This window comes from Bombina bombina, chromosome 7 (assembly GCF_027579735.1).
Source record: "Bombina bombina isolate aBomBom1 chromosome 7, aBomBom1.pri, whole genome shotgun sequence".
Classification (NCBI taxonomy): domain Eukaryota; kingdom Metazoa; phylum Chordata; class Amphibia; order Anura; family Bombinatoridae; genus Bombina; species Bombina bombina.
In genome coordinates, this window is record NC_069505.1 from 197,599,289 (window position 1) to 197,671,377 (window position 72,089).

General features: G+C 45.1%; 1 protein-coding gene across 1 annotated transcript; it reads left to right on the forward strand.

Annotated features, from left to right (window-relative positions):
- The first annotated feature begins 17,608 nt into the window (after positions 1-17,608).
- LOC128635823 (guanylyl cyclase-activating protein 2-like) lies at positions 17,609-48,425 on the forward strand. The gene is made up of 4 exons (XM_053688932.1): positions 17,609-17,803; positions 37,726-37,875; positions 45,202-45,310; positions 48,252-48,425. The coding sequence occupies exons 1-4, from the start codon at positions 17,609-17,611 to the stop codon at positions 48,377-48,379; spliced, it is 582 nt and encodes a 193-aa protein (XP_053544907.1). The 3' UTR covers positions 48,380-48,425.
- Positions 48,426-72,089: the final 23,664 nt, after the last annotated feature.

The following is a 72,089-nucleotide window of genomic DNA, read 5'->3' on the forward strand; positions in this document are numbered from 1 at the left end:
TTTATTCTTAAAGTAATAAGTTATTAATGATGTGGTTTGGTAAAGGGGCCGGTAATGGACGACTCAATAGGTCATGGGTGGGCCCCGGAGGCGTAAGACATGTAGGAGGAGGGGCCCGTTGACCGGATGGGAGGAGAAGGCCCCGGTCGCTGGGCGGAGCTCAGACAGGAAGTGACGTGCGAGGACCAGGGCGAGGCTAGGCAGTTCCTGATCTTACCTGGTCGCGGAAGCAGCTCCCGAAGATTGTGCCTCCCTCCCTCCCCAAAGAAAAGTAATGTTAAGTTAATAGGATTGTGAGGGTGCGATGGCCTAGGGGCCAGGGCGGTGTGCTAGCATCATCAATTGGCAGACCAAGGCAAGAAGTGGTTGGTGGTTAGCCTCCCAATGGGTGGGGAGAGCTAGGTAATTGGCTCCTTGGGCACGGGGTCCCTTGGAGCTGGTATTTGGTGGTTGGAACGGACTTAGCGCCTTGCGAAGTCCTGAGAAAAAGATGGCCTGGTCTAGTAGTGGTGATGATGAATTTTAACCCCTTGGGGTGGGGGGTTAAGAAAAAGGGAGTACAGTGATGCTAGCGCATTGAGAGTTGGGTTATTGTTATTATTGTTATTATTGTTTTGTTATTGCACTTCGTTTATTTATTGATTTGGTTATTTAAATTATGTTAAATTAATAAACAGGCTGTGGCCAGAATTTTATACCATGATATACGAGTATGTTTCTTTATTCTTAAAGTAATAAGTTATTAATGATGTGGTTTGGTAAAGGGGCCGGTAATGGACGACTCAATAGGTCATTACAATTCCAACATAGAAGTTGGGCAGGATACTGTTATAGCACTCTTCCCTCAATTGTGGAGGATCAGTGGATGTGCGGGTATGAGAGATTTTAAAAATCAAACTTTATTATATCATTTAAAATGGGTTGCAGTAAAACTTAAAAACAGTTGCAGCAAGATAGCCTATACTCAAATAATATCCTAATATGGGTAGTACTACATATGAATTGTATTCAAATATGTCTGCATTTGCTTTAATACCCGGAGGTCCAATAATCTGCATGCATTACACTAATATTGACACTCAATAAATCTTAGTAACTAGGTGGTATAGTTTTGTGTAGTTCACTACACCTATCCAGATTACACAATACTGATCTGGGTATTTGCAAAATAGGGTGCGTGTATTAATCACTGTAATTGACTCTCTAGGGGGCAGAATAGAGTAATCTTGAGCTAATAGGCCGGAGAAGATTCACAATATAGGTAAATTATTAACACCACATGTTCTAAACCATGCACGGAGAATAAATGTGCACAGTGTGACGAAATATATTAAAATAGTGGCACTGACTCGAACTCTCTTGCGTGTCCGTTGTAAGTTATCACCTCACGGAGTCTGTACGGTGGCTGACACCTATTATTATGTTAGATAAGTATTACCGGACTAAGCTATGCATAGTCCTATTGATAGAAAAAATATTTACATTGAAATTGTAGGCTAGTGAATTGTTGCTTCTTCATTACAGACACCTGTTATACACGCTTGGAGTTAGAGCTAAATTCAGAGTGACACATTGTACTTGGTAAAAAAGTAACACTCTTAATAACTCTCATGTAAGTTAGTTAGATTAGCCAGATGACGTCATGATAGGTGGAGTTAGAGCTAAATTCAGAGTGACACATTGTACTTGGTAAAAAAGTAACACTGTTAATAACTCTCATGTAAATTAGTTAGATTAGCCAGATGACGTCATGATAGGTGGAGTTAGAGCTAAATTCAGAGTGACACATTGTACTTGGTAAAAAAATTAACACTGTTAATAACTCTCATGTAAATTAGTTAGATTAGCTAGATGACGTCATGATAGGTGGAGTTACGTTACGCATGGAGGGTATAAAAAGCAGCAGAACGCGCGGTGCCTCTACTTTTGAGAAAGCCTTTGTTGGCAAAACATGTTAAGGGGGAGACAGGAATATGGGAATCCTGTATTTTATTAAAAGTCAGCACTAAAATGAATACTGATTACATATATGTGATTGAACCAGGGTGCAGTTCTCTATAGCAGGACTTTGCAATGCTCAGTCCCAGATACTAATATACATAATATGTGGCTATAATCGGATGCTAAGATTCACCATTATTTAACAACTATTTCTATAGTGTTTAGTTTTGAACTTCAGTGTGGTGGTGGCAATAAGCCTAATAATTTAAAGGCAGCTATTCTTTCACTAGGACTCTGCAACGTCTGGTTAAATATAATTCTTACAATTAATAGCTGCCATCCGCTATATAGACTTATTGAAGTGATTACTGTGACTTACAACTAACTTACATGAGAGTTAGCAACAGTGTTACTTTTTTACCAAGTACAATGTGTCACTCTGAATTTAGCTCTAACTCCACCTATCATGACGTCATCTGGCTAATCTAACTAATTTACATGAGAGTTATTAACAGTGTTACTTTTTTACCAAGTACAATGTGTCACTCTGAATTTAGCTCTAACTCCAAGCGTGTATAACAGGTGGCTGTAATGAAGAAGCAACAATTCACCATATCATCAGATCATAACTATCTTTATACTGTGTAGTTTAAACCTCTGTGCTGTGGTGGCGACTAGCCTACAATTTCAGTGTAAATATTTTTTCTATCAATAGGACTATGCATAGCTTAGTCCGGTAATACTTATCTAACACAATAATAGGTGTCAGCCACCGTACAGACTCCGTGAGGTGATAACTTACAACGGACACGCAAGAGAGTTCGAGTCAGTGCCACTATTTTAATATATTTTGTTACACTGTGCACATTTATTCTCCGTGCATGGTTTAGAACATGTGGTGTTAATAATTTACCTATATTGTGAATCTTCTCCGGCCTATTAGCTCAAGATTACTCTATTCTACCCCCAAGAGATTCAATTACAGTGATTAATACACGCAACTTATTTTGCAAATACCCATATCACTATTTTGTAATCTGGATAGGTGTAGTGAACTACACAAAACTATACCACCTAGTTACTAAGGTCTTAGAGGCTCCATTTATCTTCCATACACCAATAACCTTTAGACCTGCAACTTGACCAACCCTCAATTCCCCCAAACCTTGCCATTATGGCAACCCTTGAAATAAAGACACTGACACCAGAATTTGGCTAAATATGGAAAGTTCACGTTTAATTATTTAAATAAAATTTTTTTTTGGGTTGTAACATACCCCAAAGCAAATTCAATGAAACAAAAATGCACCAGCATTTGAACATGAACTTGGATCCCACGTGTCAGGGGGGGAGGACCACAAAACCACCCCTGTGGCAGAGCAAGAGGGGGAGGAGAGAACCTGCAGCATAGACCAACCATTAGCTAGACCACCGAATCACGACTTAGGTTGGGGTATGCTACAGGATCCCCTCCACCCCTCATATGCCCCGCCTACGTGCCAGATCCCAATTTCACCGCCAATAAAGATAACTCTTTCCGCCACTAAACCACTTTAGCAATTTCCAGTGACCTTTCTTTACCTTTATCACATCCTCCAGTATCCTCCTGATGTCCTCCAGGAACTGGTCATTTCCTGCATCATTTAGGTGCACTCCATCTTGTCTAAATATCTCCTCCCTTTTTGCTGCTATTAAAGGATGTTCCAGCACTAAACCCCCTATGCTCCTCACTGCTTTGGCTGCTACCTGATTAATCTTTCTACTAGATCTGTAGCCCACCCTTTGCGTGTCTGTATTCCTCCAAAACAATCTCAAGATCATGTTTGACCATACTATTTTTACGCCCTGCCATGCTAATGCCAGCCAACTCATTACTTCCTTTATTTTCTCTTCCAATTCTCTCAGTGGATATGACCCAATATCATTACCGCCTAGGTGCACAATTAATACATCAGGACGCCCCCATCTCCGCCTTGCCTGCTGTATGGTGCCCACCAACTCGTCCCACTTCATTCCCTGCTTCCCTATCCACCTAATACTGGCCTCAGTGTGTCTAAAACCTAAATGAGCTTCTTTAGCTAATGCCGCAGCCCTCACCTGCGCCCAATATACATATGAGTGCCCTACCACCCATATTCTCAAAGCTCCTCCTGCAATAAGATGGAGAAAAACATTGTCATTTTAGGTTGATTCCTATTACAGGAGAAACCCTTTTCTTTTTTAAAAAACAATTATTACTCCTATCCAACCTGATGTAGCATTTATATGCCACAGATTTCCATCTCCCCATTTTTTAAATCTGCTCCTCCGAGCACCCGCTACTTGCCACGCTGGTTGCCTCACCAATTCTAAACGAATGCAGAGTGAAATACGCATTTATCCAGCCTAATTTCAGCACCACCCAATCTAATACCTTACGGAATTGAAAAATTGTGACACTAGACCCGTCCCTATGTCTCACGAAATGCGCGCCTCCTGCCCTTTCTGCTAACATATACTCTTTCACATCCGCTACTGGACAGGTTAATCCTTCCCCTGCTTTCATTGAAACCCCATGCCCCTTTACCAGCCAAAATCCATTTTTGACTTCCTGATCAAAACCAATACTGCCCTTTTGCCCCATCTTACATCCTCATGCTTTAAAACAGTGACAAAAGTTTAGAGGTGGCGCCTACGGCTAACTGTTTGTTGAATTTAATATAAAGGGTTAATACACCAATAATAAATCAATTGAGGATGACCTTAACATATTTCATATATATACGATACTCAAATCATTCAGTAAATTCATGAAACTCTATTCAATATAAAAGATTTTAATTATTCAACATAAGATATACAAATGACGATATATTTTAAAATTGCATGAACGTTCATTCATTAAATTATAACTTAATCAATTCAATACCCTTAATATAATGTTAAAAAAAATGATCTTAAAAAATTTGATCATATAAAAAATTAATTGACACATTGGCTCAAAAGATCGATTTAAAAAATTAGACTGTGATATTGTGCAGTGTTTTAAAAATATCATACTTTTTGGCAACTAATGTTTCAATATTCTATTATCCTGTTTCCTTCCTCTTGAGAAAATTGTGTCAATTAGTAACTGGACACGATGTGTTGTTAAACGTCTTTTGATAAACTGTCAGTTAGAACTTCGATACTTTGTTCCACTTTAGATGTTATATATTAACCCCTTAGTGAATGAGTGGAATCTCCTTTTGTCTTTTAGGTAATTTTATGTAGGTTAATTATGTTCTTATAATAAAAGTCTTACTGATGTACTGACTTATGTCGGATTTCTTACCGGACAGGAGTAGGTGCTGTGCATACAAACAATCCTTGCGAGACTGTTGCTCTTTCCACCAATTTCGCCTGGCTCGCCCTGATTGTAACGGCGTCTTCAGGCTGGCACCCCGATGTTGTGGGGTTCTTTGCAAATAGCTGCTTCAGTGTCGCTTCTTCCTCAGTGTCACCTAGGGAATCCTATTGGTTATCTTCCTCTCGTGCACCAGTGTGAACTGTCTCCTAACGCCTGCTGCGGTTAAATGTACTCACAGGTCCAGTGATCTTGGGAGTGTCAGCGACACTGCTCTTCTCGTGAAATAGACTCTGTTAATCTCCTAACGCCAAATTCTGGGTTAATAATACACCGAAATGGCGGTCCTGGGAGTAACTATATTTCCACTAACTGGCCAGTTAGATTGGGTGGTATGCTGGAGCTTTGTACTGGAGCTAGTTCCTTTCTATGCGTTTCGGCTCTGTGTGTATGATGTGAGCCTTTGTCAATATTCTATCTAGCCAATCGGAATTAAGGTAGGAAAAATCTGATTAGCTGATGCTATCAGCCAATCAGATTGAAGTTCAATCCGATTGGCTCATTGGATCAGCCAATCGGATTGAACTTCTATCTGATTGGCTGATTATATCAGCCAATCAGATTTTTCCTACCTTAATTCCGATTGGCTGATAGAATCCTATCAGCCAATCGGAATTCGAGGGACGCCATCTTGGATGACGTCACTTAAAGGAACCTTCATTCGTTGGGTAGTCGTTGGTCAAGAAGGATGTTCCGCGCCGGAGGTCTTGAAGATGGAGCCGCTCCTCATCGGATGGATGAAGATAGAAGATGCCGCTTGGATGAAGATGTCTGCCGGTCCGGATGTCCTCTTCTGCCCCGATAGGATGAAAACTTCTGCCGGTCTGGATGTCCTCTTCTGCCCCATCAGATGAAGAATTCGGCCCGGCTGGGTGAAGACGACTCAAGGTAGGGAGATCTTCAGGGGGGTAGTGTTAGGTTTATTTAAGGGGGGTTTGGGTTAGAGTAGGGGTATGTGGGTGGTGGGTTTTAATGTTGGGGGGGTTGTATTTTTTTTTACAGGCAAAAGAGCTTATTACTTTGGGGCATGCCCCGCAAAAAGCCCTTTTAAGGGCTGGTAAAAGAGCTGATTACTTTTTAATGTAGAATAGGGTAGGGACTTTTATTATTATTTTTTTATTTTATTTTATTAGGGGGCTTAGATTAGGTGTAATTAGTTTAAAATTCTTGTAATATTTTTTTATTTTCTGTAATTTGGTGGGGGTTTTTTGTAATTTAGTTTAGTTTATTTAATTGTATTTAATTGTAGGTATTGGCTAGTAATTTATATAATTAATTTAATGATAGTGTAGTGTTAGGTTTAATTAATTTTACCTGTAAAATAAATATAAATCCTAAAATAGCTACAATGTAATTATTAATTACATTGTAACTATCTTAGGGTTTATTTTACAGGTAAGTATTTTTAGTTTTAAATAGGAATAATTTATTTTAATGATAGTGTAGTGTTAGGTGTAATTGTAACTTAGGTTAGTTTTTATTTTACAGGTAAATTTGTCTTTATTTTATCTAGGTAGCTATTAAATAGTTAATAACTATTTAATAGCTATTGAACCTAGTTAAAATAAATTTCAATTTGCCTGTAAAATAAAAATAGATCCTAAAATAGCTACAATATAATTATTAGTTATATTGTAGCTATATTAGGGCTTATTTTATAGGTAAGTATTTAGTTTTACATAGGATTAATTTAGTTAATAAGAGTAATTTTTATTTAGATTTATTAAAATAATATTTAAGTTAGGGGGGTGTTAGGGTTAGTGTTAGACTTAGGTTTAGGGGTTAATTAGTTTAATATAGATGGCGGCAGTATAGGGGGGCAGGATAGGGGTTAATAAATTTATTATAGATGGCGACGGTGTAGGGGGGCAGATTAGGGGTTAATAAGTTTAATATAGGTGGTGGCTGGGTCCCGGAGCGGCGGTTTAGGGGTTAATAAGTTTATTAGAGTGGCGGTGGGCTCCTGGAGTGGCGGTTTAGGGGTTAACATGTTTATTATAGGTGGCGGCGGTGTAGGGGGGGCAGATTAGGGGTTAATAGGCATAATGTAGGTGGCGGCGGGGTCCGGGAGCGGCAGTTTAGAGGTTAATAAATTTATTATAGTTGCGGCGGGGTCCCGAAGCGGCGGTTTAGGTGGTAATAACTTTATTTAGGTGGCGGCGGTGTAGGGGGGGCAGATTAGGGGTGTTTAGACTCGGGGTACATGTTATTGTGTTAGGTGCAGACATCTCCCATAGGAATTAATGGGATATCGGGCAGCAGCGAACATGAACTTTCGCTATGGTCAGACTCCCATTGATTCCTATGGGATCCGCCGCCTCCAGGGTGGCGGATTGAAAACCAGGTATGCTGGGCCGGAAAAGTGCCGAACGTACCTGCTAGTCATTTTATAACTTCCAAAAGTAGTCAGATTGTGCCAAACTTGCGTTCGGAACATCTGGAGTGACGTAAGAATCGATCTGTGTCGGACTGAGTCCGGCGGATCGTAGCTTACGTCACAAAATTCTACTTTTGACGGTGTGTAGGGCTTGATAACTTAGGCGAATCAGCCTCGCCACAAATACGCTGCGGAATTCCAGCGTATTTGAGGTTGACAGCTTGATAACTAGAGGCCAATGTGTCAATTAATTTTTTTTTTTTTTTTTTTAATTATTTTTTTATTGAAGTCATAAACAAGTACAGAGTATAGGGTATGTCCCAAAACATTCACAAGTCAATGTATACAGAGCATAATTAGGAGACAATGTATTCTAGCATCTCAAACATTTCCATAAAATGTGGGCTATCACATAAAGAGACTTCAGCTTTATTTTAGAGTGTAATAAATGTAATATAGGCAAAAATGGTCCTCTCCTAGCTATATACAAAGAGAAGTAAGGTATCTATTCAGATAAGGGTGAGACTAGGGAGGAGGTAACTCTATAGTTATATGGGGAAGGGGGATGCAGCGGGCAAGAGCCGCTCAAAATGTAATAGGGGGGGGTGGGGAGGGGGAGGTGGAGGGCGGAGCCAGTTAGTATGTCCGCACCAGGAGCAAATTTAGTTGGGACTAGAGTATTATTACTTAATATGAATATAATCACACTCATCTAAACCCTTGTACTCCTATAGAGGGAGCCTGAAAACATAAAATGTAATATTAAGTGGAGGGAGGACGTTAGAATAGTTGGAGTCTGGGGGGGCCTGGGGGACCTCTGGGTGAGCCCCTCTCCTAGGGGAGTGCCACCTATAGGCGATGCGGGAAAAAGGAGAAGGGATATGACCCGCAGGCATTAAGTACCAGCGGGAAAGGGAGGAGAGAGGCTCAACCAAGACAACTATTATATGCTAGTAGTGTGAGCAGGAGCATTGATAAATTAGGGATGACAGTCATACAGTCATAGATGATGATAGCCAGTAACAAATAATATAAATATATCACAACATTTAGGCAACAAAACAGATACCTATATAACTGAATATATCGGACTGTAAGGTATATGATAAGTAACTTTACCCTGAGGCCTCTCTAGAAGCTGCATGTTTAAGTATGCCTAATGAAAAAAAAAAGTCACATACACCAATATAAACAACAATAAATATTGAACACAATATAGAACAGGTTTTCAACTTGTTACCCAGTTGCTGTTAGTAATTTATGAACTAGTATGTGGCTGGCAATAGAAATAACTCCCCTTAAGATGTCCCAGCTTATTGAACCGTATGTTAATAGTTTTAATATATGTACCAAGTTTACTAGGCAGTAAGTAAAAATTACTGAGAGAGGGAAATCATTAGACATTTTCTGCATTAGTTAATTAGCTGGTATACTAGGTTAGGCATTAATAGCCAGTTAAACAGGTATAAAACCTAACGAGTGATAAATGTTTAGGCATGTGGTATACCTCAGATACTATGATTTATAGGGAACAGTACCTGCAGACATGCTTAAGCGAATAATATACCTGCTTGTTTCAATGGTGCCAATATTGCTTATACATAGGGTCTCTAAAACACCAAATATATGTGAAAATAGGTACGTCTTACCCTCTCAGTATCACCTCCAGCTAATATAAGCTCTAAGGGACAAATTACTGGAAGGATTGTAGTCTAATGTGAGCTATAGATGAGCAAAATATAGTAGTGGCTGGTTACAGTAAGTTCCACAACATTTAGAACCATAGTTATAGCTATCCAGACCAGTGATGGAGATTCGTTTTAACATTATAGATGTTAGCTAATGGTATATTGCCAACTAGTGGTATCATTCCCTTAAATGATGGTCTGTAGTGCAGTGTGCAAGGAGTCCAATATGAGTGTTGTCCCTCTTATCCCTGGGTCCCAAGTTTAAAAAGGAGCTAACCGAGTGGGATAAATGATATGCTGGGAGGAGTAGCACTTTAAGGTAAATCTCAGTACTATAGTAGTGATGATTGAGGGGTAACAATTGTGACCTAGCAAGCTATAAGAGATGGTTGACCCAAAAGTGTTAGATAAGCATAATGGGTGGGCTTGAGAGCTAAAAATAAGATAGGTAAAATAAGAGCAGCTGTAACATATTAGCCCCTAAAAAAATAATTAAAAAAAATAATAATGCCCTAGTTTAGATATATCCCCAACCAGATAAGCAAAAAGTAGTGGTAGTGGAGTTAGGATTACTTAATAACAACCTAAGGGGAGAACGCCCCAAGTTAAGGGTTAACAAGATATGTCCTATAGAGACACAATATGATGCAAGGTAGATCTTCAAACACATAGACAATAAGTATCAGCAATAGGGTTAGGGTTACTTAAGAACAATCTAAAGAGAGAAAACTCCAGAATAAGGGTTAATAAAATATGCACAAAAAAGACACAGTGTGTTGTAACATAAACTGAGAAAGAAAAACGGTCCTTTCACTGTGAATGGCTCTATCAGCTGTTATAGGAACCCTCCTTCGGTCAACCTACCCCAAGGCAGTCCCATGGCTTCTGATATACGGCTAACCCAGTGGGGAGAAGTAACCTGCCCATATCAGGACTGGATAGAGGAGAAGATATCAGGAACGGACCCTTGGCAATGACAGCTTGTATGCTGTATACAGAGAGGGCTTTCTTCTGAACCGCATAACAGCCAGCTGTTCCGTATGCAACTGAGAGATGTGAGAGGCTCCGCTCAAGCCATTGCTCTCCTGTGCGATAGAATGATGCGGGTATGGCCTCGGTAAGGCTGTCACTCTTGTGTCCCTGAACAGTCAGGGGTAAAATCTCTCCAGCTGCATCCGGCAGGGCCGGGAAGGGCTTGGTTTTCAACGCTGTCTCCAATGCATTAGGATGAACATCTTGCTCAGATAGGTGCTCTGTGGTTTCTTGCTTGGTACTCCTTGGCACTAGGGGCTGAGTCAATGGAGGCTTTAGGTCCGTCTTTGGTTCCAATGTCAATGCTGGTAGTATAGTGCAGTCTCTAAGCACTCCTGTTATATCAGCGCCCTGTGTGTCTTTTCTTCCTAGTTTGGTCTCGGCATCTGTAGGTGGATCCTCCGATGGGACAACCATCATCACACTCGTCGGCTGCAAGCCAGGCACATCCATCAGCTGTGTCCGCGGGATCAAAGGGTATGTGAAGTTTCGTTCTGATATCTGTGGCCCTATGTCCTCTATGTTTGGTTTGCGCCGCTCCTCAGAAACTAGGGCTAAATCTGTGCGGCAGAGTGATGAGTCTGGAACAGGCCTGTCGGTCCCACAGATAACTTTCTCCGTAGGAATTGCACTCTGAAACGGAGCTATAACTGTTTTCAGTTCAGATAGGAGGGTCAGCTGATGGGAATCCATAGAGCGGGACAAGGCTCGTAGGGCAAATATGATTTGTTTCCTCATAGTAGTGGCGGCGGTATTCTCTGTCAGTTTAACTGGTGCGTATGTACTCGTTGCAGCGGCTTCAGCTAGAAGGTAGGCCTCAGTGTCGGCAGCTTTTCTTTTATATAATATCTCAGTCTCAAAATAAGCAATCCACTTTGTAGAGTGCGCTAGGAACAAATTGTGAAAATTCAGGAATTCTCAAGGTGTCCAAACGTAAATTATAAAGATTAAGTTCCAGGAGCTCTGTCATGGTGCTACTTGCTGCTTTGGCGGTTGGCTCCGCCCCCCCTCGTCAATTAATTTTTTATATGATCAAATTTTTTAAGATAATTTTTTTTTAACATTATATTAAGGGTATTGAATTGATAAAGTTATAATTTAATGAATGAGCGTTCATGCAATTTTAAAATATATCGTTATTTGTATATCTTGTGTTGAATAATTAAAATCTTTTATATTGAATAGAGTTTCATGAATTTACTGAATGATTTGAGTATCGTATATATATGAAATATGTTAAGGTCATCCTCGCAGTATTAATCAATTGATTTATTATTGGTGTATTAACCCTTTATATTAAATTCAACAAACAGTTAGCCGTAGGTGCCACCTCTAAACTTTTGCCACTGTTTTTTCCCCACGTTACTAATCTGTGAGAATTAGTAACATTTGAGGTAGGCAAAACTGTCACACTTTAAGCAGTTAGATAACCACACCTAACCTTTTTTCACAGTATCCTCTTGCTTTAAACCTCTATCTGTGTCTTTTTTATTCTTAGCCAAAAATTCTCCTATCCTTAAAGCTCAGTGAAAAGCCAATGAGAATGCCACTTTAAATATCAATGCCTTGTCCTCGTCAAAACATACCTCTTTCACACCGCTATCATCTCCACAAGTCTATTTTTAGTTATAGGCTCCCTTTTGTCCTTTCCTTTCTTTTCTCCCGCCACCCAACCTTTTACCTTTCCTTACTACAAATCTCCTTGTTAAATCCGTTTTCCCGTGCAGCTGGGGGAAGTACGCTACTCCTGCCAGCACTGTACCTAGTTGTCCCTTCCTCATACCGCCCTGCTTTAATTCCCATAGCCATTCCAAAAACCTGACTTCCTCACTCTGTCCCACACTCCTTCTAAATTCGCTCCACTGCTCCCAATACGTCTTGTATACTGCCCATGTTTTTGGAGCCACTGACTTCTCAACCATTTCCCTGATTCCGTCTATTTGCTGCCAATCTGCCAAAGAAAAACAGGGCAGGAATCACCTTCCTTTCTTGCTCCTGGAGCAACCTTCCTAAATACATCCCACTTAAAACGTGACAATGCATCGGCCACCACATTCTTATTCCCTGGTATATGCTGTGCTTTGAAACTGATATTGTGCTTAAGACACTTTAAAACTAAATATCTCAAATATTTAATTACTGGGCCAGAGGATGATGATAGATTATTCATTACGTCAACTACTGCTTTATTATCGGACCAGCATATTATTCTTTTGTTTTTCAATATGTGGCCCCATAGTTCTATTGCCACTATAATGGGAAATAATTCTAGCAGTGTCAAATTCCTTACCCAACCTTTCTCTTTCCAATCCCTTGGCCATTTGCCCAGGCTCCACCTACCCTGCAAATAGGCCCCGAAACCAATACTGCCTGCTGTGTCCGTGTACAATTCTAACTCCTCCACTGACGTCACCTCCTCCCATATCCTGATTCCATTAAAATCGTTCAAAAATGAATCCCACACTCTGAGATCCCCCTTCATTTCTGTATTTACCCGAACCATATGCTCCGGCTGCTTAGTCCCTTTTGTTCCTATCTCCAACCTCCTTTTAAATATCCTGCCTACTGGTATTACTCTGCACGCAAAATTTAAAACCCCTAGCAGCTTCTGCATTTCCCCGAGCGTCACTTTATTTCTCTTTAGCATCCTTTTCATCATCTGCCTTGCCTTATCAATCTTATCAGCTGGGAGCTCACACTGCCCCCTCACAGAATCTATCATAATTCCCAGAAAAAAACAGCCTTGTTCCTGGCCCTTCTTTTGCCACTGGCACCCCCAATTCCCTTAACATAAACTCCAACTCCTCCTTCCAAGTTCTACATTCTCCAGCATCAGGCCTCCCTACTACCAGAAAATCATCTAAGTAGTGAGCCATGCTCTCACACCCAGTCTTTTTTTGTAAACAACCAATACAGAAAGGAACTAAATTTTTCAAAAATTGAACAAGAAACCGAACAACCCATGGATAAACACTTATCTATATAATAAAATCCATCAAACTTACACCCCATCAAATTAAAACTGCTCGGGTTCAAAGGTAACAATCTAAATGCTGATTCCACATCAATCTTTGCCATCAGGGCTCCTCTCCCTAACTGCTTAACTATATTCACGACACTATCGAAAGATTGATACTGCAGTGAGGAATCCAACTTATCAATTGCATCATTGACTGAATTTCCCCTGGGGTAAGACAGGTGCTGTATCATCCTGTATTTGCCTTTTTCTTTTTTAGGTACCACCCCCAGGGGAGACACAAGACTTCTCTCGAAATGGCCCCGCCATTCTGCCCAATTTCACTTCTTTCTCCAACTTTTCAGCCAACACCTCAGGAGATTCTGATGCTGATTTCAGGTTTCTAGCCTGCATTGAACCCCCAACTTCTGTTCTAACCGGAACAATAAAACTTTGACGCAAACCATTTGTCAATAAAACTTTTTCCTCCCTTAACGGATATGCTGCCAACTCTTCCACAATTCTATTTTCAGCTGCCTTCTGGCTATTCCCCACTCCTGCCCCAGTGCCGTTGTTACCGTGCCCTTGAAAGGAAAATTTACTGCCGTTCCCAGTATTACTCCTTCTACAGTCCATGCCTGGATGAGCTCCCCCACAGTATTTACATGTGTGCTTGTACTTGCATGCATTCCCCCTATCACATCTTTTATCATTGAACGCCCAACACTCTTTTACCTCTGACCTAACTGATTTCGCCTGACCCATCGCTTTACCGTTTTGTACATCAGATACCTTTATTAACCTTGTCCACATATCAAGTATTTTCACTCCCCTAATTGTAAGTTCCCCCTTCTGAATTCCCTATCATAATGCTTCCAGGCAAAACCCCCATATGTCGTATAGCATTCAGCTATCAAATGAATGTAGCGCAGTATCCCCTTTGCTTTATCAGAGTTAACCGATATAAAGCATTCCGCATAAATTAATATTCCCTTCACCCACTCTGGGAATGTTTGCTTTGCCTTCTTCCCCTTAACATCATCTTCTCTGGATTTAAGCGCCAATGCATCCCTAGTTATTTCGAACACGTCCACATATCTGCCCCTCTGTGCTTTATTTATCACTTTTGCCTTCAAATGAGTGGCTAATGGAAGAAGTTTAGTGCCTGCTACTTCATTGTCTAAATTTAATTCATTATCGCTGCTATCTACCTGTTCAGCCACCTCCTTCACTATCTTGCTTTGCTATATCCTTCTAACAATTTTTAATATTTTCCGATTTCCATTACCATTATGCTTCTCATCCTCAGAATTAATTTCGGTAGAACTTTCAGATGAATCAGAGTTACTACTCCCACTACAATATATTTTCTTACCTTGTCTCTGCTGCTGCTTGACTACCTTTTGTCTATATTTGCCAGCTGCTGCCGTTCTTTGCGATGTTGCATTGCCTCCTGCTCCAGCACTGTCCCTTGATCCTTTTGCCCATGAATGTCCTCTATACTGCCTCTCTAAAATAGCCGCATTTGAATTAGAATCTTCCCCCCCACTGCTATTGCCAGTAAAGCCAGGCCGCTGACCAGCCCTTGAGTTGCTGTGCAACTTTTCACTCATCCTTTCCCTCCCCCTCTTAGACCACGTCAACCATCATATAAGTGTTTCCCTCTACATCCCTAATAATCCTGGGGCGTTCAGACCTAACCCCTTCCTGCCTTACTCTCTTCTTGGGCTTCTCCTCAACGGCCTCACTGTCAAATACTTCCAAATATCTTGGAGGCTCCCTATATCCACCCCTTCCTTTATTTTCTAGATAGCTCCCTGCTTCTTCCCAGGAAGAACAGTTTGGACCGCAGAGTCCATAACCGAATCCTTCCTCCCGGTCCTGGGCCTCGCCTAGTTCTGAGCGCGCCCCCCCCCCCAACCACTATGCCCTTTTCCTTAGATACTCAGGCTAGGCCTCACTCCCGGTCCCTGGAACTCCTGTAGGCCTGAGTTCCCCCAGCCACCCCCTTGCGCGTAGTGACGTCATGTACGCTCCGACATTGCCCGTCGGGTAAAGAGGAGGGGAAACACTACCCTCACGCCCAAAAACATGGAGGGCGTCTTCCTCCTCTTCTGGAAAAGGACTCCTGGATCTTACTGGACTCCCCATTTTTTGACCAGCATGGACCTCACCTCGTTTACCGGAGCCAACTGCCCGCCTACCCAACCGACTAGACGGCCCCCTACTCCCATGTGATGCTGCCTGCCCCTTGCTCCCCTGTGATGCTGTGCTGCTAGGTTTGGGCTGACTGTACCTGTCCCCCTGGCCTAGTGGGATGTCTGGGCTGGATGAGCGATCTGTATCGCTAAATAAAACCAGCTCTCCCATACTCACACAGGATGTATCTAAAAGGGCCCCCCATCCTCCCCTACGCCCCTATTAATACTTACAGCTCCGACGGCCTCATTAACTTTCTCAAGGGGTATTACTGTCTCCTCCCGACTAGGTGATCCTTCTTGCAGCATCTGACCCTCCTTCTGTTTCTTCTCCATTTTCTTTACCCTCTTCTGTGCCCTTATCGCTCTTGTCCTCCAAAGGGTCTCATCATCGGTCAGGAAACGTTTAGGAATCTTCCTGGTCCTAGTTGACATCTTCAACCACGATTTCTGCAACACAGCTACAAGCAGCACCTGGAAACAAAAAAGGTTAGTATGATGCACTTCCTGTTTTCCTGTACTTATATACCTCTTCCCCACCCCCTACCAGCTATCCCTGTAATCCCTTCTTGCTTTCCTTATCTACATCCTCCTCCTCTATTCATTAGGTAGTATTCCACCCCCCTTTTCCCCCAGCTATTACAGCTAGGAGCACATCCCTTATGACGCTCTGGTCATATTAATTCCCTCTGCTTGTTTAAGATTTATTGAGTGTCAATATTAGTGTAATGCACGCAGATTGTTGTACCTCCGGGTATTAAAGCAAATGCAGACATATTTGATTACAATTCATATGTGGTACTATCCATATTAAGATATTATTTCATTGAGTGTAGGCTATCTTGCTGCAACTGTTTTTAAGGTTTTACTGCAACCCATTTTAAATGACATAATAAAGTTTGATTTTTAAAATCTCTCATACACGCACATCCACTGATCCTCCACAATTGAGGGAAGAGTGCTATAACAGTATCCTGCCCAACTTCTATGTTGGAATTGTAAATAAACATTACATATCCAGACTTGTCTCTGCAGAAGGCAGTTGCACCCTCATAACACCCTGTCGAATCTGCATTTAGCTCTAGTATCTTATTTTTCAGCTGCTGATCGTCTCCTGTGCACACAGCACTGCGCTATCTCATGCCTCATACCAGGGGGCAGCAAGAAGCCAGTTGGCTGAAATATGAAACAGACCCCTGAACCTTTTACCTCTAACATGTGCCCCTTCCCCCATATATTCAGCAACACATATCTAACAGGGGTTGAATAACCCAGGGGCCACTATAATGTCACTGCTAAGCATTCTGCAAGGGCTGGTTCAACACATACGTATACTGTGGCGGTGAGGCACCATGTGCTGCTGTAACTAACTAGTTCAACAGTAGGAAAAAACTTTCCCCCTGGATCTTAGGATAATTTGCAGTACAATCCATCAATATTATATCAAGATCCATATCTGGCCCCTAGAGCCCATACCCTCTGCATTCCTGGTGTTTATACCAACGCTCCATTTACAGCTTACCCCATGTACAGTTAGCACGGCTCCCACTCTCCAAATCTGTATACATTTTGTTTTAAAAATCTAGTAAATTAGAAAAAAATCCTATCCGTTAACACCACATATTTCTTCTGGGATCCATTGTGTTTCTTATCCTAAGTACACCCATCTCTACCAATGCCAACCCCCAAATCCTTGTTGCACCCACAAGATTGAGGCTTCTGACATAGAACTGTAGGGTATAAAGGTGTTGTCCCTACGCATTTAGGTGACATCACTTGTCATGTAGACTTAGCTGAACTTATAGAATTACAAGGTAATAATTATATTAATGGAGGACACAGGTCGAATGTTTGTTAAACTGCAGACGTCTGCAGTTACCGGCCTGGGAATTAGATAGAAGGATTATAGAGAGATAATTAAATGTATCTACAAATGTGTGTATTAGACAGAGCTGGCAGTCTGATTATATAGAGGATACACAGCAATGACTCTCAGGTGACACCGCACACAAGGAAGCAAGGAGTTCTGCAATGGGACAACACCAATGTAACTTCAAGCAGGAAATTGATGTCGCTGATTTGCAGGAGATGTACAAGAAATTTGTGACTGAATGTCCAAGTGGAGCTTTATTTTTACACGAATTTAAAGGCTTCTTTGGTATCTCTGCAAATAATGAAGCATCAGAGTTTGTAGAGAGCATGTTCAAGGCTTTCGATAGAAACGGGGTAAGAAAGGGATGTTTGGGGCTTATTTAGTTATAAAAAGCACATTGTAGCACTGAAGAATAAATACCACATGTGCCAACTTATCAGTTGTTGAGCAAGGAAGGCCAAAAAAAAAACCATTTGCTGGGGGGGGGGGGGGGGGGGGTGAGAGGGCATGTGAGAGGAACTGTGTAAGTAAGCGGGGGGGGGTTAGAGGAGCTGTGTAAGTGCGTGGGGGTGTGAGAGGGCATGGGAGAGGAACTGTGTAAGTAAGCGGGGGGGGGTTAGAGGAGCTGTGTAAGTGCGTGGGGGTGTGAGAGGGCATGTGAGAGGAACTGTGTAAGTAAGCGGGGGGGGGTTAGAGGAGCTGTGTAAGTGCGTGGGGGTGTGAGAGGGCATGTGAGAGGAACTGTGTAAGTAAGCGGGGGGGGGGTTAGAGGAGCTGTGTAAGTGCGTGGGGGTGTGAGAGGAACTGTGTAAGTAAGCGGGGGGGTGAGAGGAACTGTGTAAGTAAGCGGGGGGGGGGGGTTAGAGGAGCTGTGTAAGTGCGTGGGGGTGTGAGAGGAACTGTGTAAGTAAGCGGGGGGGTGAGAGGAGCTGTGTAAGTGCGTGGGGGTGTGAGAAGAACTGTGTCAGTACGCGGGGCTGTGAGAGGAGCTGTGTAAGTGTGTGGGGGTGTGAGAAGAACTGTGTCAGTACGCGGGGGTGTGAGAGGAGCTGTGTAAGTGTGTGGGGGTGTGAGAGGAACTGTGTCAGTACGTAGGGGTGTGAGAGGAGCTGTGTAAGTGTGTGGGGGTGTGAGAGGAACTGTGTCAGTACGTAGGGGTGTGGAGGAGCTATGTCAGTGCGTAAGGGTGTGAGAGGAGCTGTGTCGGTGCGTAGGGGTGTGAGAGGGGCTGTGTCAGTGCTCGGGGTGTGAGAGGAGCTGTGTAAGTGAGCAAGGGTGACTGTGAGAGGGGCTGTGTCAATGCGCAGGGGTGTGAGAGTTGCTGTGTCAGAGTGCGGGGGTGTGAGAGGAGCTGTGTAAGTGCGCGGGGTTGTGAGAGGAACTGTGTCAGTATGCAGGAGTGTGAGAGGAGCTATGTCAGTGCGTAGGGGTGTGAGAGGGGCTGTGTCAGTGTGCGGGGGTGGGAGAGGGGCTGTGTAAGTGCGCAAGGGTGTGAGAGGGGCTGTGTAAGTAAGCAGGGGTGTGAGAGGAGCTGTGTCAGTGCGCAAGGGTTTGAAAGGAGCTGTGTAAGTGCGCAAGGGTGTGAAAGGGGCTGTGTAAGTGCGCAGGGGTGTGAGAGGAACTGTGTAAGTGAGCGAGAGTGACTGTGAGAGGGGCTGTGTCAGTGCGTGAGGCTGTGAGAGTTGTGTCAGTTATCGGTGGTGTGAGAGCAGCTGAGTCAGTGCACGGGGGTGTTAGAGGGGCTGTGTCAGTGTGCAAGGGTGACTGTGAGAGGAGCTGTGTAAGTGAGCGAGGGTGACTGTGAGAGGGGCTGTGTAAGTGAGCGAGGGTGTGAGAGGGCTGTGTCAGTGTGCAAGGGTGTGAGAGTTGTGTCAGTTATCGGTGGTGTAAGAGGAGCTGAGTCAGTGCGCGAGGGTATGAGAGGGGTTGTGTCAGTGTGCAGCGGTGTGAGAGGGACTGTGTCAGTGTGTGGGAGTGTGAGAGGGGCTGTGTCAGTGTGTGGGAGTGTGAGAGGGGCTGTGTCAGTGTGCAAGGGTGTGAGAGGGGCTGTGTCAGTGTGCCGGGGTGTGAGAAGGGCTGTGTAGGTGTGCAAGGGTTGAGAGGGGCTGTGTCAGTGTGCCGGGGTGTGAGAGGGGCTGTGTAAGTGCGCAAGGGTGTGAGAGGGGTTGTGTTAGTGTGCGGGGGTTGAGAGGGGCTGTGTCAGTGAGCGGGGTTGTGAGAGAGGCTGTGTAAGTGCGCAAGGATGTAAGAGGGGCTGTGTCAGTGCGCAGGGATGTGAGAGGGGCTGTGTCAGTGTATGGGGGGTGTGAGAGGGGCTGTGTCAGTGTATGGGGGGGTGTGAGAGGGGCTGTGTCAGTGTACGGGGGTGTGAGAGGGGCTGTGTCAGTTTACGGGGGCGTGAGAAGGGCTGTGTCAGTGCACAGGGATGTGAGAGGGGCTGTGTCAGTGTGCGGGGGTGTGTGAGACGAGCTGTGTCAGTGTGCAAGGGTGACTGTGAGAGGAGCTGTGTAAGTGAGCAAGGGTAACTGTGAGAGGGGTTGTGTAAGTGAGCGAGGGTGTGAGAGGGGTTGTGTCAGTGCACAAGGGTGTGAGAGGAACTGTGTCAGTGTGCAAGGGTGTGAAATGAGTTGTGTCAGTTATCGGTGGTTTGAGAGGAGCTGTGTCAGTGTGCAGGGGATGTGAGAGGGGCTGTGTCAGTGCGCAAGGGTATGAGAGGGGTTGTGTCAGTGTGAAGCGGTGTGAGAGGGGCTGTGTCAGTGTGCAAGGGTGTGAGAGGGGCTGTGTCAGTGCGCAAGGGTGGGAGAGTAACTGTGTCAGTGTGTGGGGGGGGTGAGAGGGCATGTGAGAGGAACTGTGTAAGTAAGCGGGGGGGGTGAGAGGAGCTGTGTAAGTGCGTGGGGATGTGAGAAGAACTGTGTCAGTACGCGGGGGTGTGAGAGGAGCTGTGTAAGTGCGTGGGGGTGTGAGAGGAACTGTGTCAGTACGTAGGGGTGTGGAGGAGCTATGTCAGTGCGTAAGGGTGTGAGAGGAGCTGTGTCGGTGCGTAGGGGTGTGAGAGGGGCTGTGTCAGTGCTCGGGGTGTGAGAGGAGCTGTGTAAGTGAGCAAGGGTGACTGTGAGAGGGGCTGTGTCAATGCGCGGGGGTGTGAGAGGGGCTGTGTCAGTGTGCGGGGGTGTGAGAGGAGCTGTGTAAGTGCGCGGGTTGTGAGAGGAACTGTGTCAGTATGCAGGAGTGTGAGAGGAGCTATGTCAGTGCGTAGGGGTGTGAGAGGGGCTGTGTCAGTGTGCGGGGTGGGAGAGGGGCTGTGTAAGTGCGCAAGGGTGTGAGAGGGGCTGTGTAAGTAAGCAGGGGTGTGAGAGGAGCTGTGTCAGTGCGCAAGGGTTTGAAAGGAGCTGTGTAAGTGCGCAAGGGTGTGAAAGGGGCTGTGTAAGTGAGCGAAAGTGACTGTGAGAGGGGCTGTGTCAGATCGTGAGGCTGTGAGAGTTGTGTCAGTTATCGGTGGTGTGAGAGGAGCTGAGTCAGTGCACGGGGGTGTTAGAGGGGCTGTGTCAGTGTGCAAGGGTGACTGTGAGAGGAGCTGTGTAAGTGAGCGAGGGTGACTGTGAGAGGGGCTGTGTAAGTGAGCGAGGGTGTGAGAGGGCTGTGTCAGTGTGCAAGGGTGTGAGAGTTGTGTCAGTTATCGGTGGTGTAAGAGGAGCTGAGTCAGTGCGCGAGGGTATGAGAGGGGTTGTGTCAGTGTGCAGCGGTGTGAGAGGGACTGTGTCAGTGTGTGGGAGTGTGAGAGGGGCTGTGTCAGTGTGTGGGAGTGTGAGAGGGGCTGTGTAAGTGCGCAAGGGTGTGAGAGGGGCTGTGTCAGTGTGCCGGGGTGTGAGAAGGGCTGTGCAGGTGTGCAAGGGTTGAGAGGGGCTGTGTCAGTGTGCCGGGGTGTGAGAGGGGCTGTGTAAGTGCGCAAGGGTGTAAGAGGGGTTGTGTTAGTGTGCGGGGGTTTAGAGGGGCTGTGTCAGTGAGCGGGGTTGTGAGAGAGGCTGTGTAAGTGCGCAAGGATGTAAGAGGGGCTGTGTCGGTGCGCAGGGATGTGAGAGGGGCTGTGTCAGTGTATGGGGGGTGTGAGAGGGGCTGTGTCAGTGTACGGGGGTGTGAGAGAGGCTGTGTCAGTTTACGGGGGTGTGAGAAGGGCTGTGTCAGTGCACAGGGATGTGAGAGGGGCTGTGTCAGTGTGCGGGTGTGTGTGAGACGAGCTGTGTCAGTGTGCAAGGGTGACTGTGAGAGGAGCTGTGTAAGTGAGCAAGGGTGACTGTGAGAGGGGTTGTGTAAGTGAGCGAGGGTGTGAGAGGGGTTGTGTCAGTGCACAAGGGTGTGAGAGGAGCTGTGTCAGTGTGCAAGGGTGTGAAATGAGTTGTGTCAGTTATCGGTGGTTTGAGAGGAGCTGTGTCAGTGTGCAGGGGATGCGAGAGGGGCTGTGTCAGTGCGCAAGGGTATGAGAGGGGTTGTGTCAGTGTGCAGCGGTGTGAGAGGGGCTGTGTCAGTGTGCAAGGGTGTGAGAGGGGCTGTGTCAGTGCGCAAGGGTGGGAGAGTAACTGTGTCAGTGTGTGGGGGGGGTGAGAGGGCATGTGAGAGGAACTGTGTAAGTAAGCGGGGGGGTGAGAGGAGCTGTGTAAGTGCGTGGGGATGTGAGAAGAACTGTGTCAGTACGCGGGGGTGTGAGAGGAGCTGTGTAAGTGCGTGGGGGTGTGAGAGGAACTGTGTCAGTACGTAGGGGTGTGGAGGAGCTATGTCAGTGCGTAAGGGTGTGAGAGGAGCTGTGTCGGTGCGTAGGGGTGTGAGAGGGGCTGTGTCAGTGCTCGGGGTGTGAGAGGAGCTGTGTAAGTGAGCAAGGGTGACTGTGAGAGGGGCTGTGTCAATGCGCGGGGGTGTGAGAGGGGCTGTGTCAGTGTGCGGGGGTGTGAGAGGAGCTGTGTAAGTGCGCGGGGTTGTGAGAGGAACTGTGTCAGTATGCAGGAGTGTGAGAGGAGCTATGTCAGTGCGTAGGGGTGTGAGAGGGGCTGTGTCAGTGTGCGGGGGTGGGAGAGGGGCTGTGTAAGTGCGCAAGGGTGTGAGAGGGGCTGTGTAAGTAAGCAGGGGTGTGAGAGGAGCTGTGTCAGTGCGCAAGGGTTTGAAAGGAGCTGTGTAAGTGCGCAAGGGTGTGAAAGGGGCTGTGTAAGTGAGCGAGAGTGACTGTGAGAGGGGCTGTGTCAGTGCGTGAGGCTGTGAGAGTTGTGTCAGTTATCGGTGGTGTGAGAGGAGCTGAGTCAGTGCACGGGGGTGTTAGAGGGGCTGTGTCAGTGTGCAAGGGTGACTGTGAGAGGAGCTGTGTAAGTGAGCGAGGGTGACTGTGAGAGGGGCTGTGTAAGTGAGCGAGGGTGTGAGAGGGCTGTGTCAGTGTGCAAGGGTGTGAGAGTTGTGTCAGTTATCGGTGGTGTAAGAGGAGCTGAGTCAGTGCGCGAGGGTATGAGAGGGGTTGTGTCAGTGTGCAGCGGTGTGAGAGGGACTGTGTCAGTGTGTGGGAGTGTGAGAGGGGCTGTGTCAGTGTGTGGGAGTGTGAGAGGGGCTGTGTCAGTGTGCAAGGGTGTGAGAGGGGCTGTGTCAGTGTGCCGGGGTGTGAGAAGGGCTGTGCAGGTGTGCAAGGGTTGAGAGGGGCTGTGTCAGTGTGCCGGGGTGTGAGAGGGGCTGTGTAAGTGTGCAAGGGTGTAAGAGGGGCTGTGTTAGTGTGCGGGGGTTGAGAGGGGCTGTGTCAGTGAGCGGGGTTGTGAGAGAGGCTGTGTAAGTGCGCAAGGATGTAAGAGGGGCTGTGTCGGTGCGCAGGGATGTGAGAGGGGCTGTGTCAGTGTATGGGGGGTGTGAGAGGGGCTGTGTCAGTGTACGGGGGTGTGAGAGGGGCTGTGTCAGTTTACGGGGGTGTTAGAAGGGCTGTGTCAGTGCACAGGGATGTGAGAGGGGCTGTGTCAGTGTGCGGGGTTTTGTGTGAGACGAGCAGTGTCAGTGTGCAAGGGTGACTGTGAGAGGGGTTGTGTAAGTGAGCGAGGGTGTGAGAGGGGTTGTGTCAGTGCACAAGGGTGTGAGAGGAGCTGTGTCAGTGTGCAAGGGTGTGAAATGAGTTGTGTCAGTTATCGGTGGTTTGAGAGGAGCTGTGTCAGTGTGCAGGGGATGTGAGAGGGGCTGTGTAGGTGTGCAAGGGTTGAGAGGGGCTGTGTCAGTGTGTGGGAGTGTGAGAGGGGCTGTGTCAGTGTGCCGGGGTGTGAGAGGGGCTGTGTAAGTGCGCAAGGGTGTGAGAGGGGATGTGTCAGTGTGCAGGGGTTGAGGGGGGCTGTGTCAGCGAGCGGGGTTGTGAGAGAGGCTGTGTAAGTGCGCAAGGATGTAAGAGGGGCTGTGTCGGTGCGCAGGGATGTGAGAGGGGCTGTGTCAGTGTATGGGGGGTGTGAGAGGGGCTGTGTCAGTGTTCGGGGGTGTGAGAGGAGCTGTGTAAGTGCGTGGGGGTGTGAGAGGAACTGTGTCAGTACATAGGGGTGTGGAGGAGCTATGTCAGTGCGTAAGGGTGTGAGAGGAGCTGTGTCGGTGCGTAGGGGTGTGAGAGGGGCTGTGTCAGTGCTCGGGGTGTGAGAGGAGATGTGTAAGTGAGCAAAGGTGACTGTGAGAGGGGCTGTGTCAATGCGCGGGGGTGTGAGAGGGGCTGTGTCAGTGTGCGGGGGGTGTGAGAGGAGCTGTGTAAGTGCGCGGGGTTGTGAGAGGAACTGTGTCAGTATGCAGGAGTGTGAGAGGAGCTATGTCAGTGCGTAGGGGTGTGAGAGGGGCTGTCTCAGTGTGCGGGGGTGGGAGAGGGGCTGTGTAAGTGCGCAAGGGTGTGAGAGGGGCTGTGTAAGTAAGCAGGGGTGTGAGAGGAGCTGTGTCAGTGCGCAAGGGTTTGAAAGGAGCTATGTAAGTGCGCAAGGGTGTGAAAGGGGCTGTGTAAGTGTGCAGGGGTGTGAGAGGAACTGTGTAAGTGAGCGAGAGTGACTGTGAGAGGGGCTGTGTCAGTGCGTGAGGCTGTGAGAGTTGTGTCAGTTATCGGTAGTGTGAGAGGAGCTGAGTCAGTGCACGGGGGTGTTAGAGGGGCTGTGTCAGTGTGCAAGGGTGACTGTGAGAGGAGCTGTGTAAGTGAGCGAGGGTGACTGTGAGAGGGGCTGTGTAAGTGAGCGAGGGTGTGAGAGGGCTGTGTCAGTGTGCAAGGGTGTGAGAGTTGTGTCAGTTATCGGTGGTGTAAGAGGAGCTGAGTCAGTGTGCGAGGGTATGAGAGGGGTTGTGTCAGTGTGCAGCGGTGTGAGAGGGACTGTGTCAGTGTGTGGGAGTGTGAGAGGGGCTGTGTCAGTGTGTGGGAGTGTGAGAGGGGCTGTGTCAGTGTGCAAGGGTGTGAGAGGGGCTGTGTCAGTGTGCCGGGGTGTGAGGAGGGCTGTGTAGGTGTGCAAGGGTTGAGAGAGGCTGTGTAGGTGTGCAAGGGTTGAGAGGGGCTGTGTCAGTGTGCCGGGGTGTGAGAGGGGCTGTGTAAGTACGCAAGGGTGTGAGAGGGGTTGTGTTAGTGTGCGGGGGTTGAGAGGGGCTGTGTCAGTGAGCGGGGTTGTGAGAGAGGCTGTGTAAGTGCTCAAGGATGTAAGAGGGGCTGTGTCGGTGCGCAGGGATGTGAGAGGGGCTGTGTCAGTGTATGGGGGGGGTGAGAGGGGCTGTGTCAGTGTACGGGGGTGTGAGAAGGGCTGTGTCAGTTTACGGGGGTGTGAGAAGGGCTGTGTCAGTGCACAGGGATGTGAGAGGGGCTGTGTCAGTGTGCGGGGGTGTGTGAGACGAGCTGTGTCAGTGTGCAAGGGTGACTGTGAGAGGAGCTGTGTAAGTGAGCGAGGGTGACTGTGAGAGGGGTTGTGTAAGTGAGCGAGGGTGTGAGAGGGGTTGTGTCAGTGCACAAGGGTGTGAGAGGAGCTGTGTCAGTGTGCAAGGGTGTGAAATGAGTTGTGTCAGTTATCGGTGGTTTGAGAGGAGCTGTGTCAGTGTGCAGGGGATGTGAGAGGGGCTGTGTAGGTGTGCAAGGGTTGAGAGGGGCTGTGTCAGTGTGTGGGAGTGTGAGAGGGGCTGTGTCAGTGTGCCGGGGTGTGAGAGGGGCTGTGTAAGTGCGCAAGGGTGTGAGAGGGGATGTGTCAGTGTGCAGGGGTTGAGGGGGGCTGTGTCAGCGATCGGGGTTGTGAGAGAGGCTGTGTAAGTGCGCAAGGATGTAAGAGGGGCTGTGTCGGTGCGCAGGGATGTGAGAGGGGCTGTGTCAGTGTATGGGGGGTGTGAGAGGGGCTGTGTCAGTGTTCGGGGGTGTGAGAGGAGCTGTGTAAGTGCGTGGGGGTGTGAGAGGAACTGTGTCAGTACATAGGGGTGTGGAGGAGCTATGTCAGTGCGTAAGGGTGTGAGAGGAGCTGTGTCGGTGCGTAGGGGTGTGAGAGGGGCTGTGTCAGTGCTCGGGGTGTGAGAGGAGATGTGTAAGTGAGCAAAGGTGACTGTGAGAGGGGCTGTGTCAATGCGCGGGGGTGTGAGAGGGGCTGTGTCAGTGTGCGGGGGTGTGAGAGGAGCTGTGTAAGTGCGCGGGGTTGTGAGAGGAACTGTGTCAGTATGCAGGAGTGTGAGAGGAGCTATGTCAGTGCGTAGGGGTGTGAGAGGGGCTGTGTCAGTGTGCGGGGGTGGGAGAGGGGCTGTGTAAGTGCGCAAGGGTGTGAGAGGGGCTGTGTAAGTAAGCAGGGGTGTGAGAGGAGCTGTGTCAGTGCGCAAGGGTTTGAAAGGAGCTGTGTAAGTGCGCAAGGGTGTGAAAGGGGCTGTGTAAGTGTGCAGGGGTGTGAGAGGAACTGTGTAAGTGAGCGAGAGTGACTGTGAGAGGGGCTGTGTCAGCGCGTGAGGCTGTGAAAGTTGTGTCAGTTATTAGAGGGGTTGTGTCAGTGTGCAGCGGTGTGAGAGGGACTGTGTCAGTGTGTGGGAGTGTGAGAGGGGCTGTGTCAGTGTGTGGGAGTGTGAGAGGGGCTGTGTCAGTGTGCAAGGGTGTGAGAGGGGCTGTGTCAGTGTGCCGGGGTGTGAGAAGGGCTGTGTAGGTGTGCAAGGGTTGAGAGAGGCTGTGTAGGTGTGCAAGGGTTGAGAGGGGCTGTGTCAGTGTGCCGGGGTGTGAGAGGGGCTGTGTAAGTACGCAAGGGTGTGAGAGGGGTTGTGTTAGTGTGCGGGGGTTGAGAGGGGCTGTGTCAGTGAGCGGGGTTGTGAGAGAGGCTGTGTAAGTGCGCAAGGATGTAAGAGGGGCTGTGTCGGTGCGCAGGGATGTGAGAGGGGCTGTGTCAGTGTATGGGGGGGGTGAGAGGGGCTGTGTCAGTGTACGGGGGTGTGAGAGGGGCTGTGTCAGTTTACGGGGGTGTGAGAAGGGCTGTGTCAGTGCACAGGGATGTGAGAGGGGCTGTGTCAGTGTGCGGGGGTGTGTGAGACGAGCTGTGTCAGTGTGCAAGGGTGACTGTGAGAGGAGCTGTGTAAGTGAGCGAGGGTGACTGTGAGAGGGGTTGTGTAAGTGAGCGAGGGTGTGAGAGGGGTTGTGTCAGTGTGCGGGGGTTGAGAGGAGCTGTGTCAGTGTGCAGGGGATGTGAGAGGGGCTGTGTCAGTGCACAAGGGTGTGAGAGGAGCTGTGTCAGTGTGCAAGGGTGTGAAATGAGTTGTGTCAGTTATCGGTGGTTTGAGAGGAGCTGTGTCAGTGTGCAGGGGATGTGAGAGGGGCTGTGTCAGTGCGCAAGGGTATGAGAGGGGTTGTGTCAGTGTGCAGCGGTGTGAGAGGGGCTGTGTCAGTGTGCAAGGGTGTGAGAGGGGCTGTGTCAGTGTGCAAGGGTGTGAGAGGGGCTGTGTCAGTGCGCAAGGGTGGGAGAGTAACTGTGTCAGTGTGTGGGGGGGGTGAGAGGGCATGTGAGAGGAACTGTGTAAGTAAGCGGGGGTGTGAGAGGAGCTGTGTAAGTGCGTGGGGATGTGAGAAGAACTGTGTCAGTACGCGGGGGTGTGAGAGGAGCTGTGTAAGTGCGTGGGGGTGTGAGAGGAACTGTGTCAGTATGCAGGGGTGTGAGAGGAGCTATGTCAGTGCGTAGGGGTGTGAGAGGAGCTGTGTCGGTGCGTAGGGGTGTGAGAGGGGCTGTGTCAGTGTGCGGGGTGTGAGAGGAGCTGTGTAAGTGAGCAAGGTTGACTGTGAGAGGGGCTGTGTCAATGCGCGGGGGTGTGAGAGGGGCTGTGTCAGTGTGCGGGGGTGTGAGAGGAGCTGTGTAAGTGCGCGGGGTTGTGAGAGGAACTGTGTCAGTATGCGGGAGTGTGAGAGGAGCTATGTCAGTGCGTAGGGGTGTGAGAGGGGTTGTGTCAGTGTGCAGGGGTGGGAGAGGGGCTGTGTAAGTGCGCAAGGGTGTGATAGGGGCTGTTCAAGTAAGCAGGGGTGTGAGAGGAGCTGTGTCAGTGCGCAAGGATTTGAAAGGAGCTGTGTAAGTGCGCAAGGGTGTGAAAGGGGCTGTGTAAGTGAGCGAGGGTGACAGTGAGAGGGGCTGTATCAGTGCGCGAGGCTGTGAGAGTTGTGTCAGTTATCGGTGGTGTGAGAGGGGTTGTGTCAGTGCGCAGGGGTGGGAGAGGGGCTGTGTAAGTGCGCAAGGGTGTGATAGGGGCTGTTCAAGTAAGCAGGGGTGTGAGAGGAGCTGTGTCAGTGCGCAAGGATTTGAAAGGAGCTGTGTAAGTGCGCAAGGGTGTGAAAGGGGCTGTGTAAGTGAGCGAGGGTGACAGTGAGAGGGGCTGTATCAGTGCGCGAGGCTGTGAGAGTTGTGTCAGTTATCGGTGGTGTGAGAGGGGTTGTGTCAGTGCGCAGGGGTGGGAGAGGGGCTGTGTAAGTGCGCAAGGGTGTGATAGGGGCTGTTCAAGTAAGCAGGGGTGTGAGAGGAGCTGTGTCAGTGCGCAAGGATTTGAAAGGAGCTGTGTAAGTGCGCAGGGGTGTGAGAGGAACTGTGTAAGTGAGCGAGGGTGACTGTGAGAGGGGCTGTATCAGTGCGGGAGGCTGTGAGAGTTGTGTCAGTTATCGGTGGTGTGAGAGGAGCTGAGTCAGTGCACGGGGGTGTGAGAGGGGCTGTGTCAGTGTGCAAGGGTGACTGTGAGAGGAGCTGTGTAAGTGAGCGAGGGTGACTGTGAGAGGGGCTGTGTAAGTGAGCGAGGGTGTGAGAGGGCTGTGTCAGTGTGCAAGGGTGTGAGAGTTGTGTCAGTTGTCGGTGGTGTAAGAGGAGCTGAGTCAGTGCGCGAGGGTATGAGAGGGGTTGTGTCAGTGTGCAGCGGGTTGAGAGGGACTGTGTCAGTGTGTGGGAGTGTGAAGGGGCTGTGTCAGTGTGCAAGGGTGTGAGAGGGGCTGTGTCAGTGTGCGGGGGTTGAGGGGGGCTGTGTCAGCGAGCGGGGTTGTGAGAGAGGCTGTGTAAGTGTGCAAGGATGTAAGAGGGGCTGTGTCGGTGCGCAGGGATGTGAGAGGGGCTGTGTCAGTGTATGGGGGGGGGTGAGAGGGGCTGTGTCAGTGTTCGAGGGTGTGAGAGGGGCTGTGTCAGTTTACGGGGGTGTGAGAAGGGCTGTGTCAGTGCACAGGGATGTGAGAGGGGCTGTGTCAGTGTGCGGGGGGGGGGGGGTGAGACGAGCTGTGTCAGTGTGCAAGGGTGTGAGAGGGGTTGTGTCAGTGTGCGGGGGTTGAGGGGGGCTGTGTCAGCGAGCGGGGCTGTGAGAGAGGCTGTGTAAGTGTGCAAGGATGTAAGAGGGGCTGTGTCGGTGCGCAGGGATGTGAGAGGGGCTGTGTATGGGGGGGGGGTGAGAGGGGCTGTGTCAGTGTTCGAGGGTGTGAGAGGGGCTGTGTCAGTGTGCGGGGGTTGAGAGGGGCTGTGTCAGCGAGCGGGGCTGTGAGAGAGGCTGTGTAAGTGCGCAAGGGTGTAAGAGGGGCTGTGTCGGTGCGCAGGGATGTGAGAGGGGCTGTGTCAGTGTATGGGGGGGTGTGAGAGGGGCTGTGTCAATGTACGGGGGGTGTGAGAGGGGCTGTGTCAATGTACGGGGGTGTGAGAGGGGCTGTGTCATTTTACGGGGGTGTGAGAAGGGCTGTGTCAGTGCACAGGGATGTGAGAGGGGCTGTGTCAGTGTGTGGGGGTGTGTGAGAGGAGCTGGGGGTTGAGAGGGGCTGTGTCAGCGAGCGGGTTTGTGAGAGAGGCTGTGTAAGTGTGCAAGGGTATGAGAGGGTGTGTGTCAGTGCGCAGGGATGTGAGAGGGGCTGTGTCAGTGTGCAGGGGTATGATAGGGGCTGTGTCAGTGCGCAAGGGTGTGAGAGGAGCTGTGTCAGTGTGCAGGGGGTGTGAGAGGGGCTGTGTCAGTGCACAAGGGTGTGAGAGGAGCTGTGTCAGTGTGCAAGGGTGTGAAATTAGTTGTGTCAGTTATCAGTGGTTTGAGAGGAGCTGAGTCAGTGCACAAGGGTGTGAGAGGGGCTGTGTCAGTGCGCAAGGGTATGAGAGGGGTTGTGTCAGTGTGCAGCGGTGTGAGAGGGGCTGTGTCAGTGTGCAAGGGTGTGAGAGGGGCTGTGACAGTGCGCAAGGGTGGGAGAGGAACTGTGTCAGTGTGTGTGGGAGGGGGGTGAGAGAGGCTGTGTCAGTACGCTGGGGGTGTGAGAGGAGCTGTGTAAGTGAGCGAGGGTGACTGTGAGAGGGGCTGTGTCAGTGCACGAGGCTGTGAGAGTTGTGTCAGTTATCGGTGGTGTGAGAGGAGCTGAGTCAGTGCACGGGGGTGTGAGAGGGTCTGTGTCAGTGTGCAAGGGTGACTGTGAGAGGAGCTGTGTAAGTGAGCGAGGGTGACTGTGAGAGGGGCTGTGTAAGTGAGCGAGGGTGTGAGAGGGCTGTGTCAGTGTGCAAGGGTGTGAAAGGAGCTTTGTAAGTGAGTGAGGGTGACTGTGAGAGGGGCTGTGTCAGTGTGCAAGGGTGTGAGAGTTGTGTCAGTTATCGGTGGTGTGAGAGAAGCTGAGTCAGTGCACAGGGGTGTGAGAGGGGCTTTGTCAGTGCGCAAGGGTATGAGAGGGGTTGTGTCAGTGTGCAGCGGTGTGAGAGGGGTTGTGTCAGTGTGGGAGGGTTGAGAGGGGCTGTGTCAGCGAGCAAGGTTGTGAGAGAGGCTGTGTAAGTGCGCAAGGGTATAAGAGGGGCTGTGTCAGTGCACAGGTATGTGAGAGGGGCTGTGTCAGTATATGGGGGGTGTGAGAGGGGCTGTGTCAGTCTATGGGGGTGTGAGAAGGGCTGTGTCAGTGGACAGGGATGTGAGAAGGGCTGTGTCAGTGTGCGGGGGTGTGTGAGAGGAGCTGTGTCAGTGTGCGGGGGGGTATGAGAGGGGCTGTGTCAGTGTGTGGGGGGTATGATAGGCGCTGTGTCAGTGTGAGAGGGGCTGTGTCAGTCTGCGGGGGTTGAGAGGGGCTGTGTCAGTGAGCGAGTTTGTGAGAGAGGCTGTGTAAGTGCGCGAGGGTATGAGAGGGGGTGTGTCAGTGCGCAGGGATGTGAGAGGGGCTGTGTCAGTGTGCGGGAGTATGATAGGGGCTGTGTCAGTGCGCGAGGGTGTGAGAGGAGGGGCTGTGTCAGTGCGCAAGGGTGTGAGAGGAGCTGTGTCAGTGTGCAAGGGTGTGAAATGAGTTGTGTCAGTTATCAGTGGTGTGAGAGGAGCTGAGTCAGTGCACAGGGGTGTGAGAAGGGCTGTGTCAGTGCACAGTGATGTGAGAGGGGCTGTGTCAGTGTGCGGGGGTGTGTGAGAGGAGCTGTGTCAGTGTGCCGGGGGGGTTAGAGGGGTTGTGTCAGTGCACAGGGATGTGAGAGGGGCTGTATCAGTGTGTGGGGGGTATGACAAGGGCTGTGTCAGTGTGAGAGGGGCTGTGTCAGTGTGCGGGGGTTGAGATGGGCTGTGTCAGTGAGCGGGTTTGTGAGAGAGGCTGTGTATGTGTGCAAGGGTATAAGAGGGGGTGTGTCAGTGAGTAGGGATGTGAGGGGCTGTGTCAGTGTGCGGGGGTATGATAGGGGCTGTGTCAGTGCACGAGGGTGTGAGAGGGGCTGTGTGAGTGCGCGGGGTTGTGTCAGTGTGCGGGGGATGTGAGAGGGGCTGTGTCAGTGTGAGGGGGGTGTGAGAGGGGCTGTGTGAGTGTGCGGGGTTGTGTCAGTGTGCGGGGGATGTGAGAGGGGTTGTGTCAGTGTGCGGGGGTCGAGAGGGGCTGTGTCAGTGAGCGGGGTTGTGAGAGAGGCTGTGTATGTGCGCGAGGGTATGAGAGGGGCTGTGTCAGTGTGCAGGGATGTGAGGGGCTGTGTCAGTGTGCGGGGGTATGGTAGGGGCTGTGTCAGTACACGAGGGTGTGAGAGGGGCTGTGTGAGTGCGCGGGGTTGTGTCAGTGTGCGGGGGATGTGAGAGGGGCTGTGTCAGTGCGAGGGGGGTGTGAGAGGGGCTGTGTGAGTGTGCGGGGTTGTGTCAGTGTGCGGGGGATGTGAGAGGGGCTGTGTCAGCGTGCGGGGGTCGAGAGGGGCTGTGTCAGTGAGCGGGGTTGTGAGAGAGGCTGTGTATGTGCACGAGGGTATGAGAGGGGCTGTGTCAGTGTGCAGGGATGTGAGAGGGGCTGTGTCAGTGTGCAGGGGGTATGATAGGGGCTGTGTCAGTGTGCAGGGGGTGTGAGAGGGACTGTGTCAGTGCGTGAGGGTGTGAGAGGAGCTGTGTCAGTGTGCGGGGGTGTGAGAGGGGCTGTGTGAGTGCACAGGGTTGTGTCAGTGTGCGGAGGATGTGATAGGGGCTGTGTCAGTGCGAGGGGGGGGGTGAGAGGGGCTGTGTGAGTGCGTGGGGTTGTGTCAGTGTGTGGGGGATGTGAGAGGGGCTGTGTCAGTGCGAGGGGGGTGTGAGAGGGGCTGTGTCAGTGTGCAGGGATGTGAGAGGGACTGTGTCAGTGTGCGGGGGTGTGAGAGGGGCTATGTCAGTGCGTGGTGTGTGAGAGGGGCTGTGTAAGTGCACGAGGGTGTGAGAGAATCTGTGTCAATGTGCGGGGGTGAGATGGGCTGTGTAAGTGCTCGATGGTGTAAGAGGAGCTGTGTCAGTATGCAGGGATGTGAGAGGGGCTGTGTCAGTGTGCAGGGGTATGATAGGGGCTGTGTCAGTGCGCGAGGGTGTGAGAGGGGTTGTGTCAGTGCGCGAGGGTGTGAGAGGTGCTGTATCAGTGTACAAGGGTGTAAGAGGAGCTGTGTCAGTGTGCGGGGGTGAGAGGGGCTGTGTCAGTACACAGGGATGTGAGAGGTACTGTGTCAGTGCGCGAGGGTGTGAGAGGAGCTGTGTCAGTGCGCGAGGATGTGAGAGGGGCTGTGTCAGTGCGCGGGTGGTGTGAGACGGGCTGTGTTACTGTGCGAGGGTGTGAGAGGAGCTGTGTCAGTGTGCGGGGGTGTCAGAGGGGCTGTGTCAGTGCGCAGGGTTGTGAGAGGGGCTTGTCATTGCGCCCCCCGCTATGTCAGTGTGCGGGGGTGTGAGAGTCTCTGTGAAAGTGCGCGGGGTGTGAGAGGGGCTATGTCAGTGCGTGGGTGTGTGAGAGTGGCTATGTCAGTGCGTGGTGTGTAAGAGGGGATGTGTCAGTGCGCGGGGTGTGAGAGGGGCTGTGTAAGTGCGCAGGAGTATGAGAGGGGATGTGTAAGTGCGTGGGGGGTGTGAGAGGGGCTGTGTAAGTTCGCAGGTGTGTGAGAGGGGCTATGTCAGTGCACGGTGTGTAAGATGGGCTGTGTCAGTGCGCGGGGTGTGAGAGAGGCTGTGTCAGTGCGCGGGGTGTGAGAGGGGCTGTGTCAGTGTGCGGGGTGTGTGAGAGAGGCTGTGTAAGTGCGCAGGAGTGTGAGAGGGGCTGTGTCAGTGTGCGGGGTGTGAGAGGGGCTGTGTCAGTGTGCGGGGTGTGAGAGGGGCTGTGTAAGTGCGCAGGTGTGTGAGAGGGGCTATGTCAGTGCGCGGTGTGTAAGATGGGTTGTGTCAGTGCGCGGGGTGTGAGAGGGACTGTGTCAGTGTGCGGGGTGTGTGAGAGGGGCTGTGTAAGTGCGCAGGAGTGTGAGAGGGGCTGTGTCAGTGCGCGGGGTGTGAGAGGGGCTGTGTCAGTGCGCGGGGTGTGAGAGGGTATGTGTAAGTGAGGGGGTGTGTGAGAGGGGCTGTGTAAGTGCGCAGGAGTGTGAGAGGAGCTATGTCAGTGCGCGGGGTGTAAGATGGGCTGTGTCAGTGCGCGGGGTGTGAGAGGGGCTGTGTAAATGCGCAGGTGTGTGAGAGGGGCTATGTCAGTGCGCGGTGTGTAAGATGGGCTGTGTCAGTGCGCGGGGTGTGAGGGGGGCTGTGTCAGTGTGCGGGGTGTGTGAGAGGGCTGTGTAAGTGCGCAGGAGTGTGAGAGGGGCTGTGTCAGTGCGCGGGGTGTGAGAGGGGCTGTGTCAGTGCGCGGGGTGTGAGAGGGTATGTGTAAGTGAGGGTGTGTGTGAGAGGGGCTGTGTAAGTGCGGAGGAGTGTGAGAGGGGCTGTGTAAGTGCGCAGGAGTGTGAGAGGGGCTGTGTCAGTGTGCGGGGTGTGAGAGGGGATGTGTAAGTGAGGGGGTGTGTGAGAGGGGCTGTGTAAGTGTGCAGGAGTGTGAGAGGGGCTGTGTATGTGCACAGGAGTGTGAGAGGGGCTGTGTCAATGCGCGGGGTGTGAGAGGAGATGTGTAAGTGCGCAGGAGTGTGAGAGGGGCTGTGTCAGTGTGCGGGGTGTGAGAGGGGCTGTGTCGGTGCACGGGGTGTGAGAGGGGCTGTGTCGGTGCACGGGGTGTGAGAGGGGCTGTGTCAGTGCGCGGGGTGTGAGAGGGTATGTGTAAGTGAGGGTGTGTGTGAGAGGGGCTGTGTAAGTGCGGAGGAGTGTGAGAGGGGCTGTGTAAGTGCGCAGGAGTGTGAGAGGGGCTGTGTCAGTGTGCGGGGTGTGAGAGGGGATGTGTAAGTGAGGGGGTGTGTGAGAGGGGCTGTGTAAGTGTGCAGGAGTGTGAGAGGGGCTGTGTATGTGCACAGGAGTGTGAGAGGGGCTGTGTCAGTGTGCGGGGTGTGTGAGAGGGGCTGTGTAAGTGCGCAGGAGTGTGAGAGGGGCTGTGTCAGTGCGCGGGGTGTGAGAGGGGCTGTGTCAGTGCGCGGGGTGTGAGAGGGTATGTGTAAGTGAGGGTGTGTGTGAGAGGGGCTGTGTAAGTGCGGAGGAGTGTGAGAGGGGCTGTGTAAGTGCGCAGGAGTGTGAGAGGGGCTGTGTCAGTGTGCGGGGTGTGAGAGGGGATGTGTAAGTGAGGGGGTGTGTGAGAGGGGCTGTGTAAGTGTGCAGGAGTGTGAGAGGGGCTGTGTATGTGCACAGGAGTGTGAGAGGGGCTGTGTCAATGCGCGGGGTGTGAGAGGAGATGTGTAAGTGCGCAGGAGTGTGAGAGGGGCTGTGTCGGTGCACGGGGTGTGAGAGGGGCTGTGTCGGTGCACGGGGTGTGAGAGGGGCTGTGTCGGTGCACGGGGTGTGAGAGGGGCTGTGTCAGTGTGCGGGGTGTGAGAGGGAATGTGTAAGTGCGCAGGAGTGTGAGAGGGGCTGTGTCAGTGCGCGGGGTGTGAGAGGGGCTGTGTCAATGTGCGGGGTGTGAGAGGGGCTGTGTCGGTGCACGGGGTGTGAGAGGGGCTGTGTCAGTGCGCGGGGTATGAGAGGGGATGTGTAAGTGCGCAGGAGTGTGAGAGGGGCTGTGTCAGTGTGCGGGGTGTGAGAGGGGCTGTGTCGGTGCACGGGGTGTGAGAGGGGCTGTGTCAGTGTGCGGGGCACACACGTTTTCTCTTTGTAAACACAAAGCAGAAGTTAGATCTTGAAATGCTAATTATGGGTGGGGGGATTAATGAGTAAAACCATTTTTTTCAGATACAAATCTCTCTCCCACCACCCAATAGGAAAGTTACTATGTTGCTGTCGCCTTTAACCAGTAACATACCCACTGGTCGCTTATGTTTGGCCTTATTGGTGAATATTGGTGAATATGTCAATATCCCAACCCCCTACTAGTGCCAGTATGTGTTATGTTCTGTGCTCTATTTTTCTGCAGGTAGAGAACTCTTTCAGCTGTATAAAGGAAACCATTAGTGTATAATAATTCATATGGAGTGAGAATATTTTGTAAAACAACAAAACGTACTTGTGCTACTGTGGCAGATGCCCACGCCCGGCTGCACTGCTCCCTCCCTATATCTGACCACCCACTGGCACACAGAGACCCACAGTCTGTTATAATGCTGTGTCACATGGTACTAACAGCTGATTTATTTGGGCGTTTATTTCCTATTTCCAACAGTTATTGTGCTGTATAAGCAAATCCTAAAGAATAACTCACCCACAGCAGAACTTAACCCTTTCCCTGCATTACTATCACTGTTAGTAGTGAGATGATTATTTCAAGAGTTATTGCAGTTTTTAAATTTAGAGAAAAATGTAAATTTCAAAAAACTAAAGGGTGTGCAATATTCCCCATCCCCCCACGATCAAGAACATACAATCATTTTAGTAGTGAGATGATTATTTCAAGAGTTATTGCAGTTTTTAAATTTAGAGAAAAATGTAAATTTCAAATTTTGAAAATGAGATTTCGAAAAACTAAAGGGTGTGCAACGTTACCCATCCACCCACGATCAAGAATACACTATCATGTTACTAGTGAGATGATTATTTCACGAGTTATTGCAGTTTTTAAATTGAGAGAAGATTAAAATTTCAAATTTTGAAAATGAAATTTCTAAAAAATAAAGGGTGTGCAACTTTCAGGGTGTGCAACATTCTCCATCCCCCCACGACCAAGAATATACAATCATTATAGTTGTGACATGATTCTTTCAAAAGTTATTGCTATTTGAAGAGGTGAATGTCTGTCGAATCTCCAATATGAAACCAACTTCACTGCAGTATTACTATCATCACCCACAGCAAGAGAACGTAACCCTTTACCTGCATCACTATCATCACACACAGCAAAATAATCTCACTTAACCCTTTCTCTGCATCACTATCATCACACACAGCAGGAGAACCCCACTTAACCTTTTACCTGCATTACTATCAACACACATAGCAAGAGAACCCCACTTAACCCTTTAACTGCATCACTATCATCACACACACAGCAAGAGAACCTTTCCCTGCATTACTATCATCACACACAGCAAAGGAACTGTAATCTCACTGACTTAACCCTTTCCCTGCATCACCATCATCACACAGAGCAAGGGAACTGTATCTCACTTAACCCTTTCCCTGCATTACTATCATCACATACAGCAAGAAAACTGTATCTCACTTAACCCTTTCCCTGCATTACTATCATTACACACAGCAAGGGAACTGTATTTTACTTAACCCTTTCCCTGCATCACTATTCACTATCATCACACACAGCAAGAGAACTGTATCTCACTTAACCCTTTCACTGCATCACTATCATCACATACAGCAAGAGAACTGTATCTCACTTAACCCTTTCACTGCATCACTATCATCACATACAGCAAGAGAACTGTATCTCACTTAACCCTTTCCCTGCATTAATATCATCCCACACAGCAAGGGAAATGTATCTCACTTAACCCTTTCCCTGCATTACTTTTGTTGAGATTATGTGACAGCAATCAGGAACAAAACAAAATCCTGTTACTTTCATAGGGATAGTTGTAGTTTTTACTGCAAGATAATGAGGTCAATCCAGTAATGTAGATCACAGCATAATGATTTACATGGGAGTTATGATTGCATCCATGCCAGAGGAATTTATTGATTCAGTTTTATCTTGTGAGATTGTCATGACATTCTGTAGAAACCCCCCCAGATATTTTTCAGTCTATATTGATATTAAAATTAAACTGCAGGGTATTAACTTCATATGCAACATATCTCAGTAAGGGCTGCTCATTAATAGTGTAAATTAATACTGTTTAGTTTTACACAGCTATCTTGCAGTCTCCATATAATTATTTGAGGACTTTAGGGATATTTAATAGTTTTGGTTGTTACCAATTTTTAATTGTCTTAATAAAAGTTATATTTGATAGCAATGCATTCTGGGAGTCCAATAGGCTGAGAGTGATATTAATTCGAGTTATATTGTATACAGCAGCACTTCCAGGGTATTATAAATATATTATATGTCCTCATACATGTGTTAAGATAATAGGATGTGTATAATTTGCAGGATAACACCATTGACTTCTTGGAGTATGTGGCTGCCCTGAATCTTGTCCTTCGTGGGAAGCTGGAATATAAATTGCGCTGGAGCTTTAAAATATACGATAGAGATGGGAACGGCTGTGTGGATAAAAAGGAACTGAGAGAAATCATACAGGTAAAAAGAGCAGTATCTGACCCCAGGTCACATGAGCACATAATGGCTTTCATTACCGTCCATCAGGATTTCTGTGTAAAAATGAATTCCAATCCATTAGAACAGGGTTCTTCAAACCACTGGTCAGGACCCATTAGTGGGTCGCAACACCATGTTTACTGGGTCGTGACTTGTGTGTGTGTTGTAGGAGACTGTGTGTTGTATGAGAGTGTGTGCTGTGTGTCTGTTTGTTATATGAGAGAATGGGGCCGATTTACCAATGCCTGGTGGACATGATATGCTGTAGTGTATCATGTCCGCCAAACATCGCTGAATGCCGACATACGCTGTCGGCATTTAACATTGCACAAGCAGTTCTGGTGAACTGCTTGTGCAATGCCGCCTCCTGCAGATTCCGCTAGCATAGGGTGTCAATCAACCCGATCGTATAGGATCGGGCGGATTGATGTCCGCAGCCTCAGAGCAGAGGTCTTAAGACCGCTGCTTCTTAGCTTATGTTTCCGGCGAGACTGGGGGCTCGTGCGGAAACAGGGGCATCAGGGTCCATTCGGCCCTTGATAAACGGCCCCAATGTGTAGAGTGTGTGTTATATGTGGTGTGTGTGTGTGTATTGTATGAGAGTATGTGTGGTGTGTGAGTAATATGAGAGTATGTGTGGTGTGTGTGTGTATTGTATGAGAGTATGTGTGGTATGTGTGTATTGTATGAGAGAGTGTGTGTGGTGTGTGTGTTATATGAGAGTATGTGGTGTGTGTGTGTATTGTATGAGAGTATGTATGGTGTGTGTGTTATATTAGAGTATGTGTGGTGTGTGTATTGTATGAGAGTATGTGTGGTGTGTGTGTATTGTATGAGAGTATGTATGGTGTCTTTGTTATATGAGAGTATGTGTGGTGTGTATTGTATGAGAGTACGTGTGGTGTGTGTGTGTTGTATGAGAGTATGTGTGGTGTGTATGTGTATTGTATGAGAGTATGTGTGGTGTGTGTGTTTTATGAGAGTATGTGTGGTGTGTGTATTGTATGAGAGTATGTGTGGTGTGTGTGTGTTGTATGAGAGTATGTGTGGTGTGTGTATTGTATGAGAGTATGTATGGTGTGTGTGTTATATGAGAGTATGTGTGGTGTGTGTGTATTGTATGAGAGTATGTAAGGTCTGTGTGTTATATGACAGTATGTGTGGTGTGTGTGTGTTGTATGAGAGAGTGTGTGTGGTGTGTATTGTATCAGAGTATGTGTGGTGTGTGTGTGTATTGTATGAGAAATATGTGGTGTGTGTATGTGTTGTATGAGAGTATGTAAGGTGTGTGTGTTATATGAGAGTATGTGTGGTGTGTGTGTGTTTGAGAGTATGTGTGGTGTGTGTGTGTGTGTATTGTATGAGAGTATGTATGGTGTGTGTGTTATATGAGAGTATGTGTGGTGTGTGTGTGTTGTATGAGAGAGCGTGTGTGGTGTGTGTTGTATGAGAGTATGTGTGGTCTGTGTGTGTGTTGTATGAGAGTATGTGTGGTGTGTGTGTGTGTTATATGAGAGTATGTGTGGTGTGTGTGTTGTATGAGAGTGTGTGTGTGTGTGTTGTATGAGAGTATGTAAGGTGTGTGTGTTGTATGAGAGTATGGGTGGAGCTTGTGGGCCCCTGTTTCTGGCGAGTCTTCAGACTCGCCAGAAACAGCAGTTATGAAGAAGCGGTCTAAAGACCGCTGCTCCATAACCCTGTCTGTCTGCTCTGATGAGGTGGACAGGAATCGCTGGAAATCAACCCGATCGAGTACGATCGGGTTGATTGACACCTCCCGGCGATTGGCCGCGAGTCTGCAGGGGGCAGCGTTGCACCAGCAGCTCTTGTGAGCTGCTGGTGCAATGCTGAATACGGAGAGCGTATTGCTCTCCGCATTCAGCGAGGTCTTGCGGACCTGAACCGCACTGTCAGATCAGGTCTGCAAGACCTTTGATAAATAGGCCCCTATGTGTGGTGTGCGTGTGTTGTATGAGAGTATGTAAGGTGTGTGTGTGTGTTGTATGAGAGAGAGTGTGTGTGTGTGTGTGTTGTATGAGAGTATGTGTGTGTGTGTGTTATTACCTTTTACAACACTGAAGTTTGACTACAATTAGGAATAAAGTACACACACATTTCAGTCACTTTGTAAATTGTAACAATCTTGCATATTACTTCAGAAATTTTCAGATCAAGCATAAAAGTAGGGTCACAAATGTATGTGGTATCATGGAACCGGATTTTATTGCTACACATACGTGTTTTTACTATTGTAGCGCTCATTATATAGAGAGATTATTATTTAGGACCAGACCCGAGATACCAATAGCAAGTAGATGTGTCCCTTTTATGATGCAAATCTCTGCTTGCCGAAATCCGACTTGGCAGCTACTGGATCTCCCTTCATACTGAGAGAAAAATAGTTTGAATGTACCCAATTGGCGAGGGCCACTATTATTACACCTCATGTACCCCTCACAGATAGCTTGGTTCCCTGACCAGCCCCCTTAAGCTAGTTAATGTATGTAGAGTATATTGTTGTATTTTCATCTTTATCTATTTATAATAATATTCTCTCCTTCTTTTCAAGAGTTTGTGAGATGTGGTTTCTTCTCTTCCCTCTTTCCTATGCTATAGGGCCTGATATTCAAAAAAGAAATCTCACATAATTCTGGGATTTTTTTTAGACCTTGTATTGTAATGTAGGAGTCTCTGTTTCACATAAAGAACACTACAGAGCAACATAAACATTTCTTCAAGATAAAATTTGTGTTTCTAATTGTTTTTTTTTAAGGGCCTCGCCATACCAACGAAACTGCTTAGAATATCTCACCTGACCGGCGAGGTTTTGAATAACAGGCCCATAGTAAGCTTTCTCTCTCACTGGCCCTGATATTCAAATATTCTCCAGCTTGGAGAGAAATTGTAGTTCAGACTTCATAAAGGACCGAGGACACAGGATTGGTCACCAAACAATACATGTAATTTAACTAACAGAAAAGTAATATATACTAAAATATAAACAAAGGCGAGTTAAATTGTAGTAAAACATTTTAGTTTTATTTGGAATTGATGCAAACTGAGCCTTTATATCAGCCCCTGGGGTTCTCCAGTTATTCTCTCTCCTATGGGAAATTTTGTATCCCAGAGAGCTTCATTACTTTCAATCAGGTAAATTACGAGTTGTGGGTTCGTCTTTTAACGCTGAAAAAATGGTAATTTCAGCATTAAAACAGCAAAGCAGCCATTATGAATCTTGTCGGTATAGCTGTACCGCAAGCCTTTTAGCCTGTAACGCAATGTCAGTACTGCACTCGTAAAAATTAAGTTTTTTCATGGGACTTCCATAGCGCTGCCATTACAAGTTTTGCGGTGAGGCTAAAAAGCTTGTGTTCCGCCCTATAATGACAAGATCCGTACCGCCATCTGAGAGCAGTAGTTATGAGTTTTACACTACAAAACTGTTACATAAAACTCATAACTAAACTGTTACAAAGAACACCAATAAACTACCTATTAACCCCTAAACCGAGGTCCTCCCGCATCGCAAACACTATTTAAATATTATTAACCCCTAATCAGCACACATTGCCCCCACTATACTAAAGTTATTAAGCCCTATTCCGCCGCTCTCCGACACCACCGACACTATAATAAACCAATTAACCCCTAAACCGCAAGCCCCCCACAACAAAATATACTAAATTAAACTATTAACCCCTAAACCTAACGCCTCCCCTAACTTTATAATAAAATTACAATTTCCCTATCTTAAATGAAATTAAAACTTACCTGTCAAATTAAAAAAAAAAGTTTAAACTAACAATTAAAGTAATGTAACTATTAAATTAAAATTTAACTAACTACCAGATAAAGAAAACTAAAATACACATTAAAAAAATCCTAACACTACTATAAAATTACAAAGTATCTAATTACAAAAAAATAAAAAATACTAAATTACGAAAATAACAAACAAAATTATCAAAAATAAAAAAGAATTACGTCTAATCTAATAACCCTATAAAAATAAAAAAGCCCACCCAAAATAAAAAAAAAAACCTAGCCTACAATAAACTACCAATAGCCCTTAAAAGGGCCTTTTGTGGGGCATTGCCCCAAAGAAATCAGCTCTTTTACCTGTAAAAAAAATCCACAAAGACCCCCCAACAGTAAAACCCACCTCCCAACCAACCCCCCAAAATAATAAACCTAACTCTAACAAAAACCTAAGCTACCCATTGCCCTGAAAAGGGCATTTGTATGGGCATTGCCCTTACAAGGGCATTCAGCTCTTTTGCGTGCCCTGAAAAGCCCAAACCCTAAACTAAAAAAAAAAAAACACCCAAAAAAGTTTAAAAAATCCCAACACTAACCCCCGAAGATCCACTTACAGTTCCTGAAGTCCGGACAACCAGACCGTGAGAGGTCTTCGTCCAGGCGGCGAGGTCTTCATCCATCCAGACGGCATCTTCTATCTTAATCCAAGCGGCAACTTCTATCTTCATCCCGGCGGGATCTTCTATCTTCATCCTGGCGGCGCGGAGCAGGTCCATCCTGAAGACTTCCGGCACGGAGCATCCTCTTCACTAGCAGTGTCAGACACTACACACACACTACACAGCCCACTAGATGTGTCAGACACTACACACACACACACTACACAGCCCAATAGCAGCGTCAGACACTACACACACACAACACAGACCACTAGCAGTGTCAGACACTACACACACAGACTACACAACACACTAGCAGTATCAGACACTACACACACACACTACACAGCCCACTAGCAGTGTCAGACACCAGAGGCGTAACTAGAAACCACAGGGCCCAGGTACAAGAATCTAAGAAGAAAATCCCACCTTGGCTCTGTCAGTGGGAAACACCTGAGGTAACATCTCAAAGTAAAGGCCCACCTGGTTCAAAAACCCTCTGCACAGAATAGGATCACCTCCATATCGCTGAGGTAGAGGTGCAGAAATGGACATGCTCCTGGTAGGACTAGGTGCAGCAGCGGAAACAGGAGCAGCCACAACTTGCGGGATACTTTGGTCCAAATGTGGAGAGCGAGTCAGCAGGGCTTGCAGGGTTAGTGCAAATTGATCCAAATGGGGATCCTGTTCATCCATCATGGAAATGATGGTAGGTAAAGGTGGATTATTAGCACCATCAGGATTCATGGCCCTTGCGTAATGTCAGGGTGCCAGGAATCAGACTTAGGTGAGAAGTGCAAAAATAATCACACCTTTATTAATAGCAAAAAATTATAAAAAGTCCACAAGTCAAATAACAAGCCAGGAATCAAAACCAGAGCTGGTAATCAGACGAGCCGTGTCAGGAGCCAAAGCGAATAGTCAGACAAGCCGGAATCAGGAACAAGGAGAACAGCAGAGTCAGGAACAAGCCAGGGATCAGGAACCAGGAGGGACGGCAGACAGCCAGGTAATACACAGGAGCTCTCACAAACAGGTCTGAGACAACACAAGGGCAAAGCATACTGAACAGAGGCCCTTAAAATAATAAGTGATGACATCACAATTCTAAGACTGCAACCTGTCTCACACGGATGATGTACACCAGTCTGGCCATAAGAGGACGTGCAGGAAATGAGCAGCATCACACACTATGCACCAGATTCAGCAAGAAAAGGTGCGTAAATGGCTGCCAGCAGCACATGGCAAACAAAGCAGGGTAAAAACCCTGACAAGTACTTTATAAAGTCACCACAGTAGTCTGTGACATAGTACAGCCCCCCCGTACTGTATATAGTGGTACTGTATAGTGACACTGTTTACCCCCCGCCCCCCATGCTGTAGTAACAAGGTCTGTAATTTGCTGGTTCCACAAACATACACACACACACATACATGCATAAATACACACACAGTCACATACATACACACACACACACATAAACTCCAGTGGGTAAAACAGAAACACTAACCCCTGTAGTCAGAGACACTAGTAAAGCATCATGTCACACTCACATGATATCAGTGCAGGCAGTGGCAGTTCAACGTTTTTTATTAAAAATAAATAAATAAATAATTTATTTGTTTTTTAAGCTGGGCCCCCACCCTTGGGGGCCTAGTCGCAATTGCAACCTCTGCACCCCCTGTAGTTTCGCCCCTGTCAGACACTACACACATACTACACAGCCCACTAGCAGTGTCACACACTACACACACATACACACTACAAAGGCCACTATCAGCGTCAGACACTACACACACTACACAGCCCACAAGCACTGTCAGACACTACACACACACACTACACAGCCCCCTAGCAGTGTCATACACTACACATTACACAGCCCACTAGCAATGTCAGGAACTACAGACTACACAGCCCACTAGCAGTGTCAGACACTACACACACACACTACGCAGCCCACTAGCAGTGTCAGACACTACACACACACTACACAGCCCATTAGCAGTGTCAGACACTGCACACACACACACACTACACAGACACATAGCAGTGTCAGACACTACACACACACACACACTACACAAACCACTAGCAGTGTCCGACACTACACACACTAACACACTACACAGCCCACTAGCAGTGTCAGACACTACACACACACACACATAATATACAGCCCAGTAGCAGTATCAGACACTACACACACACACACATACACACTACACAGCCCACTTGCAGTGTCAGACACTACACACACACACACTACAAAGCCCACTAGCAGTGTCAGACACTACACTCACACACTGCACAGCCCACTAGCAGTGTCAGACACTACACACACTAAACAGCCCACTAGCAGTGTCAGACACTATACACACTACACAGCCCACATTAGTTTAGTACAAATACACAAAAAACTGAAAAAAACTATGTATAGTGTTAGTTCCCATAAATTTTATATTCTATTTGTTTAAAAAAAAAAAAAAAAAACTAAGAAAAAACATAGGGTCTGCAGGTTTGAACATGTGTGAGATATTTTGGTCAGGGGCTACAGTTTTGTGTGAGATATTTTGGTCGGGGGCTACAGTTTTGTGTGAGATTTTTTGGTCGGGGCTGCAGTTTTGTGCGTTAGTGAAATTTTGGCTGGGGGCTGCAGTTTTGTGCATGTGTGAGATATTTTGGTTGGGTGTTGCAGTTTGTGCATGTGTGAGATATTTTGGTCAGGGGCTGCAGTTTTGTGCATATGTGAGATATTTTGGTCGGGGGCTGCAGTTTTGTGCATATGTGAGATATTTTGGTCGGGGGCTGCAGTTTTGAGGATGTTTGAGATATTTTGATCTGGGGTTGCAGAGGATGTGCCACTTATATTTTTAATTTATTTTCCAGTCCATTTTTACCATCAAAAAGAACTGGAAAAGGGGTGAAGACTCCCAGTTACTGAGCACTGAGGAGGTTTGTGACAGAATCTTCCAACTTGTGGATGAAAACGGAGATGGTGAGTGTGCTGGGAGGGACTTATCTGGTATATGGAGGGTTAATGGGAATAACATCACTTTTGTTCTCACACAGAATAATTTGGCCTCATGGAACTTACCGACTAATGTTTTGGTCCATAAAGTGTGAGGACATACTGACTTCCTAATGCCCCTGAGATGGTTTTGACAAAACTCCCTAAGCTTAGTGACCAGTAACTGCCCTGTGCGACACAAAACCACAAGCAATAACTGTAATTATACATAGCGCTGGGTACACAAGCAGCACAACATAATGACACTGATTCATGATAAAGAGGAAATACCAATACATAACCAGATAGAACATAGAATTCATGCAGCTGACACTGCATAAATCAATACGGTTATTCCGCAGTGAGCCAGGCACCAGTACTAGATAATAATAAGTGCAGCATCGTGAGACCTTCAAGCCTGGGATACATTCATTAACAAGTGAGATGGCCCTGCGCAGGTGACCACAGTAATGCTTGGGGTATATAGAGAGCTATTTTCACTTTGGGAAGATCTTAAATATAATTATATTATGTCACACATAGTAACTAAATAGCTGAGCGTGCATCAGAGTTATCTTACCTTAGTGAATACAGACTAAGGGACAGATTACAAGTGGAGTGCTAATTTATTGCGCACTCGCAAACGGGCAAATTTGCACGTTTGCAGGCACGCAATAAATAACCAGCCATTACAAATGCATAAGCCTAGATTACGAGTTTTGCGTTAGAAGATGTGCGGTGCTAACGAGCAGTTTATGCTCACCGCTCACTTATAGACAGCGCTGGTATTACGGGTTTTTACAAACCCGGCGTTAACCGCAAAAAAGTGAGCAAAGAGCTAAATTTTGCTCCACATCTCACCTCAATACCAGCGCTGCTTACGTTAGCGGTGAGCTGGCTAAACGTGCTCATGCACGATTTCCCCATAGGAAACAATGGGGGAGAGCCGGCTGAAAAAAAGTCTAACACCTGCAAAAAAGCAGCTTAAAGCTCCTAACGCAGTCCCATTGATTCCTATGGGGAAATAAAAGTTATGTTTACGCCTAACACCCTAACATGAACCCCGAGTCTAAACACCCCTAATCTTACACGTATTAACCCCTAATCTGCCGCCCCCGACATTGCCGACACCTACATTATATTATTAACCCCTAATCTGCTGCCTCCAATGTCGCCGCAACCTAACTACATTTATTAACCCCTAATCTGCCGCCCCCAACGTCGCCACCACTATAATAAAGTTATTAACCCCTAAACCTAAGTCTAACCCTAACCCCACCTAACTTAAATATAATTTAAATAAATCAAAATAAAAGCCTTTCAACTCTGGGCATTTACAAACTGTTAATTATATTACAGCAGGGTCAAGTCCTACAAACAAAAGTGTGGGGAACTCACCAAGACTTTCACCCCCTCACAATTAATATTGTTTTACACACACACTTAAATACACACACACTGTATTTATATGTATATAATCTATACTCTCTGGTTAATGAAAGCAAATTAAAACCAATGAAGGGTTGAATGGTTGCCTTTGGACCTGAGGATGGACACCCATGGTTACATTTTGACATGGTAGGGGTGAAATTTGTATTTGTAATTTATGATTTAACTGATACTGAATACTGAGAAGCCAGGCACACACCTTTTAGAACACATGAAGGGCCATTTTATAAAGATGATGATGATGAATCCAAAAAGCTAAAAGCCTTAGTAAAATTTTAGGAGATGATAGTCCCTGCCTCAGGATGTGTAAGACTTTGTAATTTAAACATCTTTCTCTTCTGCCTGTGCACTGTCCCTCTTGCCTGAGCTTTGTCCCTCCTGCTTGTGCACTTTCCCTCTTGCCTGTGCACTGTACCTCCTGTCTGTGCCCTGTCCCTCCTGTCTGTGCACTATCCCTCCCATCTGAGCACTGTCTCTTCTGCCTGTGCACTGTCTGTCTTGCCTGCACACTGTCCCTCCTGTCTGCGCACTCACTGTCCCTCTTGTCTGCACACTGTTTGTGCCTTCTGTGCACTGCCCTCCTGCCTGCACACTGTCCTTCTTACATGCACACTGTCCTTCTTACATGCACACTGTCCCTCCTGTCTGAGCACTGTCCTTCCTGCCTGCACTGTCTCTCCTGCCTGTGCTCTGTCCCTCCTGCCTGTGCACTGTCCCTTCTTGCCTGCCCACTGTCCCTCATGCTTGCGCACTGTCCCTTCTTGCCTGGGCACTGTCCCTCTTGCCTACAAACTGTTCCTCCTGCCTGGACACTGTCCTTTCTAGCCTGCGCATTGTCTCTCCTGCCTACGCACTGTCCCTCCTGCCTGCACACTGTCTCTCTTGCAGCTTTACCCCCTTAGGGCACTGCCCAGCTCTGCCCTCATGCCACACCCCAATCTACCCTTCTTACTGTGCCCACCATATACTGCTGGGACACTGCCCATAAACACCCCTCACTTCCCTGTTCTGGGTGATATGTAGGGCTGTATCCAGGTACTTGCACAGCTCTGGCAGAATATGTTGCTAGTCACCTTATAACAGGTAGTTGCTGAACATATATAGCTAACTTTATAACTGCCTACTATTTCTTTGATCATAACAAAGTGCATAAAACCCACAGCCTTTTTACTTTAAGAATGGGTGATAGCGCCAGGATGGTGCACGTGTGCTCACACATTGGTGTTTTGTACTAAATCTTTTAAATGTTAAACTCTAATTTGTGTATAAATAAAAAGTAACAGTTACCAGAAATACTATAATATTCAATACAAAACTGCTCTGTTTTGAGCCACCCTTGGTCATTTTGTACAGAACATTAATAATGTAAAATGTGTATGTGACCAGATGGGTAAATCTGGGCGCAGGGCATTGAACAAGCAGCTGGCACTGCACATGTAACTGGGTTACTTGCCTTAAGCGTGCTCTCTCTCTTTTTCAGGCCAGCTTTCTCTGCAGGAATTTGTTAATGGAGCTCAGAGAGATGAATGGGTCCAGAAAATGTTACAGCTGGATACGACTCCGTGTGCCTGGGTGATGGAGCAGCGGAGAAAAAGTGCACTCTTTTAGAAGGAGCAGTGGAGAAAAAGCGCACTCTTTTAGAAGGAGCAGTGTAGATTATGGGCTATATTTAACAAGGTCTGGCGGACCTGATCTGACAGTGCGGATCAGGTCTGCCAGACCTCGCTGAATACGGAGAGCAATATGCTCTCCGTATTCAGCATTGCACCAGCAGCTCACAAGAGCTGCTGGTGCAACGCCGCCCCCTGCTGAATCGCAGGGAGCTGTCAATCAACCCGATCGTACTCGATCGGGTTGAATTGCGGCAGGCGGACAGGGTTATGGAGCAGCGGTCTTTAGACCGCTGCTTCATAACTGGTGTTTCTGGCGAGTCTGAAGACTCGCCAGAAACACTGGCCCACAAGCTCCCTACGGAGCTTGTTAAATGGGCCCCTAAGTATGCTCTGTTAGATAAAGCAATGTAGATTAAAAGCACTCTGTTAGATGGAGGAGCAGAGATAAAGCGCGCTCTGTTAGATGGAGGAGCAGAGATAAAGTGCACTCTGTTAGATGGAGGAGCAGAGATAAAGTGCACTCTGTTAGATAGAGAAGCGTATATAAAGTGTGCTCTGTTAGATAGAGAAGCGTATATAAAGTGTGCTCTATTAGATGGAGCAATGCAGATAAAGCGCACTCTGTTAAATGGAGCAATGCAGATAAAGCACACTCTTTTAGATGGAGGAGCGGAGATAAAGTGCACTATGTTAGATGGAGGAGCGGAGATAAAGCACGTTCTGTTAGATGGAGGAGCGGAGATAAAGCGTGTTCTTTTAGATGGAGGAGCGGAGATAAAGCGCGTTCTTCTAGATGGAGGAGCGGAGATAAAGCGTTCTCTGTTAGATGGAGGAGCGGGGATAAAGCGCGCTCTGTTAGATGGAGGAGCAGAGATAAAGCGCGTTCTGTTAGATAGAGGAGTGGAGATAAATCACGCTCTTTTAGATGGAGGAGCGGAGATAAAGCGCGATCTGTTAGATGGACCAATGTAGATAAAGCGCGCTCTGTTAGATGGAGGAGCGGAGATAAAGCGCGCTCTGTTAGATGGAGGAGCGGAGATAAAGCACGCTCTGTTAGATGGAGGAGCGGAGATAAAGCGCGCTCTATTAGATGGAGGAGCGGAGATAATGCTCGCTCTGTTAGATAGAGGAGTGGAGATAAAGCACGCTCTGTAAGATGGAGGAGCAGAGATAAAGTGCGCTTTGTAAGATGGAGGAGTGGAGATAAAGTGCGGTCTGTTAGATGGAGGAGCCGAGATAAAGCACACTTTGTTAGATGGAGGAGTGGAGATAAAGCGCGCTCTGTTAGATGGAGGAGCGGAGATACAGCGTGCTCTGTTACATGGAGGAGCGGAGATAAAGCACGCTCTGTTAGATAGAGGAGTGGAGATAAAGCGCACTCTGTTAGATGGAGGAGTGGAGATAAAGAGGCCTATTTATGAAATGTCTGTCGGACCTGATCCGACAGTGCGGATCAGGTCTGACAGACATCGCTGAATGGGGAGAGCAATACGCTCTCCATATTCAGCATTGCACCAGCAGCTCTTGTGAGCTGCTGGTGCAACGCTTCACCCTGCAGACTCGCGGCCAATCGGCCGCCAGCAGGGGGTGTCAATCAACCCTATCGTACACGATCAGGTTGAATTCTGGCGATTCCTGTCCGCCTCATCAGAGCAGGCGGACAGGGTTATGGAGCAGCGGTCTTTAGATTGCTGCTTCATAACTGCTGTTTCTGGCGAGCCTGCAGGCTCACCAGAAACACGGGCCCTCAAGCTCCGTACGGAGCTTGATAGATAGTCCCCAAAGCGCGCTCTGTTAGATGGAGGAGTGGAGATAAAGAGCGCTCTGTTAGATGGAGGAGTGGAGATAAAGAGCGCTCTGTTAGATGGAGGAGTGGAGATAAAGCACGCTCTGTTTGATGGAGAAGCGGATATAAGGCGCGCTCTGTTAGATGGAGGAGCAGAGATAAAGTGCTCTGTTAGATGGAGGAGCGGAGATAAAGCGTGCTCTGTTACATGGAGCAATGCAGATAAAGTGCACTCTGCTAGAAGCGGAGATAAAGGGGCATATTTATCAAGCTCTGTATGGAACTTGATTCCCTGTGTTTCTGGCGAGCCTTCAGGCTCGACGGAAACACAAGTTATGAAGCAGCGGTCTAAAGACCACTGCTCCATAACCTGTCCTCCTGCTCTGAGGCAGTGGACAGACATCGCCAGAAATCAACCCGATCGTATTCGATCGGGTTGATTGACACCCCCTGCTAGTGGCCGATTGGCTGCGAATCTGCAGGGGGCGGCATTGCACCAGCAGTTCACCAGAACTTCTGGTGCAATGATAAATGGCGAAAGCATATGCTGTCCGATTTATCGATGTGCAGAAGACATGATCTGCAATATCGGATTAAGTCCGCTCGCACAATGATAATTCGGCCAAAAGCGTGCTCTGTTAGATAGAGGAGTGGAGATAAAGCACGCTCTGTTAGATGGAGAAGCGGACATAAGGCGCGCTCTGTTAGATGGAGGAGCAGAGATAAAGTGCTCTGTTAGATGGAGGAGCGGAGATAAAGCGTGCTCTGTTAAATGGAGGAGAGAGATAAAGCATGCTCTGTTAGATGGAGGAGCGGAGATAAAGCGCACTCTGTTAGATGGAGGAGCAGAGATAAAGCTCGCTCTGTTAGATGGAGGAGCGGAGATAAAGCGCGCTCTGTTAGATGGAGGAGCGGAGATAAAGCGCACTCTGTTAGATGGAGGAGCAGAGATAAAGCATGCTATGTTAGATGGAGGAGCGGAGATAAAGCGCACTCTGTTAGATGGAGGAGCAGAGATAAAGCTCGCTCTGTTAGATGGAGGAGCGGAGATAAAGCGCGCTCTGTTAGATGGAGGAGCGGAGATAAAGCGCGCTCTGTTAGATGGAGGAGCGGAGATAAAGCGCACTCTGTTAGATGGAGGAGCAGAGATAAAGCATGCTCTGTTAGATGGAGGAGCGGAGATAAAGCGCACTCTGTTAGATGGAGGAGCGGAGATAAAGCTCGCTCTGTTAGATGGAGGAGCGGAGATAAAGCACGCTCTGTTAGATGGAGGAGCGGAGATAAAGCATGCACTGTTAGATGGAGTTGCGGAGATAAAGCGCACTCTATTAGATGGAGGAGCAGAGATAATGCGCTAACTGTTAGATGGAGGAGCGGAGATAGAGGTGCTTTGTTAGATGGAAGAGCAGAGATAAAGCACGCTGTTTTAGGAAGAAGAGTGGAGATAAAGCTGCTTTGTTAGATGGAGGAGCAGAGATAAAGTGCACTGTTTTAGGTAGAAGAATGGAGATAAAGAACACAGCCATGCGTCACTACACTGTTATTAAACCGCTGAGAGAATAGTTACTGAAGTTAGCATTGTTCTTTAGCTGTAGATAACTTATTAGCTCAGCAGCTGAGGTGAAAATAAAACCTCTGTCAGGGGCTGTAACTATGTATTTAACATGTGCTTTAATAAATGCAAGATCAAATGCTAATCTGTCTGGTTGTGTTTCTATACTACAGCTCTTGTGTGCTTGCACAACACCCCCATTACCATGAAGAGTACAACAGCAGTATCAGTCCCACTTGCCTGCAAATACGGACCCCAGGGGCCACCTAGTGCGCTCATTTCACACATCTACACAGAATAAAAATAAATATACATAGATGCTTCAGACAACAATAATGTCTGTAATTTGTCTGTTGCCCCAGAAAGGCTGGAGTGTATCCTGAACTACGCCCCTGCAACATGCTACACAGTGTTTGTTTGTCCAGTGCATAAGCTCATTTATATACAGAGGTATGTTCCTGGAGTTCAAACCAATAGATATTTAGCTAACGAACATCAGTTTAATTGCTTACAGACAGACGTACAATGTGTACTGCATATTCTGTGAAAATAATGGCGCCGCCATTTCCACAGAATGTTTTACACAGCTAAAAGGAGAAGCTGAGGCTGGTTGCGACTACCTTACGAATGGAAGCTGGAGTAGGCAGCTAGATTTTGATGGGCGAGCCTTTTGATTGTCATTACGATGAGGTCCCTCAAAAAAACTAGAAAAAGAAATTGTGTCCTGAGATGTTTGTTTCACTATGTAGTATTCTTTATGTGAAGAAGAGACTCCTACATTACAATAAAACCTTTGCAAAGATTTCTTGTGATTTCTCTCCATGGCGGCAAGGTTTTGATAATCAGGCCCCTAGGGGTAGATTTAACAAGCAGCAGATGCTGCAATCTACCCCTGAAGTATCCGCCTCGCCGGAAACTGAAGTTAAGAAACAATGGTCATAAGACCGCTGCTTGTTAACTTGTATGCCACGTTTTAGGTGGCGGACTGCAATCATCCCAATCCGATCAGGATGATTAATAATCGCGGTAATCGCAAATGTGCAGGGGGCAGCATTTCACAAGCATTTTCACAAGAAATGCTTGTGCAATACTAAATGCATTTAGCGATGCCGAGGGGACATGATTTGCTGCATTTAATAAATTGGCCCCCTAGTGTCTAATCAAGTCACATTGTGAGACACTTGAGTGCCCAGATAACACTATAGATAATCAGTTCCAAACTGTGAAAAGGGTAATTGATGTATAATAGCAATCTTTCGCTAGACTGCTCTGTGAGGGTGTGTGCATATGTCTGTTCATTTTCTGTAGGTGTCTCTGTGAGTGTGTGTGTGTGTATGTCTTTGTATTTTCTGTGGATGCCTCTGTGAGTGTGTGTGCGTATGTCTGTGTTTTCTGTGGGTGTCTCTGTGAGGGTGTGTGCGTATGCCTGTGTGTTTTCTGTGGGTGCCTCTGTGATGGTTTGTGCATATGTCTGTGTGTTATTTCTGTGGGTGTCTCTGTGAGGGTGTTTGCATATGTATGTGTGTTTTCTGTGGGTGTCTCAGCAAGGGTGTGTGTATGTCTGTTAATTTTCTGTGGGTGTCTCTGTGAGTGTGTGTGTGTGTGTCACTACTCCTCCCCCTTTATCGGCCTCCTTAAAGGGCCATTAAACCCAAAAAATGTCTTTCACAATTCAGATAGAGAATACAATTTTAAACAACATTCCAATTTACTTCTATTATCTAATTTGGGGTAATCTTTAGATATCCTTTGTTAAAGAAATAGCAATGCACATTGGTGAGCCATTCACATGAGGCATCTATGTGCAGCCACCAATCAGAAGCTACTGAGCCTATCTAGATATGCTTTTCAGGAAAGAATATCAAGTGAATGAAGCAAATTAGATAATAGAAGTAAATTAGAAAGTTTTTTAAAATGGTATTCTCTATCTGAATCATGAAAGAAAGAATGTGGGTATAATGTCCCTTTAATTACTATGTCCTCTCTTTTGTTTAAGGCTGCCAAAATTTCCACTTCCTGTTTTATAAGATTCGAATATTTTTTATTTACTTTATTGGATAAATTGTCCATGTCTCTCATAAGTAATTTATTGAATACCTCAATATTAGGACCTTTACTGTGACTCAGATAAAATCTAGAAGGGTTTTTAAATCTGTTTCTTGGATTCTCAGATATTTGATTAGGGATATATTGATTAGAAGGTTGTTTTGAAAAAAAAAGTTTCACAGTTACATTTCTCACAAATTTCTGAGCATCAATAAATAATTGAAATGAGTTAACCCTTTGTGTAGGAATAAACTTTAGCCCCCCTAGATAAAATTGATTTTTCTTTTTCACTTATGTGTTTGGAGGACAAATTGAAAATTCCTTGTGTTACTATCTCCTCTTTCTTTGATTACCCTCTTCCTCCTCTATTTCCCCTGAATTTGGTGTTCTTCCTCTCTTTTTCTGATGTTGTTCTATCCTTATCGGTGAATATCTGTTTGGATGTGCCCAGGCTTCCCTGTATGATAGTTTTTTTTCTTCTCTGTTCCCCCTGTCTCCCCTGTGTTCTTCCTGATATTTGTAGTTCTGATGTGATCCCCTGGGTTGTTCCCTCTCTTGTATTTTGTGTCTCTCTTTTTTCTCCTCTTTTGTAAAAGGGTAATTTTCACGTGTTGTCTTAGGTGTATAGAAATGAGTGTAATTAGAAGTATGATAATCGTCTCTTTGGTTTCTTTACCCTGAGTTATATCCTTCTGTGTGATCTCTATATGTAGGTTTATACATATGTTTACGGTGAGGTGATTCCTGTCTGTGATTTCTTTTGTTATGTCTATTAGAATTCTGTTGTATAAAATTCTTATTATTCCTATTATCCATTTGGTAATGGTTAGAAAAAGATCTATTTTTATTTTCTCTTAAGTGTTCATTTTATGATTTAGAGTGAGATTGTGCCTTATCTTTGTGATCATTTTGTGATTTAGAGTGAGATTGTGCCTTATCTTTGTGATCATTTTGTGATTTAGAGTGAGATTGTGCCTTATCTTTGTGATCATTTTGTGATTTAGAGTGAGATTGTGCCTTATCTTTGTGATCATTTTGTGATTAAGAGTGAGATTGTGCCTTATCTTTGTGATCATTTTGTGATTTAGAGTGAGATTGTGCCTTATCTTTGTGATCATTTTGTGATTTAGAGTGAGATTGTGCCTTATCTTTGTGATCATTTTGTGATTTAGAGTGAGATTGTGCCTTATCTTTGTGATCATTTTGTGATTAAGAGTGAGATTGTGCCTTATCTTTGTGATCATTTTGTGATTTAGAGTGAGATTGTGCCTTATCTTTGTGATCATTTTTGTGATTTAGAGTGAGATTGTGCCTTATCTTTGTGATCATTTTGTGATTTAGAGTGAGATTGTGCCTTATCTTTGTGATCATTTTGTGATTTAGAGTGAGATTGTGCCTTATCTTTGTGATCATTTTGTGATTTAGAGTGAGATTGTGCCTTATCTTTGTGATCATTTTGTGATTTAGAGTGAGATTGTGCATTATCTTTGTGATTTAGAGTGAGATTGTGCCTTATCTTTGTGATCATTTTGTGATTTAGAGTGAGATTGTGCCTTATCTTTGTGATCATTTTGTGATCTCCCCCTTCCATTATGTGCTATTACCTGTTGTAGTGACTTTTTTTGTACATATTGGTTACCTGCCTGAAAATCTTCACTAACTCTAATATATTTACGATGTTTTTTATCCCCTATTTCTTCATTAAATTCCTTCGCTTTTTCTTTAATGAGCTCAAATTTCTCTTTACATTTTTTTATCCTCCAAATGACCACTAAGATCTTTTTCAAGACTATAAATTTCATTTTATAGGGATTTTAGTTGTAAATCTTGCATTTCATACAATAATCAGCTCCAAAGAGCATTTATGTAGAGCAGCATTCCATTTGCTCATAAAGTTGTCGTCATCTAGCCCAAATGCTGGAATCTTAAACACTCTTAGACCCCTAGGTACAATACTTTCATTTAAATACCTACTTAAAAAGTTACTTCCCACCATTTTTTTAGCTTCCTTTGAATACAGATTTTGCAATTTAAAAATGGTGGATTCCCATTTTGGATTAGAAGTTTCTTTTTTGTTATATATATTATTTTATTTGGACTGTCTAGCTGTCCTCCAGTGATTTAGAGTGTTACTATCCATATTATACAGGAGAGAAAATATAAGATTAAAAACAAACGTGTATGTACAATATGGATTGTTACTCCCCTTTGATGGTAGAACCACAGCCTTCCCACAGTCTCTCCTGAAGCCTGTGGGGGTAGTTATCAAGCCGTCAACCTCAAATACGCTGGAATTCTGCAGCGTATTTGTGGCGAGGCTGATTCGCCTTAGTTATCAAAGGCTAGAGACCGGCAAAAGTAGAATTTTGTGACGTAAACTTCGATCCGCCGGACTCAGTCCGACACAGATCGATTCTTACGTCACTCCAGATGTTCCGCACACAAGTGCGGCACAATCTGACTACTTTTGCTAGTTATCAAAAAACTAGCAGGTACGCTCGGCACTTTTCCGGACCAGCGTACCTGGTTTTCAAACCGCCACCCTGGAGGCGGCGGATCCCATAGGAATCAATGGGAGTCTGACCATAGCGAAAGTACAAGTTCGCTGCTGCCAGACATCCCATTGATTCCTATGGGAGATGTCTGCACCTAACACCCTAACATGTACCCCGAGTCTAAACACCACTAATCTGTGCCCCCTACACCGCCGCAACTAAATAAAGTTATTACCCCCTAAACCGCCGCTCCCGGAGCCCACCGCAAGCTACTCTATACATATTAACCCCTAAACCGCCGCTCCCGGAGCCCACCGCAACTATAATAAATGTATTAACCCCTAAACCGCCGCTCCCTGACCCTGCCGCAACCTATATTAAATTTATTAACCCCTAATCTGCCCCCCTACACCATCGCCACCTATAATAAATTTATTAACCCCTATCCTGCCCCCCACTACACCGCCGCCACTGTAATAAATTTATTAACCCCTAAACCTAAGTCTAACACTAACCCTAACACCCCCCTAACTTAAATATTAATTAAATAAATCTAAATAATATTTCTATTATGAACTAAATTAATCCTATTTAAAACTAAATACTTACCTTTAAAATAAACCCTAATATAGCTACAATATAAATAATAATTATACTGTAGCTATCTTAGGATTTATATTTATTTTACAGGCATTTTTTAATTTATTTTAACTAGGTACAATAGCTATTAAATAGTTATTAACTATTTAATAGCTTACCTAGCTAAAATAAAGAGAAATGTACCTGTAAAATAAAAACTAACCTAAGTTACAATTACACCTAACACTACACTATCATTAAATAAATTATTCCTATTTAAAACTAAATACTTACCTGTAAAATAAAACCTAAGATAGCTACAATATAAATAATAATTATATTGTAGCTATCTTAGGATTTATATTTATTTTACAGGTAACTTTGTATTTATTTTAGCTAGTTAGAATAGTTATTAAATAGTTATTAACTATTTAATAACTACCTAGCTAAAAGAAATACAAAATCACCTGTAAAATAAATCCTAACCTAAGTTACAATTAAACCTAACACTATACTATCATTAAATAAATTAAATAAATTACCTACAAATAACTACAATTAAATACAATTACATAAACTAACTAAAGTACAAAAAATAAAAAAGCTAAGTTACAAAAAATAAAAAAAATAGGTTACAAACATTTTAAAAATATTACAACAATTTTAAGCTACTTACACCTAATCTAAGCCCCTAATAAAATAACAAACCCCCCCAAAATAAAAAAAATGCCCTACCCTATGTTTTTAGCATATGTATTTATTTTAATTCCCTTTGATCTAGTTGCTTAGCTAGGTTACCACCTCTCCAATGCAGATTAACCCTTTCAATTCTTATCCAAATGAAGAATTCCATACAAATGGAATTTTCCACTGGCAAACGCAGAGGAGTCTTATTCTGTGAAAAACCTAAGCAGGAGGCTACATACACAGCAATATCAGAATGAAGACCTGGCCACCAGAATTGTCGAGTGACAGACCAAATCATTTGGTTATTGCCGGGTGAGCTGCGGCTTTAAGATAGTGGTAAGTGTGCAAAAGTTTAGTTAGAAGATTCTCAGGAACAAAACACTTACCACTAGGTTTCTCAGGAGGTGCATTGGTTTGTGCAACCAGGATCTCCTCCCCCAAGGGAGAAGTCAAATTAGTACGTATAGTGTCCAAAATATGGTCAGGAGGTATAACTGGAGTAGGTACAGACTCCTCCTTGGACAGAGGTGAAAATTGTCGAGAGAGGGCCCTAAAATTCTTACTACCAGGCAGGTAGGAGACCAATAGCACCAAGATGTGATGCAAGCTGGGCAGGCCGGAACCTCAGAGTTGTCCGGTAAAACTCTCCTCTCAAGCTAGGTCTCCCCCAACGCCAATAGGTGATCACAGGATAGCAGTGCTGATTAGGAGTCAGCTGTATTTTCAACTCCAGCAGTTGCAGGTATGAACCAGGCAGGGATATCCAAAAGAGGCAATGTAGCAAGTTGTATGAATAAAAGTGTTTATTTTAACACATTAAAAACACAGCAACGCGTTTCTCAGTATCCAATACTGTTTCCTCAGGCTGATAAAACTATACAATACTTGCTACTAGATATATACAAGTGAGACAAGTGAGGAAACAGTATTGGATACTGAGAAACGCGTTGCTGTGTTTTTAATGTGTTAAAATAAACACTTTTATTCATACAACTTGCTACATTGCCTCTTTTGGATATCCCTGCCTGGTTCATACCTGCAACTGCTGGAGTTGAAAATACAGCTGACTCCTAATCAGCACTGCTATCCTGTGATTACCTATTGGCGTTGGGGGAGACCTAGCTTGAGAGGAGAGTTTTACCGGACAACTCTGAGGTTCCGGCCTGCCCAGCTTGCATCATATCTTGGTGCTTTGCTAAACGTGAGTGCATCAGAGTTACAATTTATTAGCTGATTTATCTCACAGAATTATGCTATGTGGCGCCTTCTCTGTTTCTTTATAGAATTTTCTTGATGTGGATGGCCTAATACCTCGAGGAGAGCTGCCCAACATTGCTTTAAGCCTACACCTTGGATACTCATTGGACTAATTGGTTCATTGGGACTTTGTATCTACTATATATAAATTATCTATACTTATATATATAGGTGACTTTTATCTTTGACACTGATATAGCCCTTATACAACTTTGTGGTGAACCATTTTTTGTGTACATATTTATTTAAAATTTATACACTTATCTTGTGATACCTCTGTGGGCTATATACAGTGTAATCTTTGTGATAGCGCCCCTATTTTATACTCAGTTTGGGTATTTTATATTTTAAGACAAAAATAGCGCCTATCTGGCCTGTCGGGCGACAAACATTTTGCTTTGGATAGATAAGTCAAATTCTTGGGGTCAGTAAGAATGAGCACTGGTACGCTAATACCCTTGAAAAGGTTCTTCCATTCCTTGAGTGACAAAATTATGGCCAGTAATTCCCTGTTGCCATTTTCATAATTGAACTCTGCTGGGGACAATTTCTTAGAGAAGAAACCGCACGGATGCAAGGAACCGTCAGGCATAGGACGTTGAGACAAGAGGGCACCTACTCCAGTCTCAGACGCATCAACCTCAAGAACGAAAGGCAGGACAGGGTTAGGATGAGCCAGAACTGGAGCGGCAGCAAAGGCAGTCTTAAGACTCTCAAAGGCCTTAATGGCAGTAGGTGACCAATGGAGTGGATCATTCTCTTTACGGGTCATGTCTGTGATAGGTTTGACCAAGGAAGACAAGTTTTTAATACATTTTCTATTGTAATTGGTGAAGCTCAAAAAAACGTTGAATAGACCGAAGACCAACTGGGCGAGCCCACTGCAGAACTGCAGACAACTTGTCAGGATCCATGGAGAACCCTGCAACAGAGATTACATAACCTAGGAAGGTTACTTGAGTCTGATAGAACTCACATTTCTTGAGTTTACAAAACAAGCCATTCTCACGTAGTCTCTGAAGTACCCGTGTGACATCAGAACGATGAGCCTCAAGTGTGGGTGAGTGTATGAGGATGTTGTCTAAGTACACCACAACACACTGTTGCAACATATCCTAGGACATAATTAATACGTTCCTGGAAAACAGCAGGATCATTACATAGGCCAAAGGGCATTACAAGATATTCATAATGCCCACTTCTGGTGTTAAAAGCTGTTTTCCATTTGTTGCCCTCCTTGATCTTAACGAGATTGTATGCTCCTCTCACATCAAGTTTAGAAAAGACCGTAGCTCCCTTGAGGTGGTCAAAGAGTTCCGTAATAAGTGGAATTGGGTACGCATTCTTAATGGTAAGACAATTAAGACCCCTAAAATCGATGCATGGTCTTAACTCGCCACCCTTTTTCTTCACGAAAAAAAGAAGCCAGCCCCTGCAGGAGAGCAGGATTTGCTGCGATAGAGCATCAGCAACATACTCCTCCATAGCACAATTCTCCGCAACAGACAGAGGGTAAACCCGGCCCTGAGGAGGAATGGCTCCGGGTTGCAGGTCTATGGCTTAATCTTAAGACCAGTGAGGAGGCAATGTACCAGCATGCACCTTGTAAAAAATGTCTAGGTACTCTCGGTACTCCTCTGGCAATTGAAATACCGAAGAAGTGCACAGGACTTTGACTAGAAGTACATTGCGGAGACCATGAGAAAATTTCAGACCTACGCCAGTCGAGACTGGGATTGTGCTTTTGTAGCCAGGATAACCCAGAACAACCGGAAAATGCGGAGAGTTTATCACATTGAACTGGAGGGTTTCAAAATGGAGAGCCCCAACAGCCATGGATAACAGAGGGGTTTCATTAGTAAAAGAAAGAAGGGGTTAAAGGAGGGCGCTAGGAGCCAAATATATCAACACTAAAAGTTGAAGTATAAAATATTTATTTAAAACATGTATGAAACTTTCAAATATATAAAAGGGACGTCTCCCTGTATTATTAATGGATTTACAAACACAGATTATTTAAATATTGCTAAAATGCTGTTAGATCAACCTTAGATCAAATAAATCTAATACATATACAACTATCCTTAAACAAAACACCTTAATGTGAGTGACTAAAGAACTGTAGTAAAGTTGCTAAATAGCGTTATGCTACTACTTTGCAACTAAATATGCCAGAAGGAAACAATGTTAATGGATATGGAATATTATTGTGACTTAGAGAAAAAAATAAAGTCTTTAGAATAATAGTCCCTTATAAATGATGTGGTTTTCGTGAAAAGAATGGTTTATAACCACCAAACAGCCAGTATCAAGTATGTTGAGTTATTTGAAAGAATATCCATATACCTCTTATATTCCAAATAACAAAGAATGGCGTTTTTTTTAAAAAGTTGTTAATTTGCACAGATAATCTCTCTAATTAGCATGAGAAGTGGTGTACTCCTTATAGGTATACAGTACGTTACCCTTTTTCTTATCAATGGGGTGAAGTTCACTCGTCGCTCTGTATTTTTACTCGAGCAGGTCAGACTGAAGTTTTTCGGCGTCTGACATCACCAAAAGATGTTCCGGTTAGGGGAAAGGCCGATTCCTCCGCTATTTCCAGCCGTTGTAATAGAAGTCCTCATGGATGAACCCTGCACTTAGTGCTTTGCACGCAGGGGAAGGGGAGAACTGTAGTGGGTATACAATATTTCTTCCAGCCACAGATCCCAAGGATTTATTGCATCAGTGATACAAAAAAGTTCCAATACATTCAATAACCCGGGTTATGTATTAAAACAGATGATAAAAGGTTGAGATAAAAACAATGTGTGCCAAAGTTACACTGCTAACACAATGACGCGTTTCGCCCTCCTATGGGCTTTTTCAAGATAGTGGTGGCAGGTGTAAGCGTCCCCTTTTTTAAAAGGGTTATCCTTCATTTTGATTGCTAGAGGTCTTAATTGATACCTTTTCTTAAAGTGGTATTATGCTCACATTTCCTTCAAACTTTTTTAAGGAGGTACAAGTAAATACATACATAATTATTGTCTATGGCTATAGAGAGATATCTTTAGATGTGCATAATAAAAGTTCAAGATGATTGGCTGTTTACAAAATTACTGCTTTAGCAACTGCGCAAAACATACATATATTATAAGACAATATATATAGTAGTATTTATAATATTTGTCTAATGGAAGCTTAAATTACCAAATCCTTATGATCAGAATACTAGATGTTTTATTTGATATATACATCCTACCAAATGCAATAGTAGAGTAGGAACAGAAAGGTGATCTAAAATAAAGTGCATAGTGAATTACATTTTTTCTTACATATTCCACATTAAAACATTATTATTGTTGTTACTCAAATAAAAAAGGGGAGAGTTTAGACCTTTCGGATATAAGGTGTCAAACTTATAAATGAATTCCGCTTCCTTTATAAGAAGATTTTTCTCAATATTGCCACCTCTCCAATGACCTTTAATTTTGTGAATACCCCAATATTTCATGTTTCATGAGTAACAAGTGCAGGCTGAAGAGGCCTGCCATCAATGGCCTCAAGAGCAAGTGGAACGCACCAAGGCAATACAGGAATGGAGTGCTGTGATACAAAAGCACTGTCAATGAAATAGCCTGCAGCACTGGAGTCAACAAGAGCCTGGGTGACTATGGAGGAGTCCACCCAGGAAAGGACACCCGTGACCAAAGGTTTCTCCTTTAGTGGTTCCGGGAACGAGGATAAACCACCCAAGATCTGCCCCCAAAAGGACCTTAGGTGCGGGCGTTTCCCGGCCGTGTAGGACAAGACTTTAAAAGGTGGCCCTGTAACCCGCAAAAGAGGCAGAGCCCCTTCCTCCTCCTAAAGGCCCTCTCCACTGTGGAAAGACGTGTGAATCCCAACTGCATCGGCTTAGCAGTACCTCATGACTTGGGAACTGGAGGCATGGGAGAAGAGGGAGGCATGGGTGGGATCAAAAACGTAGGAGACAACTGGACAGGAGGCTTCCGCAAGCGCTCCTTAAAAGAGGGCCTCTCACTGAGTCAGATGTCAATTATTATTAAAAAAGACACCAAAGCCTTGAGATCCTCTGGTAAATCTCTGGCAGCAACTTTGTCTTTAATCGCATCAAAGAGCCCATGAAAGAAGGCGGCAACAAGGGCTTCATTGTTCCAACCTGCCTCTGGGGTAATCGTACAGAACTCAATGGCATACTGAGCAACAGATCTTGAACCTTGCTGAATGGACATGAGTTGTTTGGCAGCAGAGGAGATGTGAGCCGGAACATCAAATACCCTTTTAAAAAGGAGGTAACATCCCAAAGTAAATGCCCACTTGGTTCAAATACCCTCTGCACTGATTAAGATCACCTCCATATCGCTGAGATAGAGGTGCAGAACCGGACATACTCCTGGTAGGACTAGGTGCAGCAGCAGAAACAGGAGCAGCCATAACTTGTGGGGCACTCTGATCCAAATATGCAGTGCAAGTCAGAAGGGTTTTCAGGGCTAGTGCAAATTGATCCAAGCGGTGATCCTGTTCATCCATCCAGGAAATGATGTTGGGTAAAGGTGGATTATTAGCACCATCAAGATTCATGACCCTTGCGTATTGTCAGGGTACCAGGAATCAGACTGAGACATGAAATGTAAAAATAATGACACCTTTATTAATAATAACAAAAAATAATAGAGTCCAAAATCAAAACGACAAGCCAGGAGTCAGAACCAGAGCTGGTAGCCAGACAAGCCGGGTCAGGAGCCAAAGCGAGTAGTCAGATGAGACGGAGTCAGGAACAAAGAACAGCAGAATCAGGAACAAGCCAGGGATCAGAACCAGAAGGGACGTCAGCCAAGCTAGGTAATACACAGGAACTGGAACACAGGAACTCACAAAGAAGTCTGAGCAAACTCAAGGGCAAAGGCATACTGAACAGAGGCCCTTTAAATAATAAGTGATGACATCATAATTCTGGGACTGCAACCTTTCTCACACTGATGATGTTCAACAGTTTGGCCATAAGAGGGTGCCTAGGTGAGTGAGCAGTGTTATACACTCTGCAGCAGATTCAGTGAGAGAGGTGAGTAAAATGGCAGCCAGCAGCAAATAGCAAACAAAGGAGGATGAAACCCTGACAGGAATGGATCTTTGCGGTATAGGCTAGAACACTAGCAGTATAGCCGTACCGCCACAAATTGCACAAAGGCCAATTTTTCAGCTGTAAAGCTGTACTGCAACACTTGTAATCTAGCTCATTATCAGGTACATTTTTCCTCCCTTGTCTTTCACATGCACAATCTTTTCCCTACTCAACTTCTCCATAACAGAACTCCAGGAAAACACAAATACTAATCTTACAATCTTCCTGAAACTCTTATCAGGAACCGAAAACCCACTCAAATATAACAAAATCAGAACCAACACAGCTTTAATTACTATCACCTTATCTTCTAAACTTAGAGTCCTTAGAGACATATCAGGGTACCTGTGAAATAAAATTGAATAAAGTACAGATGTATCCCAAATTGTAATATTTCATTTTAGCTAATATCTAACTTAATATAAACGGATCTCACTACAACCCCTGCCCCCCTCACTGCTGTTTAAGACAAGTGAGGACAAAAGGAAGACATTTGGTTCAATTATTGAAGATAGAAAATAAACATTTAGCCTTTGAAGCTCATAGCTCCACATGAAGGATAAACATTGCGACTGATCTCTTTGAAGCCTAAGCATATGCAAGAGTTGATTACCCCTGTTGAGTTGAATCCTCAAATTCCAGATGTTACGTCGATGTAAAGATTAACTAGCAGAAACACATGTTTGAATTGTAACTTTGACATACATTTTAAAGTACACCTTATGTTTAAATTTCAATAATGTATACCTCAGTCTTGTATAAAAATGTATATCTCCATGGATCTGAGAAATGCATTTCAGGTTTGTAATAAATTAAATAAACAACTATATAACCTTATTTTAAAGATGTATGAAACAAATAACATCTTCTTGATTTTTCCAGGAATATAGTGATACACCCAGCAAGAGATATACAAAGATGTGGGCTATATTTATATTGAAAAGGAATGATACTCGAATAAGCATATTTTAACATAGAATTGATATTATACTCGTGTTTGATCTCAAATTGTACATTTTTAAGTATATTTAATGGGATATATATGTTGACCAGATATGTTTATTAATACTGAAAATTAAAGTATATTTAATAAACATTTTAAAGGTTAGATACTATACTGCAGCAGTATTGATGGTGGGGACTGCATTTCTGGTTGTCTGCTACCATCTAGTGGTTTATGCAAGAATTGCAACCAACGGAAATTATAGCATCAAATCACCATATGTTCCAAATAGCCATTGATATGTTCAGCTCGAAGGGCGGATCAAGGACAAGCAACAGTAAGGGCCTATCAAAATCTTGTGGGAATGATTAAAGAAAAGGAGGAGGGATTCTTTATTTTTTTTTTAATAAAGACCCATACCCACAGGAGAAAGGACACAGACTCAAACGGCTAGATTACGAGTTGTGCGTAAAAAAGCAGCGTTAAGAGGTCCTAACGCTGCTTTTTTATGCCCGCTGCTATTATGAGTCTTGCAGGTTTAGGGGCACCGCACACTTCTTTGGCCTTACTGGGAGGCCAAAAAGTGAGCGGTACACCCTACCCTGTCAAGATCCCTAACGCAGTTAAGAGTTTTATGGTACAACACCGTAACATAAAAATCATAACTAAAGTGCTAAAAAGTACACGAACACCCATAAACTACCTATTAACCCCTAAACCGAGGCCCTCCCGCATCTCAAACACTATAATAAAAATTTTAACCCATAATCTGCCGCTCCGGACACCGCCGCCACCTACATTATATGTATTAACCCTTAATCTGCTGCCCCCAACATCGCCGACACCTACATTATATTTATTAACCCTTAATCTGCCTTCCCCAATGTCGCCGCAACCTATGTACATTTATTAACCACTAATCTGCCGTCCCCAACGTCGCCGCCACTATATTAAAGTTATTAACCCCTAAACCTAACACCCACTAACTTAAATATAATTTAAATAAATCTAAAGAAAATTACCATCATTAACTACATTATTCCTATTTAAAACTAAATACTTACCTATAAAATAAACCCTAAGGCCTAGATTTAGAGTTTGGCGTTAGCCGTGAAAACCAGCGTTAGAGGCTCCTAACGCTGGTTTTAGGCTACCTCCGGTATTTGGAGTCACTCAAAAAAGGGTCTAACGCTCACTTTTCAGCCGCGACTTTTTTTTTTCTTATGCGTATCCTATCTTTTCAATGGGATTTTTCTAACTCCGGTATTTAGAGTCGTGTCTGAAGTGAGCGTTAGAAATCTAACGACAAAACTCCAGCCGCAGGAAAAAAGTCAGTAGTTAAGAGCTTTCTGGGCTAACGGCGGTTCATAAAGCTCTTAACTACTGTACTCTAAAGTACACTAACACCCATAAACTACCTATGTACCCCTAAACTGAGGTCCCCCCACATCACCGCAACTCGATTAATTTTTTTTAACCCCTAATCTGCCGACCGCCAACTACGTTATCCTTATGTACCCCTAATCTGCTGCCCCTAACACCGCCGACCCCTATATTATATTTATTAACCCCTAATCTGCCCCCCACAACGTCGCCGCCAGCTACCTACACTTATTAACCCCTAATCTGCCGTCCGCAAAGCGCCGCCACCTACGTTATCCTTATGTACCCCTAATCTGCTGCCCCTAACACCGCCGACCCCTATATTATATTTATTAACCCCTAATCTGCCCCCCTCAACGTCGCCTCCACCTGCCTACACTTATTAACCCCTAATCTGCCGAGCGGACTGCACCGCTACTATAATAAAGTTATTAACCCCTAATCCGCCTCACTAACCCTATAATAAATAGTATTAACCCCTAATCTGCCCTCCCTAACATCGCCGACACCTAACTTCAATTATTAACCCCTAATCTGCCGACCGGAGCTCACCGCTATTCTAATAAATGTATTAACCCCTAAAGCTAAGTCTAACCCTAACACTAACACCCCCCTAAATTAAATATAATTTTAATCTAACGAAATTAATTAACTCTTATTAAATAAATTATTCCTATTTAAAGCTAAATACTTACCTGTAAAATAAATCCTAATATAGCTACAATATAAATTATAATTACATTGTAGCTATTTTAGGATTAATATTTATTTTACAGGCAACTTTGTAATTATTTTAACCAGGTACAATAGCTATTAAATAGTTAAGAACTATTTAATAGCTACCTAGTTAAAATAATTACAAAATTACCTGTAAAATAAATCCTAACCTAAGTTACAATTAAACCTAACACTATACTATCATTAAATTAATTAAATAAAATACCTATAATTACCTACAATTAAACCTAACACTACACTATCAATACATTAATTAAATACAATATCTACAAATAACTACAATGAAATAAACTAACTAAAGTACAAAAAATAAAAAAGAACTAAGTTACAAAAAATAAAAAAATATTTACAAACATAAGAAAAATATTACAACAATTTTAAACTAATTACACCTACTCTAAGCCCCCTAATAAAATAACAAAGACCCCCAAAATAAAAAATGCCCTACCCTATTCTAAATTACTAAAGTTCAAAGCTCTTTTACCTTACCAGCCCTGAACAGGGCCCTTTGCGGGGCATGCCCCAAGAAGTTCAGCTCTTTTGCCTGTAAAAAAAAACATACAATACCCCCCCAACATTACAACCCACCACCCACATACCCCTAATCTAACCCAAACCCCCCTTAAATAAACCTAACACTAAGCCCCTGAAGATCATCCTACCTTGTCTTCACCTCAGCAGGTATCACCGATCCGTCCTGGCTCCAAAATCTTCATCTAACCCAAGCGGGGGCTGGCGATCCATCATCCGGTGGCTGAAGAGGTCCAGAAGAGGCTCCAAAGTCTTCATCCTATCCGGGAAGAAGAGGGGATCCGGACCGGCAACCATCTTGATCCAAGCGGCATCTTCTATCTTCATCCGATGACGACCGGCTCCATCCTGAAGACCTCCACCGCGGACCCATCTTCTTCCGGCGACGTCCAACTGAAGAATGACGGTTCCTTTAAGGGACGTCATCCAAGATGGTGTCCCTCGAATTCCGATTGGCTGATAGGATTCTATCAGCCAATCGGAATTAAGGTAGGAATATTCTGATTGGCTAATGGAATCAGCCAATCAGAATCAAGTTCAATCCGATTGGCTGATCCAATCAGCCAATCAGATTGAGCTCGCATTCTATTGGCTGATCGGAACAGCCAATAGAATGCGAGCTCAATCTGATTGGTTGATTGGATCAGCCAATCGGATTGAACTTGATTCTGATTGGCTGATTCCATCAGCCAATCAGAATATTCCTACCTTAATTAGTTTAAAATTGTTATAATATTTTTCTTATGTTTGTAAATATTTTTTTATTTTTTGTAACTTAGTTCTTTTTTATTTTTTGTACTTTAGTTAGTTTATTTCATTGTAGTTATTTGTAGGAATTGTATTTAATTTATTTATTGATAGTGTAGTGTTAGGTTTAATTGTAGGTAATTGTAGGTATTTTATTTAATTAATTTAATGATAGTATAGTGTTAGGTTTAATTGTAACTTAGGTTAGGATTTATTTTACAGGTAATTTTGTAATTATTTTAACTAGGTAACTATTAAATAGTTCTTAACTATTTAATAGCTATTGTACATGGTTAAAATAATTACAAAGTTGCCTGTAAAATAAATATTAATCCTAAAATAGCTATAATATAATTATAATTTATATTGTAGCTATATTAGGATTTATTTTACAGTTAAGTATTTAGCTTTAAATAGGAATAATTTATTTAATAAGAGATAATTTCGTTAGATGTAAATTATATTTAACTTAGGGGGGTGTTAGTGTTAGGGTTAGACTTAGCTTTAGGGGTTAATACATTTATTAGAATAGCGGTGAGCTCCAGTCGGCAGATTAGGGGTTAATAATTTAAGTTAGGTGTCGGCGATGTTAGGGAGGGCAGATTAGGGGTTAATACTATTTATTATAGGGTTAGTGAGGCGGATTAGGGGTTAATAACTTTATTATAGTAGCGCTCAGGTCCGCTCGGCAGATTAGGGGTTAATAAGTGTAGGCAGGTGGAGGCGACGTTGAGGGGGGCAGATGAAGGGTTAATAAATATAATATAGGGGTCGGCGATGTTAGGGCAGCAGATTAGGGGTACATAGGGATAATGTAAATAGCGGCGGTTTACGGAGCGGCAGATTAGGGGTTAATAATAATATGCAGGGGTCAGCGATAGCGGGGGCAGCAGATTAGGGGTTAATAAGTGTAAGGTTAGGGGTGTTTAGACTCGGGGTACATGTTAGAGTGTTAGGTGCAGACGTAGGAAGTGTTTCCGCATAGCAAACAATGGGGCTGCGTTAGGAGCTGAACGCGGCTTTTTTGCAGGTGTTAGGTTTTTTTTCAGCTCAAACAGCCCCATTGTTTTCTATGGGGGAATCGTGCATGAGCACGTTTTTGAGGCTGGCCGCTTGCGTAAGCAACTCTGGTATCGAGAGTTGAAGCTGCGTTAAATATGCTCTACGCTCCTTTTTTGGAGCCTAACGCAGCCTTTATGTGGACTCTCCATACCAGAGTTATTTTTATGGTGCGGCCAGAAAAAAGCCGGCGTTAGCTTTTCGGGTCGTTACCGACAAAACTCCAAATCTAGCCGTAAGCTAGCTACAATATAACTAATAGTTACATTGTAGCTATCTTAGGGTTTATTTTTATTTTACAGGCAAATTTGTATTTATTTTAACTAGGTAGAATAGTTATTAAATAGTTATCTATTTAATAACTACCTAGCTAAAATAAAGACAAAAATTTACCTGTAAAATAAAACCTAACCTAAGTTACACTAACACCTAACACTACAATAATTAATTAATTAAATAAATTAACTAAATTAAATACAATTACAAAAAAAACAAACACTAACCCCTAGATTTAGAGTTTTGCGTTCGCCATAAAAACCAGCGTAAAGGGCACCTACCGCTGCTTTTTACCGCCCGCTGGTATTTAGAGTTTCCTTACCGACACTCAAAAATTTCCTAACGCTGAAATCATTACCGACAACCCAGACCCAGTAGTTAACATCTAACGCGAAAATAAACATCCACGAATCACAAAACAAATATTACACAAAGTACACTTACACTCATACAAACACTACACTATATTTATTTTTCATTTTTAATATTTTCACATCAAAATAGAAAGGATCAAAGTTACGAGATCTCGGGTGTTAGAAAAAAAAACAACACAAATCCATCTTGCCATTGACTTACATTGACAGACGGAACAGACACTCATATAGCTACATCTAACTAATAATATTATCACTTACATACATTCATCGATGCATACAAACAATATACATACACAAAGAAGAATTTGATTACGAAATAAATACGATTTAGCTACTTTTTCACACAAGACCATGACGTCACTCACTTTACGCTCAAAACCAGTCTTGGATTTTATTTACACACAAATTTTTATCCTCCATTGACTTCTATGGGGAAGACGTGCTCGTGCACGAGACAGACAGATTTCCCTAATGCACGCAAAAAGCGTAGACAAGAAAACTGTAAATACCAGTGCTAGAATTCGGAAAATAACTCATGTTTTCCTGCGTTAGCCCCGCTATGACAAATAGATCAAGAAATGGCTATTTCCCTATGGAGTTATGGTTTTTACTTATGGGAAATTCACAACAACATTAAATTGTTTGATACTTTTACATTACATCAACTACAAATCACCATCACTAGTAACAAACATTTTCAACAATTACATCAGATTTAAACGGACAGAAAAATAATTGGAACATTTCAGGATTCACAAACAGTAGACAATTGGAAACACCTCTCATTTACCTTTATTATAGCATTTCATTTAACTCATATGTTTGCAGCAACAGCATATCTACATAGGCTTAACACATGATCATTCATGGATGCACATACATTACTTTCAGCATTCACTCATACATGTGCATTTATATGATGGGGGAAAAACACATTACATTCTCTCTATGAATCAGGAAACATAAAATAGGGATTTTACTGTCCCTTTAACATCACGATTCACTCAGAATAAACCATTAGGAATTACGTACAATAAGAACATCATTGGAACAGATTACAGCTGTCACTTTTTGGGAAGGAACAACAATGCTATACTGCTTTATAGACGTTAGCATATGTGGGAGACAATCACAATATATACGTATATATGTACATAACACGCATCACGCAACCACAAAGCACACATTTATATTTTAATCAGCACACAATAACAATGTAGTAAAATACAACAACACAATAAGGATTTCATAACTACACAGGCAGGTTGATAATATGATGACGTCATTAGAAGATTCAACCATACACAATACAGCTTTAGGACTGTACCGCCCCTTTCAGAACTTTAGCACTCAATACTACAATACAACATATACGTAAACAATAGTTTGGAACATCATTATTATGGCGATTTTAAAGGGATGCGTACAATATTGACATCTCGCAAATCACTTATATATACAATACTACAGATGACAGCCGGAAGTTCGTAATTATTAGTGCGATTTTAAAGGGATGCGTACAATATTGACATCTCGCCAATCACTTATATATACAAACTACAGATGGCAGCCGGAAGAACTTCAATATTATGGCGATTTTAAAGGGATGCGTACAATATTGACATCTCGCAAATCACTTATATATACAATACTACAGATGACAGCCGGAAGTTCGGAATTATTAGTGCTATTTTAATGGGACGCATACAATATTGACATTTCGCCAATCACTTATATATACAATACTACAGATGACAGCCGGAAGTTCGGAATTATTAGTGCGATTTTAAAAGGACGCGTACAATATTGACATCTCGCCAATCACTTATATATACAATACTACAGATGGCAGCCGGAAGATCTTCAGTATTATTGCGATTTTAAAGGGACGCGTACAATATTGACAGCTCGCTTATATATACAATACTACAGATGTCAACTGTTACTTTATCGTTTACAAACAATATTGCAGCCACATTGATCGATGAGATTCTATGCACACATTATACACAAGTATGCACTTTCATTCATGTTAGCGTGGACGTGTGCTTTTTACTATAAGATCACGTTTATTAAGTATTTATTACGCATATGAACAAACATTACGAAGATGCACTGTAT

Coding starts and splice junctions, on each gene's coding strand:
- LOC128635823 (XM_053688932.1), top strand. CDS start 17,609: ATGGGACAACACCAATGTAACTTCAAGCAGGAAATTGATGTCGCTGAT. Junction 17,804..37,725: donor AGGCTTTCGATAGAAACGGG/GTAAGAAAGGGA, acceptor TATAATTTGCAG/GATAACACCATTGACTTCTT. Junction 45,311..48,251: donor TGTGGATGAAAACGGAGATG/GTGAGTGTGCTG, acceptor TCTCTTTTTCAG/GCCAGCTTTCTCTGCAGGAA.